Source organism: Eucyclogobius newberryi, unplaced genomic scaffold (assembly GCF_026437365.1).
Source record: "Eucyclogobius newberryi isolate DKJ021-1_F unplaced genomic scaffold, fEucNew1.0.hap1 SCAF_23, whole genome shotgun sequence".
Classification (NCBI taxonomy): Eukaryota; Metazoa; Chordata; class Actinopteri; order Gobiiformes; family Gobiidae; genus Eucyclogobius; species Eucyclogobius newberryi.
The window spans coordinates 1,655,932-1,728,020 of NW_027315868.1; the positions used below are offsets into that span (position 1 = coordinate 1,655,932).

A 72,089-nucleotide genomic window follows, 5' to 3' on the forward strand; every position below is an offset into this window, starting at 1 on the left:
GTAGCAGTAGCTGTAGCAGTAGCTGTAGTAGTAATAGTAGTAGTAGTAGTAGTAGTAGTAGTAGCACTAGCAGTCGCTGTAGTAGTAGTAGTAGTAGTAGTAGTAGTAGTAGTAGTAGTAGCAGTAGCTGTAGCAGTAGCTGTAGTAGTAATAGTAGTAGTAGTAGTAGTAGTAGTAGTAGCAGTAGCAGTCGCTGTAGTAGTAGTAGTAGTAGTAGTAGTAGTAGTAGTAGTAGTAGCAGTAGCTGTAGCAGTAGCTGTAGTAGTAATAGTAGTAGTAGTAGTAGTAGTAGTAGTAGTAGTAGTAGTAGTAGTAGTAGCAGTAGCAGTAGCTGTAGTAGTAATAGTAGTAGTAGTAGTAGTAGTAGTAGTAGTAGTAGTAGTAGTAGTAGTAGTAGTAGCAGTAGCTGTAGCAGTAGCTGTAGTAGTAATAGTAGTAGTAGTAGTAGTAGTAGTAGTAGTAGTAGTAGTAGTAGTAGTAGTAGTAGTAGTAGTAGTAGCAGTAGCAGTAGCTGTAGTAGTAATAGTAGTAGTAGTAGTAGTAGTAGTAGTAGTAGTAGTAGCAGTAGCAGTAGCAGTAGCAGTAGCAGTAGCAGTAGCAGTAGCAGTAGCTGTAGTAGTAATAGTAGTAGTAGTAGTAGTAGTAGTAGTAGTAGTAGTAGTAGTAGTAGTAGTAGTAGCAGTAGCTGTAGCTGTAGTAGTAATAGTAGTAGTAGTAGTAGTAGTAGTAGTAGTAGTAGTAGTAGTAGCAGTAGCAGTCGCTGTAGTAGTAATAGTAGTAGTAGTAGTAGTAGTAGTAGTAGTAGTAGTAGTAGTAGTAGTAGTAGTAGTAGTAGTAGCAGTAGCTGTAGCAGTAGCTGTAGTAGTAGTAGTAGTAGTAGTAGTAGTAGTAGTAGTAGCAGTAGCTGTAGCAGTAGCTGTAGTAGTAATAGTAGTAGTAGTAGTAGTAGTAGTAGTAGCAGTAGCAGTCGCTGTAGTAGAAGTAGTAGTAGTAGTAGTAGTAGTAGTAGTAGTAGTAGCAGTAGCTGTAGCAGTAGCTGTAGTAGTAATAGTAGTAGTAGTAGTAGTAGTAGTAGTAGCAGTAGCAGTCGCTGTAGTAGTAGTAGTAGTAGTAGTAGTAGTAGTAGTAGTAGCAGTAGCTGTAGCAGTAGCTGTAGTAGTAATAGTAGTAGTAATAGTAGTAGTAGTAGTAGTAGTAGTAGTAGTAGTAGTAGTAGTAGTAGTAGTAGCAGTAGCTGAAGCAGTAGTAGTATCAAATCAAATCAAATCAATTTATTTTTGTAAGGCCCAAAATCACAACAACAGTTGCCTCTGAGGGCCACAGGGAGAAATGAATCAACAATGTCTGTGGTGGCGAGGGACGATGTCCCAGGTCCTCTGTCCTTAGACTCTCCTTCTCGGCCAGGAAAAACTACAAAAAAAAAAACCTCTTTGGGAAAAAAGCGTAGAAACCTGGAGGAGTTCCAGTGAAGGAGAGATCCCACTCTCACAGACGGACAGAAGGACACGAGGGAGACTGGAGCTGGACCCACTCTTCAGGCAGATGAGGGACCGTCCACACAGGGCAGGGACCACTTCACCAGGGGAGGGGCATCTGGGTCCACAGGTCCTCAGGAGTGAGAGAAAGAAAAAGAAGGCGGTGAACAGTTTGCAAGTGGAATCAAAAAATAAATATTGTTTGATAGCATAAGTAGTCAGAAGAAGAAGAGGATAGTGCTCAAGCTGTCATACTTCCCCCAGCATAGTTACTCCTAGGGCAGCGTAGCTGAAGCTGTGGGTTTATCTTTATGTTCCTAACTAGTCTGACCATAAGCGATTTCGAAGAGGAACGTTTTAAGCCTGGACTTAAATGAAGAGACTGTGTCAGCATATTTAACATGGGTCGGGAGCTGATTCCATACCACAGGAGCTTGGTAGCTAAACGCTCTACCTCCTACAGTACTTTTAGAGACTCTTGGCACCACCAGAAGGCCGGCATTCTGAGAGCGAAGAGCTCTGTTTGGATGAGATGGTTCTAGAGCATCTTTGAGGTAGGATGGGGCCATGTCATTTATGGCTTTGTAGGTCAAGAGTAGAATTTTCAATTTGATTCTAAACTGGACAGGAGCCAGTGAAGAGACTTCAGCACCAGCGTAATGTGCTCTCTTCTTTTTGTTCCTGTTAGTAATCTTGCTGCTGCATTTTGAACCAGTTGAAAGCTTTTTATGGAGCTTTTAGGACACGCTGCGAGCAGGGAGCTACAGTAGTCTAATCTAGTCGTTACAAATGCATGGATAAGTTTTTCAGCATCACTTTTAGGCAGGATTCTTCTGATTTTGGCTCTTGTTGTGCAAATGGAAATAGGCTGTTTTACAAGCTTGATTTATATGAGCTTTAAATGAGAGCTCCTGGTCCAATAAGACTCCAAGGTTTCTTACAGTAGAACTGGAGGCTACACTGACATTGTCCAGTGTGACTCTCTGCTCAGATAGAGCGTCTCGTAGATGCTTAGGATCAAGCACAATGACCTCGGTTTTTTCAGGGTTAAGAAGCAGGTAGTTTAGTGTCATCCAGGTTTTTATCTCCTTCACACAAGTACTAAGTCTGTCTACTTGATCGCTCTGATCAGGTTTCATTGATAAATACAGCTGAGTGTCATCTGCATAGCAGTGGAAGTTAATGTCATGCTTTCTGATAATGTTGCCTAATGGCAGCATATAAAGAGTAAACAGAATTGGACCGAGTACCGAACCCTGTGGCACACCGTAAATTACTTTAGAGCATAGTAGTAGTAGTAGTAGTAGTAGTAGTAGTAGTAGTAGTAGTAGTAGTAGTAGTAGTAGTAGTAGTAGTAGTAGTAGTAGTAGCAGTAGCAGTAGTAGTAGTAGTAGTAGAAGTATTAGTAGTAGTAGTAGTAGTAGTAGTAGTAGTAGTAGTAGTAGTAGTAGTAGTAGTAGCAGTAGTAGTAGTAGTAGTGCTTTATTTGTACTTGAATGGAGCACATTATCAGCCTCTTCCACCGGGAGACGCTTTCTTAATGTCACAGTGAAAACACAGTTTAAACAGGAGCAGATGTTCTTTTCTCACAGCGCCACATCATCAAGACTCACCCACAACTGGTTTAGACCTGGTTTAGACCTGGTTTAGACCTGGTTTAGTCCTGGTTTAGACCTGGTTTAGACCTGGTTTAGTCCTGGTTTAGACCTGGTTTAGTCCTGGTTTAGACCTGGTTTAGACCTGGTTTAGACCTGGTTTAGACCTGGTTTAGACCTGGTTTAGACCTGGTTTAGACCTGGTTTACTTGTAGCAGTTCTCAGTTTTCAAATATGTAAATGTAAGTTTCAGTTTCACGTTTCAAACTTGCAGCTGTTCAGACTTGAGAGGTTTGTGTTCTATTCACCTGAGTCTGGACTAAACCAGGACTAAACCAGGTCTAAACCAGGTCTAAACCAGGACTAAACCAGGTCTAAACCAGGTCTAAACCAGGACTAAACCAGGTCTAAATCAGGACTAAACCAGGTCTAAATCAGGACTAAACCAGGTCTAAATCAGGACTAAACCAGGTCTAAACCAGGACTAAACCAGGACTAAACCAGGACTAAACCAGGACTAAACCAGGTCTAAACCAGGTCTAAACCAGGTCTAAACCAGGACTAAACCAGGTCTAAACCAGGACTAAACCAGGTCTAAACCAGGTCTAAACCAGGACTAAACCAGGTCTAAACCAGGTCTAAACCAGGTCTAAACCAGGACTAAACCAGGTCTAAACCAGGTCTAAACCAGGTCTAAACCAGGACTAAACCAGGTCTAAACCAGGTCTAAACCAGGACTAAACCAGGTCTAAATCAGGACTAAACCAGGTCTAAATCAGGACTAAACCAGGTCTAAATCAGGACTAAACCAGGTCTAAACCAGGACTAAACCAGGACTAAACCAGGACTAAACCAGGACTAAACCAGGTCTAAACCAGGTCTAAACCAGGACTAAACCAGGTCTAAACCAGGTCTAAACCAGGACTAAACCAGGTCTAAACCAGGACTAAACCAGGTCTAAACCAGGTCTAAACCAGGACTAAACCAGGTCTAAACCAGGTCTAAACCAGGTCTAAACCAGGACTAAACCAGGTCTAAACCAGGTCTAAACCAGGACTAAACCAGGTCTAAACCAGGTCTAAACCAGGACTAAACCAGGTCTAAACCAGGACTAAACCAGGTCTAAACCAGGTCTAAACCAGGACTAAACCAGGTCTAAACCAGGTCTAAACCAGGTCTAAACCAGGACTAAACCAGGTCTAAACCAGGACTAAACCTGATCTAAACCAGGACTAAACCAGGACTAAACCAGGTCTAAACCAGGTCTAAACCAGGTCTAAACCAGGTCTAAACCAGGTCTAAACCAGGACTAAACCAGGTCAAATTTATAGTCTGTTTAATAGAGATAAAATATCATTATCAAAATACAACTGCAATTATTTCATAGTCGACTGGTCACAATTAGTCAATAAATTGTGGGAAGGAGGGGTTGGATTCCCGGTCTACACCATCATCACATGATCTCTTTGGGTGGAGTCTGCATGTTCTCCCCGTGTTACTGTGGGTTCTCTCCGGGTACTCCGGCTCCTCCCACCGTCCAAACACATGTGTTAGGTCAATCTGCAACTCTAAACTGCCCCTAGTGAATGAAAGTGAGAGTGAATGTCTCTGTGTTCACCCTGGGACGAGCCCCTGTCCAGGCTGAACCCGCCTAAGGCCCAAAGTCACTGGGACAGGCTCCAGTCACGCGCGACCCCACACTAAAACAAGCGGCAGAAAATGAATGAATCATGGCGCAAAACTCGACCAGGACTAATCCAGGTATGGACCAGGTCTAAAACTGTTGAGTCCGAACCACAAAGACACAGAGTCATTCAGAGGCTCCACAGGTCGAGTCAGCAGGAAACAGGCCTGAAAGAGAGGCCTGGGTTAGACCTGGTTTAGTCCTGGTTTAGTCCTGGTTTAGTCCTGGTTTAGTCCTGGTTTAGTCCTGATTTAGACCTGGTTTAGTCCTGGTTTAGTCCTGGTTTAGTCCTGGTTTAGTCCTGGTTTAGACCTGGTTTAGTCCTGGTTTAGTCCTGGTTTAGTCCTGGTTTAGTCCTGATTTAGACCTGGTTTAGTCCTGGTTTAGTCCTGGTTTAGTCCTGGTTTAGTCCTGATTTAGTCCTGGTTTAGTCCTGGTTTAGTCCTGGTTTAGTCCTGGTTTAGTCCTGATTTAGACCTGGTTTAGTCCTGGTTTAGTCCTGGTTTAGTCCTGGTTTAGTCCTGGTTTAGTCCTGGTTTAGTACTGATTTAGTCCTGATTTAGACCTGGTTTAGACCTGGTTTAGTCCTGGTTTAGTCCTGATTTAGACCTGGTTTAGACCTGGTTTAGTCCTGATTTAGACCTGGTTTAGACCTGGTTTAGTCCTGGTTTAGTCCCCGGCCCCGCTGCTCTGGTCCCTCCCCGGCCCCGCTGCTCTGGTCCCTCCCTGGTCCCTCCCCGGCCCCGCTGCTCTGGTCCCTCCCCGGCCCCGCTGCTCTGGTCCCTCCCTGGTCCCTCCCCGGCCCCGCTGCTCTGGTCCCTCCCCGGCCCCGCTGCTCTGGTCCCTCCCTGGTCCCTCCCCGGCCCCGCTGCTCTGGTCCCTCCCTGGTCCCTCCCCGGCCCCGCTGCTCTGGTCCCTCCCCGGCGCAGGGAGCCTAACCCCGGGCCGCCGCTGCTTAAGACCCGGCCTCAGAGCGCGGGCGGTGAGCGCTGCTGATCATGGCGGCGGCGGCGGCGCTCTCGGAGCTCGGGAGCTACGGGTTAAATTGCGGCCAAACCAGCGGCCACAGAGTGTCCGTTCTTCACGTGAAGTTGACGGAGAGCGCGCTGAAGGCCGTGGAGAGCTTCCAGAGCTTTAAGGTCAGACTTTGGACTCTTTTTAGGCTTAAATGTCACTTGAATCGTCGCCTTGTTCTGCCGTGCCACGCAGCTAATGCTAACCTGAGCTAAGCTAGGCGCGACACGCAGCACTTTCCACTTGATTTTAAAACTATTATAAACGACAAACATCGACATAATGAAGTTAAAAATACACGTGGATTGGTTTAGCGTTTTTATGACTATTTTGTATTGAATGACAATCCATATTTAGTGAATGAAAGCAGTTTGAAAAGTTTGACATTTTGAGTCCGCGTTAGCTTCGAGTGAGAGCTTCACTTTCATCAACTTTTCAAGATTGAAAGTTTCTTTTGCTCCTTCATGATGTTTGAGTTCTCACTGAGTCACTTTATTATGTTGTTTTCATTTTAAAATAGCCAAACAAAATGGTTGAAAATCCACCATCTGGTTTGAGAAAAGTTGTAAACACTTTTCAGAGAGTTTAGTGAGTTTTATGAATCATCATCCAAACTGTGAATATGAAATATGTTGACTATAGAATGTTGTGGCAACAAGAGTTCAAATAAAACACTTTTATTATTCACAAGTTTCACCCAAACTTCCCTCATTATTTACCTCATGTTCTGCATTTGACACGTCAAACTGCAACAGCGAGAACATCAGGAAGTGTCTGCTCAGTTCCATCTGCCCTGACCTGCCAGAGCCTGCGCAGGCGCTCACCGCGCAGACGTTCACTGCGCAGGCCGCGCACCACACTACGTAGACAGCGCAGAAGCACACCACCACTGTGCAGACGCAGATCGCGTGGGCGCACACCACACCGCAGACGCACACCGCGCAGACGCACACCGCGCAGACGCACACCACACTGCGCAGACGCAGATTGCGCAGACGCTTACTGCACAACACGCAGACGCTTACTGCACAACACGCAGACGCTTACTGCACAACACGCAGATGCACACCGCGCAGACCACGCACACCACACCGCGCAGACGCACACCACACTGCGCAGACGCAGATCGCGCCAATGCACACCGCATCGCGCAGACTGCACAACACGCAGACTGCACAACACGCAGACTGCACAACACGCAGACTGCACAACACGCAGACTGCACAACACGCAGACTGCACAACACGCAGACTGCACAACACGCAGACTGCACAACACGCAGACTGCACAACACGCAGACTGCACAACACGCAGACTGCACAACACGCAGACTGCACAACACGCAGACTGCACAACACGCAGACTGCACAACACGCAGACTGCACAACACGCAGACTGCACAACACGCAGACTGCACAACACGCAGACTGCACAACACGCAGACTGCACAACACGCAGACTGCACAACACGCAGACTGCACAACACGCAGACTGCACAACACGCAGACTGCACAACACGCAGACTGCACAACACGCAGACTGCACAACACGCAGACTGCACAACACGCAGACTGCACAACACGCAGACTGCACAACACGCAGACTGCACAACACGCAGACCGCACACACCACACCACGCACACGCAGACCGTGCAGACTCCCACTGCGCAGGCTCCGTGCAGTCTCTGGGACGGCTCAAGACTAAACTACACTGTTATTCTATAAAAATAAGTGTTTGTGCTCAGGGCGGTTCAGCTGAAGCGGCGTCGTTCACACAGACGATTCTAACACTTTGTATTAAAGAAGAATGTGTTTGTGCCTCGGCTGCTGTGACGATGGAGCGTGTGCAGTGCAGAAAAGAGATGAATCATAAACGTCTAATGCTTCTGAGCGACGTCTTTGAGCTGATGCTTCTGAGCGACGTCTTTGAGCTGATGCTTCTGAGCGACGTCTTTGAGCTGATGCGTCTGCGCAGACGTGGTCTTTGAGCTGATGCGTCTGCGCAGACGTGGTCTTTGAGCTGATGCGTCTGCGCAGACGCCACATCAACTTCATCCAAACTGAGACTGAAGCAGCTTCAGAAACGTTCATAAACTTACTCTTTTCACTCCCAATTTCAGAATCATTTCTCTTGTATGAAAAAACAGAACTACAATGTTTTTTTATTGTTAATTTGTGGCACAATATGATGAATATGATGAATATGATGAATATGATGAATATGATGAATATGATGAATATGATAAATATGATAAATATGATGAATATGATAAATATGATAAATATGATGAATATGATAAATATGATGAATATGATAAATATGATAAATATGATGAATATGATAAATATGATAAATATGATGAATATGATGAATATGATGAATATGATGAATATGATGAATATCTCAATCACACAAACTGAAGGTTAAACTGACATGTTCTGTAAAGCACAAACCACGGCTGTGAAAGTGAGCACGCAATCCAGCACCACCAGGCTGCGAAATAGACGGGGCCCGGGGCCCGCAAGCAGTTGAATCTCCTGCGGGCCCGCGGTTTGAAATAGGAGGGGCCCCGCTGGGGCCCGCCGGGGCCCTCCTCCAAAAAAATCAAGATTTAACTTGTAATTTGTCCATATTTGTGGCATTTTCATCGCTTAAGTTTTTATTTTTGACAGACACGCCCACTTCGCACGTCTTCTTGCTTCTCATTGGCCGAGCGGTCTCCGTGATGTAATATCGATGAAAGCGGGCATCTGATTGGCCGCTGCGTTCCTGTTGCGTTCACGTGTCCTCGGAAATGCTCGCTCTAATTTTCGGGGCAATGTTTATATGTTAGTTTATTTTGTAGGAGGTGATTTCATATATTCCACAAGATCTCCTCGTGTCACATGATGTAAACACGATTTATTTTATCTAAGAAACATGATTATATTAAATGAAACAGTTTTAAAGATCATGATCTGGTTTATATGATTCACTATTTGTGCTTCATAACAGATAAAAGTACTTTACATTGTTTTACGCTAATAACCAGGTTTAAAACAACACATTTATCTTGTCCTTATGACGCCGCGCGCGCTTGTGGGCCCCTGAAATTGCTGGGGGGCCCCTAACTTTGAAAAGTTAGGAGCCCCCCTAACACACGCACGCACGCGCACATACACACTTGCACGCGACCTCACACGCTCACTCACTCACGCACTCGTGCACATACACACTCACACGCTCACGCACTCGTGCACATACACACTCACACGCTCACGCACTCGTGCACATACACACTCACACGCTCACGCACTCGTGCGCATACACACTCACACGCTCACGCACTCGTGCACATACACACTTGCACGCTCACTCACGCGACCTCACGCACTCGTGCACATACTCACTGACACGCTCACGCACTCGTGCACATACACACGCTCACGCACTCGTGCACATACACACGCTCACGCTCACTCACGCGACCTCACGCACTCGTGCACATACTCACTGACACGCTCACGCACTCGTGCACATACTCACTGACACGCTCACGCACTCGTGCACATACACACGCTCACGCACTCGTGCACATACACACGCTCACGCACTCGTGCACATACACACGCTCACTCACGCGACCTCACGCACTCGTGCACATACTCACTGACACGCTCACGCACTCGTGCACATACACACGCTCACGCACTCGTGCACATACACACTTGCACGCTCACTCACGCGACCTCACGCACTCGTGCACATACTCACTCGCATGCGACCTAGCACGCGACCGACCTCGCACGCTCTCTCACTCGCGCACGCTTACTCACACGCTCACGCACGCGACCTCACACGCTCGCGCACGCGCGCACATACACTCTCACGCGACCTCACGCACTCACTTGCACGCTCACTCACGCGCACTCACGCTCACTCACGCACACACACGCTCACTCACGCACGCTCACACGCACACTCACACGCACACTCACGCTCACTCACGCACACACACGCTCACTCACGCACGCTCACACGCACACTCACACACGCACACTCACGCTCACTCACGCACACACACGCTCACACACGCACACACGCACACTCACGCTCACTCACGCACACACACGCTCACACACGCACACTCACACACGCACACTCACGCTCACTCACACACGCACACTCACGCTCACGCACACACGCGCTCACACACGCACACTCACGCTCACACACGCACACTCACGCTCACTCACGCTCACTCACGCTCACACACGTTCGCTCACGCACACACACGCTCGCTCACGCACACACACGCTCACTCACGCACACACACGCTCACTCACGCACATACACGCTCACTCACACACACACACGTTAACGCACACACACGCTCGCTCACGCACACACACGCTCACTCACGCACACACACGCTCACTCACGCACATACACGCTCACTCACACACACACACGTTAACGCACACACACGCTCACTCACGCACACGCACACACGCTCACTCACGCACACACACACACACACACACGCTCACTCACGCACACACACACACACACACACGCTCACTCACGCACACACACTCTCACGCGCACTCACACGCTCGCGCACTCACGCACATACACACTCACTCACGCTCACTCATGGACGTACGCTCACGCGACACCTCGCATACACGCACATACACGCTCACTCAGGCACATACACGCTCACTCAGGCACATACACGCTCACTCAGGCACATACACGCTCACTCAGGCACATACACGCTCACTCAGGCACATACACGCTCACTCAGGCACATACACGCTCACTCAGGCACATACACGCTCACTCAGGCACATACACGCTCACTCAGGCACATACACGCTCACTCAGGCACATACACGCTCACTCAGGCACATACACGCCCACTCAGGCACACACACGCTCATTCAGGCACATACACGCTCACTCAGGCACATACACGCTCACTCAGGCACATACACGCTCACTCAGGCACATACACGCTCACTCAGGCACATACACGCTCACTCAGGCACATACACGCTCACTCAGGCACATACACGCTCACTCAGGCACATACACGCTCACTCAGGCACATACACGCTCACTCAGGCACATACACGCTCACTCAGGCACATACACGCTCACTCAGGCACATACACGCTCACTCAGGCACATACACGCTCACTCAGGCACACACACGCTCACTCAGGCACACACACGCCCACTCAGGCACATACACGCTCACTCAGGCACACACACGCTCACTCAGGCACACACACGCTCACTCAGGCACACACACGCTCACTCAGGCACACACACGCTCACTCAGGCACACACACGCTCACTCAGGCACATACACGCTCACTCAGGCACATACACGCTCACTCAGGCACATACACGCTCACTCAGGCACATACACGCTCACTCAGGCACATACACGCTCACTCAGGCACATACACGCTCACTCAGGCACATACACGCTCACTCAGGCACACACACGCTCACTCACGCTCACTCAGGCACACTCACGCTCACTCAGGCACACACACGCTCACTCAGGCACACACACGCTCACTCAGGCACACACACGCTCACTCAGGCACACACACTTTCACTCAGGCACACACACGCTCACTCAGGCACACACACGCTCACTCAGGCACATACACGCTCACACACGCTCACTCACGCTCACTCACGCTCACTCACGCTCACTCACGCTCACACACGTTCACTCACGCGCACACACACGCTCACTCACGCACACACACGCTCACTCAAGCACGCACACACACGCACACTCACGCACACACACGCACACACACGCTCACTCAAGCACGCACACACACGCTCACTCACGCACACACACGCTCACTCACGCACACACACGCTCACTCACTCACGCACACACACGCTCACTCACGCACACGCACGCTCACTCACGCACACGCACACACACGCTCACTCACGCACACGCACGCTCACTCACTCACGCACATAGACACTCACACGCACTCACGCTCACTCATGGATGTACGCTCACGCGACACCTCGCATACACGCTCACTCAGGCACATACACGCTCACACACACGCTCGCACACGCACACACAAGTGCACACACGAACACACACGCTCACTCACGCACACACACGCTCACTCACGCGCAGCACGCTTGCTCACGCACGCGCGCTCTCGCCGGGGCCCTCCCCGGGGCCGCGCGCTCTTGCCGGGGCCGCGCGCTCTTGCCGGGGCCGCGCGCTCTCGCCGGGGCCGCGCGCTCTCGCCGGGGCCGCGCGCTCTCGCCGGGGCCGCGCGCTCTCGCCGGGGCCGCGCGCTCTCCCGCCGGGGCCTTCCCGCCGGGGCCTTCCCGCCGGGGCCCTCCCGCCGGGGCCCTCCCCGGGGGCCGCGTGCTCTCGCCGGGGCCCTCCCCGGGCCTGCGCGCTCTCGCCGTGGCCCTCCCCGGGCCCGCGCGCTCTCGCCGTGGCCCTCCCCGGGGCCGCGCGCTCTCGCCGTGGCCCTCCCCGGGGCCGCGCGCTCTCGCCGTGGCCCTCCCCGGGCCCGCGCGCTCTCGCCGTGGCCCTCCCCGGGCCCGCGCGCTCTCGCCGGGGCCCTCCCCGGGGCCGCGCGCTCTCGCCGGGACAGCTGCTCTGTCCCTGCGCCGCGCTCGGAGCGGCTCTGGTTCTCACTCCCGCAGGAATTTGGCGAGAAATTGCTTCACGCGCTCTTGTCTTTTGACTTAATACCGCTTTTTACATTTAATTAAATGCTTTTTTGCTTTGTCGGCGGTACTTTATAAAACAAAAGTATAATTTATTTCATTTATATTGTATAAATGAATAATCTACATGACCCGCATCAGCTCTGGTTCAGCTCAGATGATGGAGCTGAAGCGTTCGCTACAGTGGAACCTCCTGGACAAATGAGCTTTACTTTGAGAGATATTTTATGGGAAAATACGATGTAAACAATAAGGATCTGGCCTCTCGTTGGGGAGTCGGGACTGTCTTGATGGGCGGGTTTGGGAGCAGTTTGATTGACAAGTCACAAAGTTCATGTGTTTTTGTTGTTGTTAGAATGGAGCCAGTTCTCAGCCCAGCGTCCAGTTCAAAGGTCTCCAGGGGGTGAGTGACTCTTCTGTCGTGTCCATGGAGCACAGAGTGAATCTGAGTCTTGTTTATATCACATGTAATAGAGAATAATGGTTCCAGAACCAGTGATTACAGAGAGATGAACCATAGACCTGACCTCTGACCTCTGACCCTGAGAGTTCTACTGAGCTTCACCAGATCAGATTAAACTACAGAGCATCTAGGATATTGTGATTTCACGCGAGCACAATCAATAGAGGTGAAAGTGTCCCGGGTCATTTCAAAAGCCTCTTGTCTTTGCAGTGCATTAAAGTCCCTCGCTCGGGCTCGTCCTCTGAGCCGCACACGTTTGACTTCTACCTGTCCAACGTGAGCAAAGACAACCCCCAGGGCAGCTTCGAGAGCCTGCAGCAGCACGCGTCCCAGTAAGAGCGCTCGCCGCCTCTGTCTTTACCACCTTCATGTCCCCCCGATGCTGCCCCGCCCTAACGCCGCTCCTCCCCCGTTGTCCCTCAGGTCCGGGGCCCCTCGTCTCTCTCTTCTGGCCCCTGTTCAGAGCAAACTCACCGTCTGTGCCACGAACGACTCGTACCAGGTGACGAGGGAGAAGATGACTCAGGCTGTGGAGGACACCAAGGAACGCTGCACCAAAGTCCTCAAACCCGGGGGTCAGTTCAGAGGTGAGTGCCGTGTCCAGGAGCCGGGGCCGTGTCCAGGAGTTTATATGTGGAGCCTTAGCAACACAAAGCTGGCGTAGCGCGTTAGCATCAGCTGTTTCCTGTTCATGGCCGACCTCACCTGGTTTCCGCTCCGTGTTTCAGGAAAGCAGGTTCAGATCCGTAAGCCCGCGCTCTCCGGGGCCGACGTGGTTCCAGAACGCAAACGCTCGACGCCCATCAACCCGGCCAACACGCTCCGGAAGTGCCTCAGCAACAACGCCGTGTCCCAGCGCCCCCTACGGGACCGCATCCTGCACCTGCTCGTACTCAGGCCCTACAAGAAACTGGAGCTGCTCGCACGGCTCCAGCGAGACGGGATCAGCCAGAAGGACAGGGCGTCGCTGGGGACGATGCTGCAACAGGTGAGGGAGGAAGGGAGAGGGAGGAGGAGGGAGAGGGAGGAGAAGGAAGGAAGGGAGGAGGAGGGGGGAGGAGGAGGAGGAGGAGGAGGGAGAGGAGGAGGAGGGAGAGGAGGGAGGGAGGGAGGAGGAGGAGGAGGAGGAGGAGGAGGAAGGAAGGGAGGAGGAGGGGGGAGGAGGAGGAGGGAGAGGAGGGAGGGAGGGGGGAGGAGGAGGAGGAGGAGGAGGAGGGAGAGGGAGGGAGGAGGAGGAGGAGGAAGGAAGGGAGGAGGAGGAGGAGGAGGAGGAAGGAAGGGAGGAGGAGGGGGGAGGAGGAGGGAGGAGGAGGAGGGAGAGGAGGGGGGAGGAGGAGGAGGGAGAGGGAGGAGGAGGAGGGAGAGGGAGAGGGAGGGAGGGGGAGGAGGAGGAGGAGGAGGAGGAGGGAGAGGGAGGAGGAGGAGGAGGAGGAAGGAAGGGAGGAGGAGGAGGAGGAGGAGGAGGAGGAGGGAGAGGAGGGGGGAGGAGGAGGAGGAGGAGGGAGAGGGGAGGAGGAGGAGGAGGAGGGAGAGGAGGGGGGAGGAGGAGGAGGAGGAGGGAGAGGGGAGGAGGAGGAGGAGGAGGAGGGAGAGGGAGGGAGGGAGGGAGGGAGAGGAGGAGGAGGAAGGGAGGAGGAGGAAGGGAGGAGGAGGAAGGAAGAGAGGAGGAGGGAGAGGGAGGAGGAGGAGGGAGAGGGAGGAGGAGGAAGGAAGGGGGGAGGAGGAAGGGAGGAGGGAGGAGAAGGAAGGGAGGACGAAGGAGAAGGAAGGGAGGACGAGGGGGGAGGAGGGAAAGGGAGGAGGAGGAGGGGGGGAGGAGGTGGGAGGAAGGGAGAGGAGGGAGGAAGGGGAGGGAGGAGGAGGAGGAGGAGGAGGAGGAGGAGGAGGAGGAGGAGGAGGAGGAGGAGGAGGAGGAGGAGGAGGAGGGGGGGAGGGAGGTGTGTCCCGTCAGTGTAATTGGACGCTCTGTCGTTTGCAGGTGGCTCTTCTGAACACCAAAGAGAACACGTTCTCTCTGAAGGACTTTGTGTATCGGGACGTCCAGAAGGAGTGGCCCGGCTACACCGAGGACGAGCGCACGCAGGCGGAGAGGAACGTGGCCCGGTACGTGGCCCGGGACAAACGCTCTCAGATACTCGGTGTGTCTGGACGCAGAGTGACACTGTACCAGGCTGTCTCACGGGACGCTGGGACATTGTCTCCGTTTTCACTGTCGCCCCTCCAGGAAACGGCTGCTGGGATTTTGGGCGTTACAAAAATAAATTGAATAGAATTTCAGGGGGACCCCCATGTGACACACGGGGACCCCCATGTGACACGGGGACCCCATGTGACACACGGGGACCCCCATGTGACACGGGGACCCCCATGTGACACACGGGGACCCCCATGTGACACGGGGACCCCATGTGACACGGGGACCCCATGTGACACGGGGACCCCCATGTGACACACGGGGACCCCATGTGACACACGGGGACCCCATGTGACACACGGGGACCCCCATGTGACACGGGGACCCCATGTGACACGGGGACCCCCATGTGACACACGGGGACCCCATGTGACACACGGGGACCCCATGTGACACGGGGACCCCATGTGACACACGGTGTGTCACATGGTTAAAGTTTAGCTATAATCTTCAGATGCTGTGGTAAATGTAGATTCCTCGTTGTTCATCGAGGCCTTTATCCTGAAAATAAGATCAAACGTTTGACATGAGCTAGTTTAGTGCAGTTTAGTTTAGTTTAGTGCAGTTTAGTATAGTTTAGTGCAGTTTAGTTTAGTTTAGTTTAGTTTAGTTTAGTGCAGTTTAGTATAGTTTAGTGCAGTTTAGTTTAGTTTAGTTTAGTTTAGTTTAGTTTAGTGCAGTTTAGTATAGTTTAGTGCAGTTTAGTTTAGTTTAGTTTAGTTTAGTTTAGTTTAGTGCAGTTTAGTATAGTTTAGTGCAGTTTAGTTTAGTTTAGTGCAGTTTAGTTTAGTTTAGTGCAGTTTAGTATAGTTTAGTGCAGTTTAGTTTAGTTTAGTTTAGTTTAGTTTAGTTTAGTTTAGTGCAGTTTAGTTTTAGTTTAGTTTAGTGCAGTTTAGTTTAGTGCAGTTTAGTTTAGTTTAGTTTAGTTTAGTGCAGTTTAGTTTAGTTTAGTTTAGTTTAGTGCAGTTTAGTTTAGCTTAGTGCAGTTTAGTTTAGTTTAGTGCAGTTTAGTTTAGTGCAGTTTAGTGCAGTTTAGTTTAGTTTAGTGCAGTTTAGTGCAGTTTAGTTTAGTTTAGTGCAGTTTAGTTTAGTTTAGTTTAGTTTAGTGCAGTTTAGTTTAGCTTAGTGCAGTTTAGTTTAGTTTAGTGCAGTTTAGTTTAGTGCAGTTTAGTGCAGTTTAGTTTAGTTTAGTGCAGTTTAGTTTAGTGCAGTTTAGTGCAGTTTAGTTTAGTTTAGTTTAGTGCAGTTTAGTTTAGTTTTGGGGGTTGTGACTGAAAAAGGCAGTAAGTAGAAAGAAAGGTGAAACTTCATCTTCATGTGATTTAAAGTCTCTTGTTGTCGTTTGTCTCCACAGTAAACTCGGCCTGAGCACCGACCTGCTGCCCTCCGGCTCCTCCCCCAAAGACAGTGCCCCCTCCTGCTCCCCACAGGTAACTGCACTATAGCCCAGCCCGCCCCAGCCCGCCCCAGCCCGCCCCAGCCCGCCCCAGCCCGCCCCAGCCCGCCCCAGCCTGACGCGCCCTGGTGGATCGGTGTGAACTGGGCCATATTTGTATGACTCGATCAAACATGGCTCTCCAACGAGGGAAGACTTCTGACCATGACCGCTCTGACCGCCCTGACCGCTCTGACCGCTCTGACCGCTCTGACCGCCCTGACCGCCCTGACCGCTCTGACCGCCCTGACCGCCCTGACCGCTCTGACCGCTCTGACCGCCCTGACCGCTCTGACCGCCCTGACCGCTCTGACCGCCCTGACCGCTCTGACCGCCCTGAACCCGTTTCTGCTCTTTTGTTGCAGAAGCATCAGGTGGACTTTGACTTCATCGACCCTCTGGCTCCAAAGAAACCTCGCATCTCTCACCTGAGCAACCGCGCCTCCTCCTCTGCGTCGTCAGAGGAGCAGCCTGTCCTCAGACCCTCTCCTGTGCCCTCCTCTGCGCCCTCCTCTGCGCCCTCCTCTGCGCCCTCCTCTGCGCCCTCCTCTGTGCCCTCTTCTGTGCCCTCCTCTGTGCCCTCCTCTGTGCCCTCTTCTGCGCCCTCCTCTCTTCCCTCCTCTGCGCCCTCCTCTCTTCCCTCCTCTGCGCCCTCTTCTGCGCCCTCTTCTGCGCCCTCTTCTGCGCCCTCCTCTCTGCCCTCCTCTGCGCCCTCTTCTGCGCCCTCCTCTCTGCCCTCCTCTGCGCCCTCGAACCGCCGTGACACTCTTTCCTCTCACCCTCGAGCCGTCATCAATCACCAGCTGAGCCCCGCCTCCACTCACTCTCCGTCGACGCCCGAAGGCTGTGGGACCCAGAACCTCCCTCTGGACCAAAGCTCGACCTGTAGAGACGCTGCTCCGAGTCCGACCCAGAGTCCTCGAGGAGGGTCTGTCCGAGCGCCGAGTCCTCAAGAGAAACCAAGGAAGAGCAAAAAGAAGTCCAAAAAGCACAAAGAAAAGGAGCGAGAGCGGAGAGAAGACGTCAGCAGAGCGCCACCTGTAGGAGGAGCTGGCGAGAGCCGCAAAGCCAAGAAGAGGAGGAAAGAGGAAGAAGGCGTCCACAGGGAGACAGGTTTGTGTGAATCTGACCATGTCTCTGTGTGTGTGGGACCTCCCGCTCTCTGTGTGTGGGACCTCCCGCTCTGTGTGTGTGGGACCTCCCGCTCTGTGTGTGTGGGACCTCCCGCTCTCTGTGTGTGGGACCTCCCGCTCTCTGTGTGTGGGACCTCCCGCTCTCTGTGTGTGGGACCTCCCGCTCTCTGTGTGTGGGACCTCCCGCTCTCTGTGTGTGGGACCTCCCGCTCTCTGTGTGTGGGACCTCCCGCTCTCTGTGTGTGGGACCTCCCGCTCTCTGTGTGTGGGACCTCCCGCTCTCTGTGTGTGGGACCTCCCGCTCTCTGTGTGTGGGACCTCCCGCTCTCTGTGTGTGGGACCTCCCGCTCTCTGTGTGTGGGACCTCCCGCTCTCTGTGTGTGGGACCTCCCGCTCTCTGTGTGTGGGACCTCCCGCTCTCTGTGTGTGGGACCTCCCGCTCTCTGTGTGTGGGACCTCCCGCTCTCTGTGTGTGGGACCTCCCGCTCTCTGTGTGTGGGACCTCCCGCTCTGTGTGTGGGACCTCCCGCTCTGTGTGTGGGACCTCCCGCCCTCTGTGGGTTTGGGCCTCCCGCTCTCTGTGGGTTTGGGCCTCCCGCTTTCTGTGGGTTTGGGCTTTGACTTCTCTCTGTGGGTGGGACCTCGACATCTCTCTGTGGGTGGGACCTCGACATCTCTGTGGGTGGGACCTCGACATCTCTCTGTGGGTGGGACCTCGACATCTCTCTGTGGGTGGGACCTCGACATCTCTCTGTGGGTGGGACCTCGACATCTCTCTGTGGGTGGGACCTCGACATCTCTCTGTGGGTGGGACCTCTCGCGCTCTCTGTGGGTGGAACCTCGGTGTTATCTGGCCTCACAGCTGGGCCTCTCCCTGATCTTCATCTCGTCTGTGGAGCTTCTGCTGAGGTGGCTTCTCTCATGTTGAGGCAGAAAGGCCCAGAACTGCAGGCTCTAAACTGCAGGCTCTAAACTGCAGGCTCTAAACTGCAGGCTCTAAACTGCAGGCTCTAAACTGCAGGCTCTAAACTGCAGGCTCTAAACTGCAGGCTCTAAACTGCAGGCTCTGGTTTAGTCCTGGTTTAGTCCTGGTTTAGTCCTGGTTTAGTCCTGGTTTAGTCCTGGTTTAGACCTGGTTTAGTCCTGGACCTTCTGATCTTCTGTGTTGTCTCCTCAGAGTCTTCAGAGCGAGCTGAAGTCCAGTCAGAGTCCAGTCAACTTCAGGATTATCTGCTGTGAGTCAAACGTCCTTCATTTTACACATTGATGTCATAAAACTGTGTGTTTCTGTCGACTAAACCGTTATTAAATGAACATATTTAGTTTTAGTCATAAATGAATAAAAGGGATGAGTTGTTTTTGCCCTAAAACCACCAAGACACTTAAACTGGTGATTATCTCATGGACAGTTTTGTCAGTTACAGGTGCAAAGTGAGTCAGCTCTGAGTTCATCTACAGCTGCCTCCATGTGTGAGCCTCCAGATTTCTAAAGTCTGTGCTGAACAGTTTGTTAGCACCACTCACTCACATAGTTAACATGTCGCTTCAATCTGGAACGTTCCCAATGTCTTTGAAAACTGCGTTCATAAAGCCTCTCCTAAAGAAGAGCAGTCTTGATGCTGCAGTACTCGGTCATGACCGGCCTAATCTCTAATCTGCCATTTTGGGGCAAAGTCCTTGAAAAGGTTGTTTACCAACAGTCACAGATTTCCTCTTAATAAACAACTCATTTGATGTTTTTCAGTCAGGTTTTAGACCTCATCACACTAAGACTGCTCTTGTCAAGGTGACAAATGACATCCTCCTGAACACTGACACGGGCAAAGCCTCAGTCTTAATTCTGTTAGATCTGATGCTGCGTTTGACACTGTCGATCATGGGATCCTCTTACAGAGACTAGAGGACTGGGTGGGCATCACTGGCCCCGCCCTAAACTGGTTAAGTTCCTATCTGGAAGACTTAAGTACTTTGTGTCTCAGACCACATGACCCTGACCTGTGGAGTGCCCCAAGGGTCAGTCCTGGGTCCCCTTCTGTTCAACCTCTACATGCTGCCGTTAGGTCAGTTGATAGTTGCAGTGAAAATGTGTCCTATCACAATGATGCAGACGAGTCAGATCTATGTTTCACTGTCGCAGGTGAATATGGACCAGTAGATTCACTCTGTCACTGCATCCAACAGATCAGTTTGTGGAGGCAAAACAACTTTCTCCAGCTGAACTCAAGACAAGACTGAAATCATCGTTTTTGGCACAGAAACAAAGAGAAAGTATCAGCGTCACCTCCAGAGTCTCGCTCTAAAACCTACGAATCAAGTTATAACTCTGGGGGTAATAATGGACTCAGACTTGAACTTGAACACGTCAAATCAATAACATCAGCAGCTTTTTACCATCTAAAAAACATTGCCAAAATCAAAAATATAGTGTCAAAACCAGATTTAGAGAGACTTATCCATGTGTTTGTCTCCAGTAGATTAGACTGTAACGGCCGCTCACTGGTCTCTCCAAACGAGCTGTAAAACAGCTGCAGTTCATCCAGAACGCTGCTGCTCGGGTCCTGACTAGAACCAGGAAGTACCATCACATCAGTCCTGACTAGAACCAGGAAGTACCATCACATTAGTCCTGACTAGAACCAGGAAGTACCATCACATTAGTCCTGACTAGAACCAGGAAGTACCATCACATTAGTCCTGACTAGAACCAGGAAGTACCATCACATTAGTCCTGACTAGAACCAGGAAGTACCATCACATTAGTCCTGACTAGAACCAGGAAGTACCATCACATTAGTCCTGACTAGAACCAGGAAGTACCATCACATTAGTCCTGACTAGAACAAGGAAGTACCATCACATTAGTCCTGACTAGAACCAGGAAGTACCATCACATTAGTCCTGACTAGAACCAGGAAGTACCATCACATTAGTCCTGACTAGAACCAGGAAGTACCATCACATTAGTCCTGACTAGAACAAGGAAGTACCATCACATTAGTCCTGACTAGAACCAGGAAGTACCATCACATTAGTCCTGACTAGAACCAGGAAGTACCATCACATTAGTCCTGACTAGAACCAGGAAGTACCATCACATTAGTCCTGACTAGAACCAGGAAGTACCATCACATTAGTCCTGACTAGAACCAGGAAGTACCATCACATTAGTCCTGACTAGAACCAGGAAGTACCATCACATTAGTCCTGACTAGAACCAGGAAGTACCATCACATTAGTCCTGACTAGAACCAGGAAGTACCATCACATTAGTCCTGTTCTCAGGTCTCTGCACTGCCCCCTGTGGCTCAGAGAAGAGACTTTAAAGCAACTCTGCTTGTGTACAAGTCTCTCCATGGCCTAGCACTGCTGGTGCCAGAGTCAGGACTAAACATGGACCGGCCTCCTGCTGGTGCCAGAGTCAGGACTAAACATGGACCGGCCTCTTACTTGTGCCAGAGTCAGGACTAAACATGGACCGGCCTCCTGCTGGTGCCAGAGTCAGGACTAAACATGGACCGGCCTCCTGCTGGTGCCAGAGTCGGGACTAAACATGGACCGGCCTCCTGCTGGTGCCAGAGTCGGGACTAAACATGGACCGGCCTCCTGCTGGTGCCAGAGTCAGGACTAAACATGGACCGGCCTCCTGCTGGTGCCAGAGTCAGGACTAAACATGGACCGGCCTCCTGCTGGTGCCAGAGTCGGGACTAAACATGGACCGGCCTCTTACTGGTGCCAGAGTCAGGACTAAACATGGACCGGCCTCCTGCTGGTGCCAGAGTCAGGACTAAACATGGACCGGCCTCCTGCTGGTGCCAGAGTCAGGACTAAACATGGACCGGCCTCCTGCTGGTGCCAGTCAGGACTAAACATGGACCGGCCTCCTGCTGGTGCCAGAGTCAGGACTAAACATGGACCGGCCTCCCGCTGGTGCCAGAGTCAGGACCAAACATGGACCAGCCTCCTGCTGGTGCCAGAGTCAGGATTAAACATGGTCCGGCCTCCTGCTGGTGCCAGAGTCAGGACTAAACATGGACCGGCCTCCTGCTGGTGCCAGAGTCGGGACTAAACATGGACCGGCCTCCTGCTGGTGCCAGAGTCAGGACTAAACATGGACCGGCCTCCTGCTGGTGCCAGAGTCAGGACTAAACATGGACCGGCCTCCTGCTGGTGCCAGAGTCAGGACTAAACATGGACCGGCCTCCTGCTGGTGCCAGAGTCAGGACTAAACATGGACCGGCCTCCTGCTGGTGCCAGAGTCAGGACTAAACATGGACCGGCCTCCTGCTGGTGCCAGAGTCAGGACTAAACATGGACCGGCCTCCTGCTGGTGCCAGAGTCAGGACTAAACATGGAGCGGCCTCCTGCTGGTGCCAGAGTCAGGACTAAACATGGAGCGGCCTCCTGCTGGTGCCAGAGTCAGGACTAAACATGGACCGGCCTCCTGCTGGTGCCAGAGTCAGGACTAAACATGGACCGGCCTCCTGCTGGTGCCAGAGTCAGGACTAAACATGGACCGGCCTCCTGCTGGTGCCAGAGTCAGGACTAAACATGGACCGGCCTCCTGCTGGTGCCAGAGTCAGGACTAAACATGGACCGGCCTCCTGCTGGTGCCAGAGTCAGGACTAAACATGGACCGGCCTCCTGCTGGTGCCAGAGTCAGGACTAAACATGGACCGGCCTCCTGCTGGTGCCAGAGTCAGGACTAAACATGGACCGGCCTCCTGCTGGTGTCAGAGTCAGGACTAAACATGGAGCGGCCTCCTGCTGGTACCAGAGTCAGGACTAAACATGGACCGGCCTCCTGCTGGTGCCAGAGTCAGGACTAAACATGGTGAATCTGTTTCAGTTTTATGCAGCTCAAATCTGGAACATTCTTCCTGAAGATGTGAGACAGATTCTGCTCTGACAATGTTCAAATCTAAGCTAAAAACAGTTTTGTTTAGCTGTGTTTGACTGAAAGGATTTTTTCTTTGCACTTTTCTCTTTTGTTTGTGATTTTATTAGTTTAGACAATCAGTTGGATTGATCATTTTTAATTTAGTTAATTTTATTGTATTTCTGTAATTTCTTTGTGATTTTAATGCATTTTTCCTGCTGTGAAGCACTTTGAATTGCCTTGTGTATGAAATGTGCTCTACAAATAAACTTGCCTTTTCAGTCCCAGAGCCTCATGCTCCTCATGCGCCTCATGCTCCTCATGCGCCTCATGTTCCTCATGCGCCTCATGCTCCTCATGCGCCTCATGCGCCTCATGCTCCTCATGCGCCTCATGCTCCTCATGCTCCTCATGCTCCTCATGCGCCTCATGTTCATCATGCGCCTCATGCGCCTCATGCTCCTCATGCTCCTCATGCTCCTCATGCTCCTCATGCTCCTCATGCTCCTCATGCTCCTCATGCTCCTCATGTTCCTCATGCGCCTCATGCTCCTCATGCGCCTCATGCTCCTCATGCTCCTCATGCTCCTCATGCGCCTCATGCTCCTCATGCTCCTCATGCGCCTCATGCGCCTCATGCGCCTCATGTTCCTCATGCTCCTCATGCTCCTCATGCTCCTCATGCTCCTCATGTTCCTCATGCTCCTCATGTTCCTCATGCTCCTCATGCTCCTCATGCGCCTCATGTTCCTCATGCGCCTCATGTTCCTCATGCGCCTCATGTTCCTCATGCGCCTCATGTTCCTCATGCGCCTCATGTTCCTCATGCGCCTCATGTTCCTCATGCGCCTCATGTTCCTCATGCGCCTCATGTTCCTCATGCGCCTCATGTTCCTCATGCGCCTCATGTTCCTCATGCGCCTCATGTTCCTCATGCGCCTCATGCTCCTCATGCGCCTCATGCGCCTCATGCTCCTCATGCGCCTCATGCTCATCATGCGCCTCATGTTCATCATGCGCCTCATGCTCCTCCTGCTCCTCATGTTCCTCATGCGCCTCATGTTCTTCATGCGCCTCATGCCCCTCATGCGCCTCATACGCCTCATGCTCATAATGCGCCTCATGCTCATGTTCCTCATGCGCCTCATGCGCCTCACGCTCCTCATGCTCCTCATGCTCCTCATGCGCCTCATGTTCCTCATGCGCCTCATGCGCCTCATGCTCCTCATGCTCCTCATTTTCATGCGCCTCATACTCCTCATGCTCCTCATTTTCATCCGCCTCATGTTCCTCATGCTCCTCATGTTCCTCATGTTCCTCATGCGCCTCATGTTCCTCATGCGCCTCATGTTCCTCATCCGCCTCATGCGCCTGATGTTCCTCATGCGCCTGATGTTCCTCATGCGCCTCATGTTCCTCATGCGCCTCATGTTCCTCATGCGCCTCATGTTCCGCATGCGCCTCATGCTGCTCATGTTCCTCATGCGCCTCATGTTCCTCATGCGCCTCATGCTCCTCATGCGTCTCATGCTCCATGTTCATCATGCGTCTAATGCGCCTCATGCGCCTCATGCGCCTCATGCCCCTCATGCGCCTCATGCTCCTCATGCGCCTCATGCTCCTCATGTTCATCATGCTCCTCATGCGCCTCATGCTCCTCATGCGCCTCATGTTCATCATGCGCCTCATGTTCATCATGCGCCTCATGTTCATCATGCGCCTCATGTTCATCATGCGCCTCATGTTCATCATGCGCCTCATGTTCATCATGCGCCTCATGTTCATCATGCGCCTCTGTTCATCATGCGCCTCATGCTTCTCATGCGCCTCATGCTTCTCATGCGCCTCATGCTCATGCGCCTCATGTTCCTCATGCGCCTCATGCGCCTCATGTTCCTCATGCGCCTCATGCGCCTCCATGTTCATAATGCGCCTCATGCTCCTCATGCTCCTCATGCTCATAATGCTCCTCGTGCGCCTCATGCTCCTCCTGCTCCTCATGTTCCTCATGCGCCTCATGTTCTTCGTGCGCCTCATGCCCCTCATGCGCCTCATACGCCTCATGCTCATAATGCGCCTCATGCTCATGTTCCTCATGCGCCTCATGCGCTTCATGCTCCTCCATGTTCCTCATGCGCCTCATGTTCCTCATGCGCCTCATGTTCCTAATGCGCCTCATGCTCCTCATTTTCATGCTCCTCATGCTCCTCATGCGCCTCATGCTCCTCATGCGCCTCATGCTTCTCATGCTCCTCATGCGCCTCATGCTTCTCATGCTCCTCATTTTCATGCGCCTCATGCTTCTCATGCTCCTCATTTTCATGCGCCTCATGTTCCTCATGCGCCTCATGCTCCTCATGTGCGTCATGCTTCTCATGCGCTTCATGCGCCTCATGCTCCTCATGCTCCTCATTTTCATGCGCCTCATGTTCCTCATGCGCCTCATGCTCCTCATGCTCCTCATTTTCATGCGCCTCATGCTGCTCATGTTCATCATGCGCCTCATGTTCCTCATGCGCCTCATGCTGCTCATGTTCATCATGCGCCTCATGTTCCTCATGCGCCTCATGTTCCTCATGCGCCTCATGTTCCTCATGCGCCTCATGCTCCTCATGCGCCTCATGCGCTTCATGCGCCTCATGCGCCTCATGTTCCTCATGCGCCTCATGTTCCTCATGCGCCTCATGTTCCTCATGCGCCTCATGTTCCTCATGCGCCTCATGTTCCTCATGCGCCACATGCTTCTCATGCGCCTCATGCTCATGTTCATCATCCACCTCGTGCCTCATCCGCCTCATGCGCCTCATGTTCCTCATGCGCCTCATGCTTCTCATGCGCCTCATGCTTCTCATGCGCCTCATGCTCCTCATGTTCATTATGCTCCTCATGTTCATTATGCTCCTCATGTTCATCATGCGCCTCATGTTCATCATGCGCCTCATGTTCATCATGCGTCTCATGTTCATCATGCGTCTCATGTTCCTCATGCTCCTCATGTTCCTCATGCGCCTCATGCTCCTCATGCTCCTCATGTTCCTCATGCGCCTCATGTTCATCATGCGCCTCATGTTCATCATGCGCCTCATGTTCCTCATGCGCCTCATGCTCCTCATGCGCCTCATGTTCCTCATGCGCCTCATGCTCCTCATGTTCATCATGCTCCTCATGTTCATCATGCGTCTCATGTTCCTCATGCTCCTCATGTTCCTCATGCGCCTCATGTTCCTCATGCGCCTCATGTTCATCATGCGCCTCATGCTCCTCATGTTCATCATGCGTCTCATGCGTCTCATGTTCCTCATGCTCCTCATGTTCCTCATGCGCCTCATGCTCCTCATGTTCATCATGCGTCTCATGTTCATCATGTTCCTCATGTTCCTCATGCGCCTCATGCTCCTCATGTTCATCATGCGTCTCATGTTCCTCATGCGTCTCATGTTCCTCATGCCCCTCATGCTCCTCATGTTCCTCATGCCCCTCATGTTCCTCATGCTCCTCATGTTCCTCATGCGCCTCATTTTCCTCATGCGCCTCATGTTCCTCATGCGCCTCATGTTCCTCATGCGCCTCATGTTCCTCATGCGCCTCATGTTCCTCATGCGCCTCATGTTCCTCATGCGCCTCATGCTCCTCATGCGCCTCATGCGCCTCATGCTCCTCATGCGCCTCATGCTCATCATGCGCCTCATGTTCATCATGCGCCTCATGCTCCTCCTGCTCCTCATGTTCCTCATGCGCCTCATGTTCTTCATGCGCCTCATGCCCCTCATGCGCCTCATACGCCTCATGCTCATAATGCGCCTCATGCTCATGTTCCTCATGCGCCTCATGCGCCTCACGCTCCTCATGCTCCTCATGCTCCTCATGCGCCTCATGTTCCTCATGCGCCTCATGCGCCTCATGCTCCTCATGCTCCTCATTTTCATGCGCCTCATACTCCTCATGCTCCTCATTTTCATCCGCCTCATGTTCCTCATGCTCCTCATGTTCCTCATGTTCCTCATGCGCCTCATGTTCCTCATGCGCCTCATGTTCCTCATCCGCCTCATGCGCCTGATGTTCCTCATGCGCCTGATGTTCCTCATGCGCCTCATGTTCCTCATGCGCCTCATGTTCCTCATGCGCCTCATGTTCCGCATGCGCCTCATGCTGCTCATGTTCCTCATGCGCCTCATGTTCCTCATGCGCCTCATGCTCCTCATGCGTCTCATGCTCCATGTTCATCATGCGTCTAATGCGCCTCATGCGCCTCATGCGCCTCATGCCCCTCATGCGCCTCATGCTCCTCATGCGCCTCATGCTCCTCATGTTCATCATGCTCCTCATGCGCCTCATGCTCCTCATGCGCCTCATGTTCATCATGCGCCTCATGTTCATCATGCGCCTCATGTTCATCATGCGCCTCATGTTCATCATGCGCCTCATGTTCATCATGCGCCTCATGTTCATCATGCGCCTCATGTTCATCATGCGCCTCATGTTCATCATGCGCCTCTGTTCATCATGCGCCTCATGCTTCTCATGCGCCTCATGCTTCTCATGCGCCTCATGCTCATGCGCCTCATGTTCCTCATGCGCCTCATGCGCCTCATGTTCCTCATGCGCCTCATGCGCCTCCATGTTCATAATGCGCCTCATGCTCCTCATGCTCCTCATGCTCATAATGCTCCTCGTGCGCCTCATGCTCCTCCTGCTCCTCATGTTCCTCATGCGCCTCATGTTCTTCGTGCGCCTCATGCCCCTCATGCGCCTCATACGCCTCATGCTCATAATGCGCCTCATGCTCATGTTCCTCATGCGCCTCATGCGCTTCATGCTCCTCCATGTTCCTCATGCGCCTCATGTTCCTCATGCGCCTCATGTTCCTAATGCGCCTCATGCTCCTCATTTTCATGCTCCTCATGCTCCTCATGCGCCTCATGCTCCTCATGCGCCTCATGCTTCTCATGCTCCTCATGCGCCTCATGCTTCTCATGCTCCTCATTTTCATGCGCCTCATGTTCCTCATGCGCCTCATGCTCCTCATGTGCGTCATGCTTCTCATGCGCTTCATGCGCCTCATGCTCCTCATGCTCCTCATTTTCATGCGCCTCATGTTCCTCATGCGCCTCATGCTCCTCATGCTCCTCATTTTCATGCGCCTCATGCTGCTCATGTTCATCATGCGCCTCATGTTCCTCATGCGCCTCATGCTGCTCATGTTCATCATGCGCCTCATGTTCCTCATGCGCCTCATGTTCCTCATGCGCCTCATGTTCCTCATGCGCCTCATGCTCCTCATGCGCCTCATGCGCTTCATGCGCCTCATGCGCCTCATGTTCCTCATGCGCCTCATGTTCCTCATGCGCCTCATGTTCCTCATGCGCCACATGCTTCTCATGCGCCTCATGCTCATGTTCATCATCCACCTCGTGCCTCATCCGCCTCATGCGCCTCATGTTCCTCATGCGCCTCATGCGCCTCATGCGCTTCATGCGCCTCATGCGCCTCATGTTCCTCATGCGCCTCATGTTCCTCATGCGCCTCATGTTCCTCATGCGCCTCATGTTCCTCATGCGCCTCATGTTCCTCATGCGCCTCATGTTCCTCATGCGCCACATGCTTCTCATGCGCCTCATGCTCATGTTCATCATCCACCTCGTGCCTCATCCGCCTCATGCGCCTCATGTTCCTCATGCGCCTCATGCTTCTCATGCGCCTCATGCTTCTCATGCGCCTCATGCTCCTCATGTTCATTATGCTCCTCATGTTCATTATGCTCCTCATGTTCATCATGCGCCTCATGTTCATCATGCGCCTCATGTTCATCATGCGTCTCATGTTCATCATGCGTCTCATGTTCCTCATGCTCCTCATGTTCCTCATGCGCCTCATGCTCCTCATGCTCCTCATGTTCCTCATGCGCCTCATGTTCATCATGCGCCTCATGTTCATCATGCGCCTCATGTTCCTCATGCGCCTCATGCTCCTCATGCGCCTCATGTTCCTCATGCGCCTCATGCTCCTCATGTTCATCATGCTCCTCATGTTCATCATGCGTCTCATGTTCCTCATGCTCCTCATGTTCCTCATGCGCCTCATGTTCCTCATGCGCCTCATGTTCATCATGCGCCTCATGCTCCTCATGTTCATCATGCGTCTCATGCGTCTCATGTTCCTCATGCTCCTCATGTTCCTCATGCGCCTCATGCTCCTCATGTTCATCATGCGTCTCATGTTCATCATGTTCCTCATGTTCCTCATGCGCCTCATGCTCCTCATGTTCATCATGCGTCTCATGTTCCTCATGCGTCTCATGTTCCTCATGCCCCTCATGCTCCTCATGTTCCTCATGCCCCTCATGCTCCTCATGTTCCTCATGCGCCTCATGCTCCTCATGTTCATCATGCGTCTCATGTTCCTCATGCGTCTCATGTTCCTCATGCGCCTCATGCTCCTCATGTTCCTCATGCTCCTCATGCGCCTCATGCTCCTCATGCTCCTACTGCGCCTCATGTTCATCATGCGTCTCATGCTCCATGTTCCTCATGCGCCTCATGTTCATCATGCGCCTCATGTTCATCATGCGCCTCATGTTCCGCCTCATGTTCCTCATGCGCCTCATGTTCCTCATGCGCGTCATGTTCCTAATGCGCCTCATGCTCCTCATTTTCATGCGCCTCATGTTCCTCATGCGCCTCATGCTCCTCATGTGCGTCATGCTTCTCATGCGCCTCATGCTCCTCATGCTCCTCATTTTCATGCGCCTCATGTTCCGCATGCGCCTCATGCTGCTCATGTTCATCATGCGCCTCATGCGCCTCATGTTCCTCATGCGCCTCATGCGCCTCATGCGCCTCATGTTCCTCATGCGCCTCATGTTCCTCATGTACTAAACATGGACCGGCCTCCTGCTGGTGCCAGAGTCGGGACTAAACATGGACCGGCCTCCTGCTGGTGCCAGAGTCAGGACTAAACATGGACCGGCCTCCTGCTGGTGCCAGAGTCAGGACTAAACATGGACCGGCCTCCTGCTGGTGCCAGAGTCAGGACTAAACATGGACCGGCCTCCTGCTGGTGCCAGAGTCAGGACTAAACATGGACCGGCCTCCTGCTGGTGCCAGAGTCAGGACTAAACATGGACCGGCCTCCTGCTGGTGCCAGAGTCAGGACTAAACATGGACCGGCCTCCTGCTGGTGCCAGAGTCAGGACTAAACATGGAGCGGCCTCCTGCTGGTGCCAGAGTCAGGACTAAACATGGAGCGGCCTCCTGCTGGTGCCAGAGTCAGGACTAAACATGGACCGGCCTCCTGCTGGTGCCAGAGTCAGGACTAAACATGGACCGGCCTCCTGCTGGTGCCAGAGTCAGGACTAAACATGGACCGGCCTCCTGCTGGTGCCAGAGTCAGGACTAAACATGGACCGGCCTCCTGCTGGTGCCAGAGTCAGGACTAAACATGGACCGGCCTCCTGCTGGTGCCAGAGTCAGGACTAAACATGGACCGGCCTCCTGCTGGTGCCAGAGTCAGGACTAAACATGGACCGGCCTCCTGCTGGTGCCAGAGTCAGGACTAAACATGGACCGGCCTCCTGCTGGTGTCAGAGTCAGGACTAAACATGGAGCGGCCTCCTGCTGGTACCAGAGTCAGGACTAAACATGGACCGGCCTCCTGCTGGTGCCAGAGTCAGGACTAAACATGGTGAATCTGTTTCAGTTTTATGCAGCTCAAATCTGGAACATTCTTCCTGAAGATGTGAGACAGATTCTGCTCTGACAATGTTCAAATCTAAGCTAAAAACAGTTTTGTTTAGCTGTGTTTGACTGAAAGGATTTTTTCTTTGCACTTTTCTCTTTTGTTTGTGATTTTATTAGTTTAGACAATCAGTTGGATTGATCATTTTTAATTTAGTTAATTTTATTGTATTTCTGTAATTTCTTTGTGATTTTAATGCATTTTTCCTGCTGTGAAGCACTTTGAATTGCCTTGTGTATGAAATGTGCTCTACAAATAAACTTGCCTTTTCAGTCCCAGAGCCTCATGCTCCTCATGCTCCTCATGCTCCTCATGCTCCTCATGCGCCTCATGCTCCTCATGCGCCTCATGTTCCTCATGCGCCTCATGCTCCTCATGCGCCTCATGCGCCTCATGCTCCTCATGCGCCTCATGCGCCTCATGCTCCTCATGCTCCTCATGCGCCTCATGTTCATCATGCGCCTCATGCGCCTCATGCTCCTCATGCTCCTCATGCTCCTCATGCTCCTCATGCTCCTCATGCTCCTCATGCTCCTCATGCTCCTCATGTTCCTCATGCGCCTCATGCGCCTCATGCGCCTCATGCTCCTCATGCTCCTCATGCTCCTCATGCGCCTCATGCTCCTCATGCTCCTCATGCTCCTCATGCTCCTCATGCGCCTCATGCGCCTCATGCGCCTCATGTTCCTCATGCTCCTCATGCTCCTCATGCTCCTCATGTTCCTCATGCTCCTCATGTTCCTCATGCTCCTCATGCTCCTCATGCGCCTCATGTTCATCATGCGCCTCATGTTCATCATGCGCCTCATGTTCATCATGCGCCTCATGTTCATCATGCGCCTCATGTTCCTCATGTTCCTCATGCGCCTCATGTTCCTCATGCGCCTCATGTTCCTCATGCGCCTCATGTTCCTCATGCGCCTCATGTTCCTCATGCGCCTCATGTTCCTCATGCGCCTCATGTTCCTCATGCGCCTCATGTTCCTCATGCGCCTCATGTTCCTCATGCGCCTCATGCTCCTCATGCGCCTCATGCTCCTCATGCGCCTCATGCGCCTCATGCTCCTCATGCGCATCATGCGCCTCATGCTCATCATGCGCCTCATGTTCATCATGCGCCTCATGCTCCTCCTGCTCCTCATGTTCCTCATGCGCCTCATGTTCTTCATGCGCCTCATGCCCCTCATGCGCCTCATACGCCTCATGCTCATAATGCGCCTCATGCTCATGTTCCTCATGCGCCTCATGCGCCTCACGCTCCTCATGCTCCTCATGCTCCTCATGCGCCTCATGTTCCTCATGCGCCTCATGCGCCTCATGCTCCTCATGCTCCTCATTTTCATGCGCCTCATACTCCTCATGCTCCTCATTTTCATCCGCCTCATGTTCCTCATGCTCCTCATGTTCCTCATGTTCCTCATGCGCCTCATGTTCCTCATGCGCCTCATGTTCCTCATGCGCCTGATGTTCCTCATGCGCCTGATGTTCCTCATGCGCCTCATGTTCCTCATGCGCCTCATGTTCCTCATGCGCCTCATGTTCCGCATGCGCCTCATGCTGCTCATGTTCCTCATGCGCCTCATGTTCCTCATGCGCCTCATGCTCCTCATGCGTCTCATGCTCCATGTTCATCATGCGTCTAATGCGCCTCATGCGCCTCATGCGCCTCATGCCCCTCATGCGCCTCATGCTCCTCATGCGCCTCATGCTCCTCATGTTCATCATGCTCCTCATGCGCCTCATGCTCCTCATGCGCCTCATGTTCATCATGCGCCTCATGTTCATCATGCGCCTCATGTTCATCATGCGCCTCATGTTCATCATGCGCCTCATGTTCATCATGCGCCTCATGTTCATCATGCGCCTCATGTTCATCATGCGCCTCTGTTCATCATGCGCCTCATGCTTCTCATGCGCCTCATGCTTCTCATGCGCCTCATGCTCATGCGCCTCATGTTCCTCATGCGCCTCATGCGCCTCATGTTCCTCATGCGCCTCATGCGCCTCCATGTTCATAATGCGCCTCATGCTCCTCATGCTCCTCATGCTCATAATGCTCCTCGTGCGCCTCATGCTCCTCCTGCTCCTCATGTTCCTCATGCGCCTCATGTTCTTCGTGCGCCTCATGCCCCTCATGCGCCTCATACGCCTCATGCTCATAATGCGCCTCATGCTCATGTTCCTCATGCGCCTCATGCGCTTCATGCTCCTCCATGTTCCTCATGCGCCTCATGTTCCTCATGCGCCTCATGTTCCTAATGCGCCTCATGCTCCTCATTTTCATGCTCCTCATGCTCCTCATGCGCCTCATGCTCCTCATGCGCCTCATGCTTCTCATGCTCCTCATGCGCCTCATGCTTCTCATGCTCCTCATTTTCATGCGCCTCATGTTCCTCATGCGCCTCATGCTCCTCATGTGCGTCATGCTTCTCATGCGCTTCATGCGCCTCATGCTCCTCATGCTCCTCATTTTCATGCGCCTCATGTTCCTCATGCGCCTCATGCTCCTCATGCTCCTCATTTTCATGCGCCTCATGCTGCTCATGTTCATCATGCGCCTCATGTTCCTCATGCGCCTCATGCTGCTCATGTTCATCATGCGCCTCATGTTCCTCATGCGCCTCATGTTCCTCATGCGCCTCATGTTCCTCATGCGCCTCATGCTCCTCATGCGCCTCATGCGCTTCATGCGCCTCATGCGCCTCATGTTCCTCATGCGCCTCATGTTCCTCATGCGCCTCATGTTCCTCATGCGCCTCATGTTCCTCATGCGCCACATGCTTCTCATGCGCCTCATGCTCATGTTCATCATCCACCTCGTGCCTCATCCGCCTCATGCGCCTCATGTTCCTCATGCGCTTCATGCGCCTCATGCGCCTCATGCTCCTCATGCGCCTTATGTTCCTCATGCGCCTCATGTTCCTCATGCGCCTCATGTTCCTCATGCGCCTCATGTTCCTCATGCGCCTCATGTTCCTCATGCGCCACATGCTTCTCATGCGCCTCATGCTCATGTTCATCATCCACCTCGTGCCTCATCCGCCTCATGCGCCTCATGTTCCTCATGCGCCTCATGCTTCTCATGCGCCTCATGCTTCTCATGCGCCTCATGCTCCTCATGTTCATTATGCTCCTCATGTTCATTATGCTCCTCATGTTCATTATGCTCCTCATGTTCATCATGCGCCTCATGTTCATCATGCGCCTCATGTTCATCATGCGTCTCATGTTCATCATGCGTCTCATGTTCCTCATGCTCCTCATGTTCCTCATGCGCCTCATGCTCCTCATGCTCCTCATGTTCCTCATGCGCCTCATGTTCATCATGCGCCTCATGTTCATCATGCGCCTCATGTTCCTCATGCGCCTCATGCTCCTCATGCGCCTCATGTTCCTCATGCGCCTCATGCTCCTCATGTTCATCATGCTCCTCATGTTCATCATGCGTCTCATGTTCCTCATGCTCCTCATGTTCCTCATGCGCCTCATGTTCCTCATGCGCCTCATGTTCATCATGCGCCTCATGCTCCTCATGTTCATCATGCGTCTCATGCGTCTCATGTTCCTCATGCTCCTCATGTTCCTCATGCGCCTCATGCTCCTCATGTTCATCATGCGTCTCATGTTCATCATGTTCCTCATGTTCCTCATGCTCCTCATGTTCATCATGCGTCTCATGTTCCTCATGCGTCTCATGTTCCTCATGCCCCTCATGCTCCTCATGTTCCTCATGCCCCTCATGCTCCTCATGTTCCTCATGCGCCTCATGCTCCTCATGTTCATCATGCGTCTCATGTTCCTCATGCGTCTCATGTTCCTCATGCGCCTCATGCTCCTCATGTTCCTCATGCTCCTCATGCGCCTCATGCTCCTCATGCTCCTACTGCGCCTCATGTTCATCATGCGTCTCATGCTCCATGTTCCTCATGCGCCTCATGTTCATCATGCGCCTCATGTTCATCATGCGCCTCATGTTCCGCCTCATGTTCCTCATGCGCCTCATGTTCCTCATGCGCGTCATGTTCCTAATGCGCCTCATGCTCCTCATTTTCATGCGCCTCATGTTCCTCATGCGCCTCATGCTCCTCATGTGCGTCATGCTTCTCATGCGCCTCATGCTCCTCATGCTCCTCATTTTCATGCGCCTCATGTTCCGCATGCGCCTCATGCTGCTCATGTTCATCATGCGCCTCATGCGCCTCATGTTCCTCATGCGCCTCATGTTCCTCATGCGCCTCATGTTCCTCATGCGCCTCATGTTCCTCATGCGCTTCATGTTCCTCATGCTCCTCATTTTCATGCGCCTCATGTTCCTCATGCGCCTCATGTTCCTCATGCGCCTCATGTTCCTCATGCGCCTCATGTTCCTCATGCGCCTCATGTTCCTCATGCGCCTCATGCTTCTCATGCGCCTCATGCTCCATGTTCATCATCCACCTCGTTCCTCATCCGCCTCATGCGCCTCATGTTCCTCATGCGCCTCATGTTCCTCATGCGCCTCATGCTTCTCATGCGCCTCATGCTTCTCATGCGCCTCATGCTCCTCATGTTCATCATGCTCCTCATGTTCATCATGCTCCTCATGTTCATCATGCGCCTCATGTTCCTCATGCGCCTCATGTTCCTCATGCGCCTCATGTTCCTCATGCGCCTCATGTTCCTCATGCGCCTCATGTTCCTCATGCGCCTCATGTTCCTCATGCGCCTCATGTTCCTCATGCGCCTCATGTTCCTCATGCGCCTCATGTTCCTCATGCGCCTCATGTTCCTCATGCTCCTCATGTTCATTATGCGTCTCATGTTCATCATGTTCCTCATGTTCCTCATGCGCCTCATGTTCCTCATGTTCCTCATGCTCCTCATGTTCCTCATGCTCCTCATGTTCCTCATGCGCCTCATGCTCCTCATGCGCCTCATGTTCATCATGCGTCTCATGTTCCTCATGCTCCTCATGTTCCTCATGCGTCTCATGTTCCTCATGCGTCTCATGTTCCTCATGCGCCTCATGTTCATCATGCGCCTCATGTTCATCATGCTCCTCATGCGCCTCATGTTCCTCATGCTCCTCATGTTTCTCATGCGCCTCATGCTCCTCATGTTCATCATGCGTCTCATGCTCCTCATGCTCCTCATGCGCCTCATGTTCATCATGTTCATCATGTTCCTCATGCTCCATGTTCCTCATGCTCCATGTTCCTCATGCGCCTCATGTTCCTCATGCGCCTCATGTTCCTCATGCTCCATGTTCCTCATGCTCCATGTTCCTCATGCGCCTCGTTCCTCATGCGCCTCATGTTCCTCATGCGCCTCATGTTCCTCATGCTCCATGTTCCTCATGCTCCATGTTCCTCATGCGCCTCATGTTCCTCATGCGCCTCATGTTCCTCATGCGCCTCATGTTCCTCATGCGCCTCATGCTCCTCATGTTCCTCATGTTCATCATGCGTCTCATGCTCCTCATGTTCATCATGCGTCTCATGCTCCTCATGCTCCTCATTTTCCTCATGCTCCTCATGTTCATCATGCTCCATGTTCATCATGCTCCATGTTCCTCATGCTCCATGTTCCTCATGCTCCTCATGTTCTGACGACCTTCTATGAGTCAAATGTCTTTCTCTGGCTTTAGTTGACTAAATTAACACGACAATTTCATCTAAAACTGGACAAAAAGTCTATAATTTCTCTAAATCTAGACTAAAACTAAAGAGTTTCTCGGGACGTTCTCTTGTGTTCCTCGGGACGTTCTCTTGTGTTCCTCGGGACGTTCTCCTTAGGACGTTCTCTTGTGTTCCTCAGGACGTTCTCTTGTGTTCCTCAGGACGTTCTCTTGTGTTCCTCAGGACGTTCTCTTGTGTTCCTCAGGATGTTCTCTTGTGTTCCTCAGGACGTTCTCTTGTGTTCCTCAGGATGTTCTCTTGTGTTCCTCAGGACGTTCTCTTGTGTTCCTCAGGATGTTCTCTTGTGTTCCTCAGGACGTTCTCTTGTGTTCCTCAGGATGTTCTCTTGTGTTCCTCAGGACGTACTCTGCGCTGGCGTCGCTGGAGGAAAGGCAGCGTTACAAAGACGACTTTAACGCCGAGTACGACGAGTACAGACGACTTCACGCTCGAGTGGAGAACATCACACACAGGTTCTCTCGGCTTGACTCGCAGTGCAAGAGTCTGACTCCAGGAACGCCGGAGCACCAGGTTTGTGCCAGATGACCTCCCTGTGTGTGTCAGATGCCCTCCCTGTGTGTGTCAGATGACCTCCCTGTGTGTGTCAGATGCCCTCCCTGTGTGTGTCAGATGACCTCCCTGTGTGTGTCAGATGACCTCCCTGTGTGTGTCAGGTGACCTCCCTGTGTGTGTCAGGTGCCCTCCCTGTGTGTGCCAGATGCCCTCCCTGTGTGTGTCAGATGCCCTCCCTGTGTGTGTCAGATGCCCTCCCTGTGTGTGTCAGATGACCTCCCTGTGTGTGTCAGATGTCCTCCCTGTGTGTGTCAGATGTCCTCCCTGTGTGTGTCAGATGCCCTCCCTGTGTGTGTCAGATGTCCTCCCTGTGTGTGTCAGATGTCCTCCCTGTGTGTGTCAGATGCCCTCCCTGTGTGTGTCAGATGTCCTCCCTGTGTGTGTCAGATGACCTCCCTGTGTGTGTCAGATGTCCTCCCTGTGTGTGTCAGATGCCCTCCCTGTGTGTGTCAGATGTCCTCCCTGTGTGTGTCAGATGTCCTCCCTGTGTGTGTCAGATGCCCTCCCTGTGTGTGTCAGATGCCCTCCCTGTGTGTGTCAGATGCCCTCCCTGTGTGTGTCAGATGCCCTCCCTGTGTGTGTCAGATGTCCTCCCTGTGTGTGTCAGATGTCCTCCCTGTGTGTGTCAGATGCCCTCCCTGTGTGTGTCAGATGTCCTCCCTGTGTGTGTCAGATGTCCTCCCTGTGTGTGTCAGATGCCCTCCCTGTGTGTGTCAGATGCCCTCCCTGTGTGTGTCAGATGCCCTCCCTGTGTGTGTTGTTATGATGAACCTGAAGCGTTCGGTCCTGATTGAGACAAAGACGTCATTAGAATCGTCTGACACATGGTCTTCATCATCACGATGAACGCCATGATCTCCTTCTTGGGAGGCAAGAGCGCTAACCGCCTTTGCCACCGTGCACCCCATTTGTTTGTGCATTTGTTGCTTTGTTACAAGTTACAGGTCAAATTGTAACAAAATAAAAATTATGGTAATTCATTAGTTCACACAAACACACAATATTTTCCTGGCCCCGCCCCTCGGCCAAATGTTAGAACCCAATGTGGCCCTTGAGTCAAAAAGTTTGGGCCACTGGTCATCATCATCACGATGGTCTTCATCATCACGATGGTCTTCATCATCCCGATGGTCTTCATCACGATGGTCTTCATCATCACGATGGTCTTCATCACGATGGTCTTCATCATCACGATGGTCTTCATCATCACGATGGTCTTCATCACGATGGTCTTCATCATCACGATGGTCATCGTCATCACGATGGTCTTCGTCATCACGATGGTCTTCGTCATCACGATGGTCATCATCACGATGGTCATCACGATGGTCATCATCATCACGATGGTCTTCGTCATCACGATGGTCTTCGTCATCTCGATGGTCATCACGATGGTCATCATCACGATGGTCATCACGATGGTCTTCATCATCACGATGGTCTTCGTCATCACGATGGTCATCATCACGATGGTCATCACGATGGTCTTCATCACGATGGTCGTCACGATGGTCATCATCACGATGGTCATCATCATCACGATGGTCATCATCACGATGGTCATCATCACTATGGTCTTCATCATCACGATGGTCATCATCACGATGGTCATCATCACGATGGTCATCACGATGGTCTTCATCATCACGATGGTCTTCATCATCACGATGGTCATCATCACGATGGTCATCATCACGATGGTCATCATCATCACGATGGTCATCATCATCACGATGGTCTTCATCATCACGATGGTCTTCATCATCACGATGGTCTTCATCACGATGTTCATCATCACGATGGTCTTCATCATCACGATGGTCATCACGATGGTCATCACGATGGTCATCACGATGGTCTTCGTCACGATGGTCTTCGTCATCACGATGGTCGTCACGATGGTCGTCACGATGGTCGTCACGATGGTCTTCACGATGGTCTTCACGATGGTCTTCACGATGGTCATCATCACGATGGTCATCATCATCACGATGGTCTTCATCATCACTATGGTCATCACTATGGTCTTCATCATCACGATGGTCTTCATCATCACGATGGTCTTCATCATCACGATGGTCATCATCACGATGGTCATCATCACGATGGTCTTCATCATCACGATGGTCATCATCACGATGGTCATCATCACGATGGTCATCATCATCACGATGGTCATCATCATCACGATGGTCATCATCACCACGATGGTCATCATCACCACGATGGTCATCATCACGATGGTCATCATCACGATGGTCATCACGATGGTCATCATCACCAACCTTTCTTCCAAATGAACAGAGTTTGACCTCTGGAGGAGAGTGTTTTATAGAACATGGAACAGAACGTGTTCTTAAAGGTCAGACAAACATTAACATGACATAATGAATGAGAATAATGACCTTTGACCTTTGGTAACGCTCAGTGACACGTCAGAAGAATAAACTCAATGTGGGGCTCAAAGTACTCGAGTAAAAGACACTCCAGCCAGAGCTCAGGTGTAGATGCTTCAGAATGAGTGATCAGATGCCCTCCCATGTGTTCACAGAAGGTCCAGGAGGAGGTTCTGAGGGAGTACAAGAAGATCAAACGGGTGAGGAGCTCCAGACCCTCCAAGCACGCCACTCTACTATTACTCTATTAAGAGTGACTATTACTCTATTAAGAGTGACTATTACTCTATTAAGAGTGACTATTACTCTATTAAGAGTGACTATTACTCTATTAAGAGTGACTATTACTCTAAGAGTGACTATTACTCTATTAAGAGTGACTATTACTCTATTAAGAGTGACTATTACTCTATTAAGAGTGACTATTACTCTATTAAGAGTGACTATTACTCTATTAAGAGTGACTATTACTCTATTAAGAGTGACTATTACTCTATTAAGAGTGACTATTACTCTATTAAGAGACTTTTACTCTATTAAGAGTGACTATTACTCTATTAAGAGACTATTACTCTATTAAGAGACTATTACTCTATTAAGAGACTATTACTCTATTAAGAGACTATTACTCTATTAAGAGTGATATTTAGAGTGACTATTACTCTTAAGCGGGACTAAAGCCGGACTAAAGCCGGACTAAAGCCGGACTAAAGCCGGACTAAAGCCGGACTAAAGCCGGACTAAAGCCGGACTAACTAAAGCCGGACTAACTAAAGCCGGACTAACTAAAGCCGGACTAACTAAAGCCGGACTAACTAAAGCCGGACTAAAGCCGGACGTATTGACTGTTCTAGTTCCTCAGAGCTTCAAACATTAGATCTTTGTTGTTTCCTCAGCTGAGCCCGAACTATCAGGAGGAGAAGCAGCGCTGTGAATATCTGCACCACAAACTGTCCCACATCAAACGCCTCATCGCCCACTACGACCACAAGAGGGCGCAGTGCTGGAGCTGAGCCGCCTGCAACCGCCTGCAGGGGGTGGAGCCGAGCCGGCTGCAGGGGGAGGAGCCTCTCTGACACACGGGGGCGTCACACAAAGGCCATTATTTATTTATGCCTATTTTTCTTTCTCTACTGCAAAAACACAACTTCTGTTCCAATGAGACAAAATGTTCATGTGTTCTGACTGTGGGAGGGGCATGTGACTGTGGGAGGGGCATGTGACTGTGGGAGGGGCATCTGACTGTGGGAGGGGCACCTGACTGTGGGAGGGGCATCATGATGACTGTGGGAGGGGCATCATGATGACTGTGGGAGGGGCATCTGACTGTGGGAGGGGCATGTGACTGTGGGAGGGGCATCATGATGACTGTGGGAGGGGCATCATGATGACTGTGGGAGGGGCATCATGATGACTGTGGGAGGGGCATCATGATGACTGTGGGAGGGGCATCTGACTGTGGGAGGGGCATGATGACTGTGGGAGGGCCATCATGATGACTGTGGGAGGGGCATCATGATGACTGTGGGAGGGGCATGTGACTGTGGGAGGGGCATCATGATGACTGTGGAAGTTTGAAGTGTTAAAGTTCAGTTCAGATGATCTCGTTAGAGCTGCAACAGTCTTAACTAATGAACCATGTGACTCATGACATCTGCACCGGGATCTAGCTCGTTAGCTCGTTAGCTCGTTAGCTGCAGCTCCAGTTCCCTGTGGCTTGTGGCTTTGCCTGTAAAGTTCCGCAGTGGCATTAAAGCAGGTTGTGTTTGTTTGAGTCTGAAGAGTTGAACTCAGTTTTATTGTTTCTGTTTAAACTTAAATTCCTTCAGAGTCGTTTAGTTTCTTCATTAATATTCTCTATCTTCACCGCTTCATTTGAAGTGTTTGGAGCTGTAGAAACACCGGTTTAATGCTGTGCAGTGGGACATTGCAGGCAGAGCCGTCTCCATGGAGACCACATCAGAAAAGTGTTTTTGCAGCGTTTTTGTTCCAGAAGTATTTGAAAAAGGTTTATTTAAATTGTAAAGAGGAGCTGTATTTATTTATTTCACTTTAATTCATCTATGCAAAGAAAACCTCTGGGGCCCGCCGGAGTCTGGGGGGCCCGCCGGAGTCTGGGGGGCCCGCCGGAGTCTGGGGGGCCCGCCGGAGTCTGGGGGGCCCGCCGGAGTCTGGGGGGCCCGCCGGAGTCTGGGGGGCCCGCCGGAGTCTGTCATCTCTCTTTACAAACCTCTTGAACCCACGAGCCTGTGGTTCGAGGGTAAAGAGCCTTTAATGATCACTGTGGTCTTCACTGACCAACGAGTATGACCCGGGGCCCGCTCTGACCCGGGCCCCGCTCTGACCCGGGCCCCGCTCTGACCCGGGCCCCGCTCTGACCCGGGGCCCCGCTCTGACCCGGGCCCCGCTCTGACCCGGGCCCCGCTCTGACCCGGGCCCCGCTCTGACCCGGGCCCCGCTCTGACCCGGGCCCCGCTCTGACCCGGGCCCCGCTCTGACCCGGGGCCTCTGCAGTTTATTTAATTAAATTAAAATTTTCAGTTTTTCCTTTGGAAAAGTCACAGATGAATTTAAATTCATAAAATTGGATGAAATAAAAAAGCCTTAAGTCTTATTTTCATTAATATTTATTTAGAAAAGGGAAAAGTTTATACTTTAGAGTTAAACTTAAGAGTTTTTCGACCTCAGTGAAGTTTTTGTGAAAATCATTTGAAAATCTGAAAAGAATTTGTGCTTTTTGAAGATTAAAAACTCCTGAAACATTTGTCGTATTATTTATTTTAAACAAAGCATTTGTTTCGTCAGATTTTGAATTTCAAACTTTGAAAACATTTTTGAATTTTCTTCCACATTTCAGAGTTTGAGTTTTTTAAGGGTTTAATTCTCCATTTGGATTTAAATTTGAGTCTGAAAAAGTGCAACAAAAACAAGTGTAAAAAAAATGTTCAGTTTCATCTGGACTCATCCAAGAGTCATTGTCAATCTGTGGATCAAGGCCGGGATATTTATCCTGAGTAAGCCCCGCCCACTGGGCGGGACCTCCTGATGAAAAGGTGTTATTGGTTTCACCAGAAACTAAACCTCTTTGTTTCCTCTCAGTCCTTTAATGGACCATCAGCTCCTATTGTCCCTGTGGCTCTGTCTCCTCCTGTAACTGATGACATCAGAATGCTGTGGGCGTCGGCCTCTCCAGGGATTCATAATTTACTCATAAACAACAGGAATGTTGAATCTTAAACCATCGCGTCTCTTTAAAGGTGTTTCTTGTTGAACACAGTTTGTCTCTTTAACTTTTTCTCTTCATCTTTTGTCCTGCTCAGAATCTTCTCTTTGTCTTTGATCCAGTGTTTTGTGTCTTTAAGATGAAGCTGCACGACGCTCTGTGGTCCTGAACTCTAGTGTCTGACGTGTGAGAGAGCCTCTGCTGCAGTGGCTCTTTAGTCTCACTATGTGGCTCTTTAGTCTCACTATGTGGCTCTTTAGTCTCACTATGTGGCTCTCTTTAGTCTCACTATGTGGCTCTCTTTAGTCTCACTATGTGGCTCTTTAGTCTCACTATGTGGCTCTTTAGTCTCACTATGTGGCTCTTTAGTCTCACTATGTGGCTCTTTAGTCTCACTATGTGGCTCTTTAGTCTCACTATGTGGCTCTTTAGTCTCACTATGTGGCTCTTTAGTCTCACTATGTGGCTCTTTAGTCTCACTATGTGGCTCTTTAGTCTCACTATGTGGCTCTTTAGTCTCACTATGTGGCTCTTTAGTCTCACTATGTGGCTCTTTAGTCTCACTATGTGGCTCTTTAGTCTCACTATGTGGCTCTTTAGTCTCACTATGTGGCTCTTTAGTCTCACTATGTGGCTCTTTAGTCTCACTATGTGGCTCTTTAGTCTCACTATGTGGCTCTTTAGTCTCACTATGTGGCTCTTTAGTCTCACTATGTGGCTCTTTAGTCTCACTATGTGGCTCTTTAGTCTCACTATGTGGCTCTTTAGTCTCACTATGTGGCTCTTTAGTCTCACTATGTGGCTCTTTAGTCTCACTATGTGGCTCTTTACTGTCTCTTACTTGCAAATAAAAATGTTTTACTAAAGAGGCAACGTTTCAGCATCTGGGCTTCGTCAGGCAAATGAAGGAGTGAATTATGAATCCCTGGAGAGGCCGACGCCCACAGCATTCTGATGTCATCAGTTACAGGAGGAGACAGAGCCACAGGGACAATAGGAGGCTGATGGTCCATTAAAGGACTGAGAGGAAACAAAGAGGTTTAGTTTCTGGTGAAACCAATAACACCTTTTCATCAGGAGGTCCCGCCCACTGGGCGGGACCTATAAATGTCTGAGTTCCCGGTCCTGATCCCCAGATTGAGAATGACTCTTGGATGAGTCCTGCTGGACGCATGAGGCATTACACCCACATAAGTGATAATTAAAATAATAAAATGGGCTTAAACACAAGATGTTGGAACAAACTGTTGTTGTTTTTTAAACTGAAAAACAATGTTTCCGTGAATTTTTTTCAGGATTATAAAACTCCAAACACATTTTCCAGTTTTTAGAATTGAAAATGTGGTGAATTTAGAATTAAAGTTACTTTTTCTTAAGTTTAAACCTGATTTTGAACGAAACAGTTTATTTGATTCAATATTTTTCTGATCCATTTAAAAAAAAGGCCAAATCTTTAATAATCTTAACTAAATTCAGAATAATTTAGACTGAAAAAGGAAAATAATTTGTAATTTTTTTTCTTTTTTCTTCAACGTTTTCATTTAATAAACAGTTTTTGTGAGATTACGATATTTAGTTTGTTGCGATTCTATTGTACTTCATTTTGCCCTTTTTAAATATGAAAAGGGCGCTGTCGGAGGGCGGGGTCAGGGGTGGGAGGGCGGGGTCAGGGGCGACCCAGGACACGCTGGAGGGACCATGTGTGGCCTCAGGATCCCCCGAGGAGCTGGAGGAAGTGTCTGGGCTGAGGGAGGTCTGGTCTAGTTCATAAATAATGGGACACAAACATTTTCTAAAACACATTTTATTGAAATGTTTTTTACAGCTTTTCATTTACAGTTTTCAGGTTTTTGTTGAATATTTTCTGCTGGAAATAAGTTTGAGGATAAATATTTTACTAAATATTCTACTTTTTGAATAATTGTTTTGATGGAACATTTACATAAACACACATCTTTGACTCTGGACAAACGGACCAAACGTGTGAATCCTGCGTCCGTGTGAGGGCCTCGGGCCGCAGGTTGAGACGCTGTAAAGGGCTGATGTTCCACAGTGAAGCTTTAGCGCCCCCTGTGGCACAAACCGAAGCAGCACCAGGAAATCATATTTAAAGCATCAGGAAAGAAACGTGAGGCAGAAGTCGAGTTATTGCATCAGAACCGAAGGTTCAACTGGGAAAAGAACGGATTCAACTCAAGTGGGGGCTGTAGTGGGGGCTGTAGTGGGGGGCTGTAGTGGGGGCTGTAGTGGGGCTGTAGTGGGGCTGTAGTGGGGGCTGTAGTGGGGGGCTGTAGTGGGGGCTGTAGTGGGGCTGTAGTGGGGCTGTAGTGGGGGCTGTAGTGGGGGGCTGTAGTGGGGGCTGTAGTGGGGGCTGTAGTGGGGCTGTAGTGGGGCTGTAGTGGGGGCTGTAGTGGGGCTGTAGTGGGGCTGTAGTGGGGGCTGTAGTGGGGCTGTAGTGGGGCTGTAGTGGGGCTGTAGTGGGGGCTGTAGTGGGGCTGTAGTGGGGCTGTAGTGGGGGCTGTAGTGGGGCTGTAGTGGGGGCTGTAGTGGGGGCTGTAGTGGGGCTGTAGTGGGGCTGTAGTGGGGGCTGTAGTGGGGGGCTGTAGTGGGGGCTGTAGTGGGGGGCTGTAGTGGGGGGCTGTAGTGGGGGCTGTAGTGGGGCTGTAGTGGGGGGCTGTAGTGGGGGCTGTAGTGGGGCTGTAGTGGGGCTGTAGTGGGGGCTGTAGTGGGGGCTGTAGTGGGGGCTGTAGTGGGGGCTGTAGTGGGGGCTGTAGTGGGGCTGTAGTGGGGGGCTGTAGTGGGGGGCTGTAGTGGGGGCTGTAGTGGGGGCTGTAGCGGGGGCTGTAGTGGGGGGCTGTAGTGGGGGGCTGTAGTGGGGGCTGTAGTGGGGGCTGTAGTGGGGGCTGTAGTGGGGCTGTAGTGGGGGCTGTAGTGGGGGCTGTAGTGGGGGCTGTAGTGGGGGCTGTAGTGGGGGGCTGTAGTGGGGGGCTGTAGCGGGGCTGTAGTGGGGGGCTGTAGTGGGGGCTGTAGTGGGGGGCTGTAGCGGGGGCTGTAGTGGGGGGCTGTAGTGGGGGGCTGTAGCGGGGCTGTAGTGGGGGGCTGTAGTGGGGGCTGTAGTGGGGGGCTGTAGTGGGGGCTGTAGTGGGGGGCTGTAGCGGGGGCTGTGGGGGGGGCTGTAGTGGGGGCTGTAGTGGGGGGCTGTAGTGGGGGGCTGTAGTGGGGGGCTGTAGTGGGGGCTGTAGTGGGGGCTGTAGTGGGGGCTGTAGTGGGGCTGTAGTGGGGGCTGTAGTGGGGGGCTGTAGTGGGGGGCTGTAGCGGGGGCTGTAGCGGGGGCTGTAGGGGGGGGCTGTAGCGGGGGCTGTAGCGGGGGCTGTAGTGGGGGCTGTAGTGGGGCTGTAGCGGGGACTGTAGCGGGGGCTGTAGCGGGGGCTGTAGTGGGGGCTGTAGTGGGGGGCTGTAGTGGGGGCTGTAGTGGGGGGCTGTAGTGGGGGCTGTAGTGGGGGGCTGTAGTGGGGGCTGTAGCGGGGGCTGTAGGGGGGGGCTGTAGCGGGGCGGTGTTTGTCTTCGTCCTGCGACGCTCCAAACTTGAACAATGATCCAAAATGTAAAAATAAATACATAAAACTCTAAAAAATTAAAAGTTGAAAGTAAATCATGTTTTGAATGACAAATCCACTCATTTTCCACAGTTTACCATTAAAACTTGAAAGTTTTCAATCCATCATTTTGTTTTTTAGAGTTAAATATATTTCATCAGTAAAACAAAGAAAATGTTAAAGTTTCACTGAGTCACAAAAGTAAAAGTACTTTTAGTTCACTCTGGAGGAAAGGCCCCGCCCCGTTCACTCTGGAGGAAAGGCCCCGCCCCGTTCACTCTGGAGGAAAGGCCCCGCCCCGTTCACTCTGGAGGAAAGGCCCCTCCTCTTCATACTGTATAGTCCCGCCTCTTCATACTGTATAGTCCCGCCTCTTCATACTGTATGGCCCCGCCTCTTCATACTGTATAGTCCCGCCTCTTCATGCTGTATAGTCCCGCCTCTTCATACTGTATAGTCCCGCCTCTTCATGCTGTATAGTCCCGCCTCTTCATACTGTATAGTCCCGCCTCTTCATGCTGTATAGTCCCGCCTCTTCATACTGTATGGCCCCGCCTCTTCATACTGTATAGTCCCGCCTCTTCATGCTGTATAGTCCCGCCTCTTCATGCTGTATAGTCCCGCCTCTTCATGCTGTATAGTCCCGCCTCTTCATACTGTATAGTCCCGCCTCTTCATGCTGTATAGTCCCGCCTCTTCATACTGTATGGCCCCGCCTCTTCATGCTGTATAGTCCCGCCTCTTCATGCTGTATAGTCCCGCCTCTTCATACTGTATAGTCCCGCCTCTTCATACTGTATGGCCCCGCCTCTTCATGCTGTATAGTCCCGCCTCTTCATACTGTATAGTCCCGCCTCTTCATGCTGTATAGTCCCGCCTCTTCATGCTGTATAGTCCCGCCTCTTCATACTGTATAGTCCCGCCTCTTCATACTGTATGGCCCCGCCTCTTCATGCTGTATAGTCCCGCCTCTTCATGCTGTATAGTCCCGCCTCTTCATACTGTATAGTCCCGCCTCTTCATGCTGTATAGTCCCGCCTCTTCATGCTGTATGGCCTGCCCCTAACTCAAACAAAGTAATCGAGTAACTAACTATGAGGAAACACTTTACAGGGTTTAAAAGTATTTTACAGTGAATACTTTTACTTCACTGCGTTTAAGACCAGGATCTGAGAGTTTGTCAGAGTGTGAAAGAGTACTTTTCCTCACCAAAAGTACTTTTTGTACGGAGTTGTACTTGAATTTTCTGTCCTTTTACTGCGACTTCATGTGATGAAAGTCCGGGAATCGAACCCACGACCTTCTGTTTGAAGTGAGAATCATGGAAATGACTTTTGTTTCATAAATAAAGCATTGAATAGCTCCTCCTAGCGCCCCCTGCTGGATATTTGCACAAACTAACAGGACTTAAAGGGTTGAACGTAAAGACGTGGTAAATCCCTGAGTTTGTCTGGTGTAGGTAGTGTAAAGAAAGGCACAAGGTCAGAACAAAGAAGATTCAAACTAAATGAGGATTCACAAAGTGATGCTCAGGAAGGGCATCCGCTTCAAACGAACCCGCTTCAGACATTTGACAAAGGTTTTGTGGAAGCTTGACGTCAGAAATTATGAATTCTTTTGCTTCATAAACAGGAGTAAAAGTTACAGATTTAATGATCCTACTTCCTGGTGGTAAACGATGACATCACACATGACTGTTGCTATGGCAACCGAGTTTACAGCGCACCACACTCTTCAAATGTCTGAGTCCCTGGACACACCAGAGAGCAGCACCAGAGCCACTGAGCGCCCCCTGCAGGTCGGCCGCACACTTCCTGATTCACCTGAAGTCACATGACCCGTCTGAGCCAATGGTGTCGCTCTCCTCCGACGAGTTCATGTCCAACAGAGTCTGAATAATGTCGCCAGAGTCTTTAAAGTCTTTGTATCGTCTCCATGTCCCGGTCCATGTCCCGGTCCTGGTCCATGTCCCGGTCCGGGCGTGTCCATGAGTCGTGTCCACAAACAGGTCCGTTCAGACGTGGACTTTATTCCTACTTCACGGCAAAAGCTGAGCATCTGCTTCAGTTTAAATGGAATGTTCCGCAGTGGCATTAAAGTCCAGCCTCACAAACCTAAATATGATTTAAATTCACATAAGAAAAGTAAATAACAAATGTGAAGTTCTGTTTTCATCTCGGCGTTCGAGGTCAGTGCTGGTGTTGGTTGCCCTGGTTACGGGAGCCGTCTGTTCTGTGCCGTAACGCAGATAATCCTGCAGAGGGCGCACTGCGCACCGCTTAGTCTGGCTTTGCAGAGACGTACTTCGTGTTACTTAGCTTTAGCAGCAGACGTTTCTGTTCAGTCTTAAGTTGTTAAAGGTTGTCACGGTAACTGCCATACACGTTACGGCGCATCAGGACCATCCCAGAAAACCCCACGGACCCCGCCACATAACACGGGCCGCTCCATCAACCTCAGGTAGGTTCAGCCACACCCGAACTGCACGACGGGAAACGCCCGGCGCTGTGTAAAGTGCTCATGGAAGGCTATGAGCACTGTAACCACAAAAGGGCTCAAGTTACCACGGTAACCACATTTTACATTCTGGCGAAGTTTTGCGCATTTTTCCGAGCCTCCTGCACTTAACACACGGCACATACGTAACTGCGCAGGTGTTCAGACGTAACCGCGCAGGTGTTCAGACGTAACCGCGCAGGTGGTCAGACGTAACGCGCAGGTGTCAGACGTAACCACGCAGGTGTTCAGATGTAACCGCGCAGGTGTTCAGATGTAACCGCGCAGGTGTTCAGATGTAACCGCGCAGGTGTTCAGATGTAACCGCGCAGGTGTTCAGACGTAACCGCGCAGGTGTCAGATGTAACGCGCAGGTGTCAGACGTAACCACGCAGGTGTTCAGATGTAACCGCGCAGGTGTTCAGATGTAACCGCGCAGGTGTTCAGATGTAACCGCGCAGGTGTTCAGATGTAACCGCGCAGGTGGTCAGACGTAACGCGCAGGTGTCAGACGTAACGCGCAGGTGTCAGACGTAACCACGCAGGTGTTCAGATGTAACCGCGCAGGTGTTCAGATGTAACCGCGCAGGTGTTCAGACGTAACCGCGCAGGTGTTCAGACGTAACCGCGCAGGTGTTCAGACGTAACCGCGCAGGTGTTCAGATGTAACCGCGCAGGTGTTCAGACGTAACCGCGCAGGTGTTCAGATGTAACCGCGCAGGTGTTCAGACTGATGTGACTCGTGATCATCTGATGCAGGTTTGAACGCTCTGAGTTTTAATATTCGCGTCATGAGTTTTCGATAAAAGTGTTTTAACTTTCACTTTTACTGTGGCAAGTCACATTTTGAGACTGTCACTTTTCAATTTTTGTCACTTTTAGTCACGTTTTGTCGTGATTTTGTTGCTTTCAGACACGTTTAGCCACGCCCCTCACACGCCCAAACCTCAGGAGGATTTACATTATATTTATGTTCGTGAGACTTCATTAAATCTAAAGCTCAAATAATTCAAACTTCAGCAGATATTCATTTTTGCAGCGTTCGCGTCACATGACCTCAGCGCCCTGGATCAGCTGACCTCTGTGCTCACAGCTGATTGGTCCTGGCCATATGGTGAGGTCACAGGTCACATGAAGCGGTCACAGGTCACATGACTGCGCATCTGGACTTGCGCAGTTTGCGTCTCTTTTGCTGATACTCGCTGAGCTCCTGCAGGTAACCTCTGGACGGCCATCGCAGCCGCTCCACCGTGTCCCGCTCCTCCTCTGCCACGCACGAAGCACACGTGAAACACACATAACACATACATAAAACACACATCAAACATACATAAAACACACATCAAACACGCATCAAACACGCACGAAGCACACGTGAAACACACATAAAACATACATAAAACACACATCAAACACGCATCAAACACGCACGAAGCACACGTGAAACACACATAACACATACGTAAAACACACATCAAACATACATAAAACACACATCAAACATACATAAAACACACATCAAACACGCATCAAACACGCACGAAGCACACGTGAAACACACATAAAACATACATAAAACACACATCAAACACGCATCAAACACGCACGAAGCACACGTGAAACACACATAACACATACGTAAAACACACATCAAACATACATAAAACACACATCAAACATACATAAAACACACATCAAACACGAATAAAACACGCACGAAGCACACGTGAAACACACATAACACATACGTAAAACACACATCAAACATACATAAAACACACATCAAACACGCATCAAACACGCACGAAGCACACGTGAAACACACATAACACATACGTAAAACACACATCAAACATACATAAAACACACATCAAACATACATAAAACACACATCAAACACGAATAAAACACGCACGAAGCACACGTGAAACACACATCAAACACGCATAAAACACGCACGAAGCACACGTGAAACACACATAAAACATACATAAAACACACATCAAACACGCATCAAACACGCACGAAGCACACGTGAAACACACATAAAACATACGTAAAACACACATCAAACATACATAAAACACACATCAAACACGCATAAAACACGCACGAAGCACACGTGAAACACACATAAAACACACATAAAACACGCACGAAGCACACGTGAAACAAATAAAACATACATAAAACACACATCAAACACGCATAAAACACGCACGAAGCACACGTGAAACACACATAAAACATACATAAAACACACATCAAACACGCATAAAACACGCACGAAGCACACGTGAAACACACATAAAACATACATAAAACACACATCAGACACGCATCAAACACGCACGAAGCATACGTGAAACACACATAAAACACACATCAAACATGCATAAAACACACAAAATACGCACGAAGCACACGTGAAACACACATAAAACGTACATAAAACACACATCAAACACGCACGAAGCACACGTGAAACACACATAAAACATACATAAAACACACATCAAACATGCATAAAACACACAAAATACGCACGAAGCACACGTGAAACACACATAAAACATACATAAAACACACATCAAACATGCATAAAACACACATAAAACATACATAAAACACACATCAAACAAGCATAAAACACGCACGAAGCACACGTGAAACACACATAAAACACACATCAAACATGTATAAAACACACATAAAACACGCACGAAGCACACGTGAAACACACATAAAACACACATCAAACATGTATAAAACACACATAAAACACGCACGAAGCACACGTGAAACACACATAAAACATACATAAAACACACATCAAACATGCATAAAACACACATAAAACACACACGAAACACACGTGAAACACACATACAAAGCACACGTGAAACACACATAAAACATACATAAAACACACATCAAACATGCATAAAACACACATAAAACACGCACAAAGCACACGTGAAACACACATAAAACATACATGAAACACACATCAAACATGCATAAAACACACATATAACACGCACGAAACACTTGAAACATCCATAAAACACACATCAAACACACACGAAACATACATGAAACACACAAGAAACAAGCATAAACCACGCATAAAACACACAAAAAACACACATGAAACACACAAGAAACACACAAGAAACACACATGAAACACACAAAAAACACACATGAAACACACATGAAACACACAAGAAACACACATGAAACACACATGAAACACACAAAAAACACACATGAAACACACATGAAACACACAAGAAACACACATGAAACACACATGAAACACACAAAAAACACACATGAAACACACATGAAACACACAAAAAACACACATGAAACACACATGAAACACACAAGAAACACACATGAAACACACATGAAACACACAAAAAACACACAAGAAACACACAAGAAACACACATGAAACACACATGAAACACACATGAAACACACAAGAAACACACAAGAAACACACATGACACACACATGAAACACACAAGAAACACACAAGAAACACACAAGAAACACACAAGAAACACACAAGAAACACACATGAAACACACATGAAACACACATGAAACACACAAGAAACACACAAGAAACACACAAGAAACACACAAGAAACACACAAGAAACACACACACATGAAACACACAAAAAACACACAAGAAACACACAAGAAACACACAAGAAACACACAAGAAACACACATGAAACACACATGAAACACACATAACATGCATAACATGCATAAAACACACATCACATGAAACACGCATGAAACATACACATAACACACACATAACAACTCTACAAGTCTCAACATTGTGTTTAAAGGACTGAACTAGGCGTGACCTTTGAACCCGACACTGACCTGAGAGCTCCATGAAGTCGGGTTTGTGGCTGAAGATCAGGTAGTTATTGGCCATGAAGTGAAGCAGCCAAACGTACAACTGCTCCGCGTTATGACACTGACAAAGACATGGGAAGGTTAGAACTGAGGTCAGATCTGAAGTCTGAAGGTTCTGGAAGTTCTAAAGGTTCTGAAGGCTCTAAAGGTTCTGAAGGCTATGAAGGTTATGAAGGTGCTGGAGGTTCTAAAGGTTCTAAAGGTTCTGAAGGCTCTTAAGGTTCTAAAGGTTATGAAGGTTATGGAGGTTCCGAAGGTGCTGGAGGTTCTGATGGTTCTGAAGGTGCTGGAGGTTCTGATGGTTCTGAAGGTGCTGGAGGTTCTGAAGGGTCTAAAGGTGCTGGAGGTTCTGAAGGGTCTAAAGGTTATAAAGGTTCTGAAGGTGCTGAAGGTTCTGAAGGTGCTGGAGGTTCTGAAGGGTCTAAAGGTTATAAAGGTTCTGAAGGTGCTGAAGGTTCTGAAGGTGCTGGAGGTTCTGAAGGGTCTAAAGGTTATGAAGGTTATGGAGGTTCCGGAGGTTCTAAAGGTTCTGAAGGCTCTAAAGGTTCTGAAGGCTATGAAGGTTATGAAGGTGCTGGAGGTTCTAAAGGTTCTGAAGGCTCTTAAGGTTCTAAAGGTAATGAAGGTTATGGAGGTTCCGGAGGTTCTAAAGGTTCTGAAGGCTCTAAAGGTTCTAAAGGTAATGAAGGTTATGGAGGTTCCGGAGGTTCTAAAGGTTCTGAAGGCTCTAAAGGTTCTGAAGGCTATGAAGGTTATGAAGGTGCTGGAGGTTCTAAAGGTTCTGAAGGCTCTTAAGGTTCTAAAGGTTATGAAGGTTATGGAGGTTCCGAAGGTGCTGGAGGTTCTGATGGTTCTGAAGGTGCTGGAGGTTCTGAAGGGTCTAAAGGTTATAAAGGTTCTGAAGGTTCTGAAGGTGCTGGAGGTTCTGAAGGTTCTGAAGATTCTGAAGTTCTGCTGGGACATGTGTCTAAGGACATGGGAGGCTGGGACATGTGTCTTAGGACACGGAAGTGTCCATGTGTGTCTCACCTTGGCTCTGCGCAGCAGGCGGACGACGCTGATGCCCGTGGACGCCAGCTCTCGGCTGGGCATGCTCTGCAGGTACGCGCACACACACACTTCACACAGATGCTGCAGACGCTTCACCTGGTACATCTCAGCACAGACCAGCACCGCCATGGCCTGGAGCACCGAGGCTGGACACACACAAGCACTTAGAGACACACACACACACGCACACACACACACACAGAGATACACACACAGACACACACAGCACACAGAGACGCATGCATTCAGAATAGAAATAGTCTCTATGAGGCACAGTCCAGTCGCTCCTTCAGGGACATGAAGACCTCTGTCACACCAGGAGGGGAGGAGTTTTATTAAGTGCAACTTAAAAGATGATCAAAGTAGGAGTAAGTGTCTCTTTAGAGCTTTATACCACTCTGAGGTGTGTCTTTAGAGCTTTATACACTCTGAGGTGTGTCTTTAGAGCTTTATACACTCTGAGGTGTGTCTTTAGAGCTTTATACACTCTGAGGTGTGTCTAGAGCTTTATACACTCTGAGGTGTCTTTAGAGCTTTATACACTCTGAGGTGTGTCTTTAGAGCTTTATACACTCTGAGGTGTGTCTTTAGAGCTTTATACACTCTGAGGTGTGTCTTTAGAGCTTTACACACTCTGAGGTGTGTCTTTAGAGCTTCATACACTCTGAGGTGTGTCTTTAGAGCTTTATACCACTCTGAAGTGTGTCTTTAGAGCTTTATACACTCTGAGGTGTGTCTTTAGAGCTTTATACCACTCTGAAGTGTGTCTTTAGAGCTTCATACACTCTGAGGTGTGTCTTTAGAGCTTTATACCACTCTGAAGTGTGTCTTTAGAGCTTTATACACTCTGAGGTGTGTCTTTAGAGCTTTATACCACTCTGAAGTGTGTCTTTAGAGCTTTATACAACTCTGAAGTGTGTCTTTAGAGCTTTATACACTCTGAGGTGTGTCTTTAGAGCTTTATACCACTCTGAGGTGTGTCTTTAGAGCTTTATACCACTCTGAGGTGTGTCTTTAGAGCTTTATACACTCTGAGGTGTGTCTTTAGAGCTTTATACACTCTGAGGTGTGTCTTTAGAGCTTTATACACTCTGAGGTGTGTCTTTAGAGCTTTATACCACTCTGAGGTGTGTCTTTAGAGCTTTACACACTCTGAGGTGTGTCTTTAGAGCTTTATACACTCTGAGGTGTGTCTTTAGAGCTTTATACCACTCTGAAGTGTGTCTTTAGAGCTTTATACACTCTGAGGTGTGTCTTTAGAGCTTTATACAACTCTGAAGTGTGTCTTTAGAGCTTTATACACTCTGAGGTGTGTCTTTAGAGCTTTATACCACTCTGAGGTGTGTCTTTAGAGCTTTATACCACTCTGAAGTGTGTCTTTAGAGCTTTATACCACTCTGAAGTGTGTCTTTAGAGCTTTATACACTCTGAGGTGTGTCTTTAGAGCTTTATACCACTCTGAAGTGTGTCTTTAGAGCTTTATACACTCTGAGGTGTGTCTTTAGAGCTTTATACCACTCTGAAGTGTGTCTTTAGAGCTTTATACACTCTGAGGTGTGTCTTTAGAGCTTTATACCACTCTGAGGTGTGTCTTTAGAGCTTTATACCACTCTGAGGTGTGTCTTTAGAGCTTTATACCACTCTGAGGTGTGTCTTTAGAGCTTTATACCACTCTGAGGTGTGTCTTTAGAGCTTTATACACTCTGAGGTGTGTCTTTAGAGCTTTATACCACTCTGAGGTGTGTCTTTAGAGCTTTATACACTCTGAGGTGTGTCTTTAGAGCTTTATACACTCTGAGGTGTGTCTTTAGAGCTTTATACACTCTGAGGTGTGTCTTTAGAGCTTTACACACTCTGAGGTGTGTCTTTAGAGCTTTATACACTCTGAGGTGTGTCTTTAGAGCTTTATACCACTCTGAGGTGTGTCTTTAGAGCTTTATACACTCTGAGGTGTGTCTTTAGAGCTTTATACACTCTGAGGTGTGTCTTTAGAGCTTTATACCACTCTGAGGTGTGTCTTTAGAGCTTTACACACTCTGAGGTGTGTCTTTAGAGCTTTATACCACTCTGAAGTGTGTCTTTAGAGCTTTACACACTCTGAGGTGTGTCTTTAGAGCTTTATACAACTCTGAAGTGTGTCTTTAGAGCTTTATACACTCTGAGGTGTGTCTTTAGAGCTTTATACACTCTGAGGTGTGTCTTTAGAGCTTTACACCACTCTGAGGTGTGTCTTTAGAGCTTTATACACTCTGAGGTGTGTCTTTAGAGCTTTATACCACTCTGAGGTGTGTCTTTAGAGCTTTATACACTCTGAGGTGTGTCTTTAGAGCTTTATACACTCTGAGGTGTGTCTTTAGAGCTTTATACACTCTGAGGTGTGTCTTTAGAGCTTTATACACTCTGAGGTGTGTCTTTAGAGCTTTATACCACTCTGAGGTGTGTCTTTAGAGCTTTACACACTCTGAGGTGTGTCTTTAGAGCTTTATACACTCTGAGGTGTGTCTTTAGAGCTTTATACCACTCTGAAGTGTGTCTTTAGAGCTTTATACACTCTGAGGTGTGTCTTTAGAGCTTTATACAACTCTGAAGTGTGTCTTTAGAGCTTTATACACTCTGAGGTGTGTCTTTAGAGCTTTATACCACTCTGAGGTGTGTCTTTAGAGCTTTATACCACTCTGAAGTGTGTCTTTAGAGCTTTATACCACTCTGAAGTGTGTCTTTAGAGCTTTATACACTCTGAGGTGTGTCTTTAGAGCTTTATACCACTCTGAAGTGTGTCTTTAGAGCTTTATACACTCTGAGGTGTGTCTTTAGAGCTTTATACCACTCTGAAGTGTGTCTTTAGAGCTTTATACACTCTGAGGTGTGTCTTTAGAGCTTTATACCACTCTGAAGTGTGTCTTTAGAGCTTTATACACTCTGAGGTGTGTCTTTAGAGCTTTATACAACTCTGAAGTGTGTCTTTAGAGCTTTATACACTCTGAGGTGTGTCTTTAGAGCTTTATACCACTCTGAGGTGTGTCTTTAGAGCTTTATACCACTCTGAGGTGTGTCTTTAGAGCTTTATACCACTCTGAGGTGTGTCTTTAGAGCTTTATACCACTCTGAGGTGTGTCTTTAGAGCTTTATACACTCTGAGGTGTGTCTTTAGAGCTTTATACACTCTGAGGTGTGTCTTTAGAGCTTTATACCACTCTGAGGTGTGTCTTTAGAGCTTTATACACTCTGAGGTGTGTCTTTAGAGCTTTATACACTCTGAGGTGTGTCTTTAGAGCTTTATACACTCTGAGGTGTGTCTTTAGAGCTTTACACACTCTGAGGTGTGTCTTTAGAGCTTTATACACTCTGAGGTGTGTCTTTAGAGCTTTATACCACTCTGAGGTGTGTCTTTAGAGCTTTATACACTCTGAGGTGTGTCTTTAGAGCTTTATACACTCTGAGGTGTGTCTTTAGAGCTTTATACCACTCTGAGGTGTGTCTTTAGAGCTTTACACACTCTGAGGTGTGTCTTTAGAGCTTTATACCACTCTGAAGTGTGTCTTTAGAGCTTTATACACTCTGAGGTGTGTCTTTAGAGCTTTATACAACTCTGAAGTGTGTCTTTAGAGCTTTATACACTCTGAGGTGTGTCTTTAGAGCTTTATACACTCTGAGGTGTGTCTTTAGAGCTTTACACCACTCTGAGGTGTGTCTTTAGAGCTTTATACCACTCTGAGGTGTGTCTTTAGAGCTTTATACACTCTGAGGTGTGTCTTTAGAGCTTTATACACTCTGAGGTGTGTCTTTAGAGCTTTATACCACTCTGAGGTGTGTCTTTAGAGCTTTATACACTCTGAGGTGTGTCTTTAGAGCTTTATACACTCTGAGGTGTGTCTTTAGAGCTTTATACACTCTGAGGTGTGTCTTTAGAGCTTTATACACTCTGAGGTGTGTCTTTAGAGCTTTATACACTCTGAGGTGTGTCTTTAGAGCTTTATACCACTCTGAGGTGTGTCTTTAGAGCTTTATACCACTCTGAAGTGTGTCTTTAGAGCTTTATACACTCTGAGGTGTGTCTTTAGAGCTTTATACACTCTGAGAGCTTTATACACGCTTTATACACTCTGAGGTGTGTCTTTAGAGCTTTATACCACTCTGAGGTGTGTCTTTAGAGCTTTATACACTCTGAGGTGTGTCTTTAGAGCTTTATACACTCTGAGAGCTTTATACACGCTTTATACACTCTGAGGTGTGTCTTTAGAGCTTTATACACTCTGAGGTGTGTCTTTAGAGCTTTATACACTCTGAGGTGTGTCTTTAGAGCTTTATACCACTCTGAGGTGTGTCTTTAGAGCTTTATACACTCTGAGGTGTGTCTTTAGAGCTTTATACACTCTGAGGTGTGTCTTTAGAGCTTTATACCACTCTGAGATGTGTCTTTAGAGCTTTATACACTCTGAGGTGTGTCTTTAGAGCTTTATACACTCTGAGGTGTGTCTTTAGAGCTTTATACACTCTGAGGTGTGTCTTTAGAGCTTTATACACTCTGAGGTGTGTCTTTAGAGCTTTATACACTCTGAGGTGTGTCTTTAGAGCTTTATACACTCTGAGGTGTGTCTTTAGAGCTTTATAACACTCTGAGGTGTGTCTTTAGAGCTTTATACCACTCTGAGGTGTGTCTTTAGAGCTTTATACCACTCTGAGGTGTGTCTTTAGAGCTTTATACCACTCTGAGGTGTGTCTTTAGAGCTTTATACACTCTGAGGTGTGTCTTTAGAGCTTTATACACTCTGAGGTGTGTCTTTAGAGCTTTATACCACTCTGAGGTGTGTCTTTAGAGCTTTATACCTCTCTGAGGTGTGTCTTTAGAGCTTTATACACTCTGAGGTGTGTCTTTAGAGCTTTATACACTCTGAAGTGTGGCTTTAGAGCTTTATACCACTCTGAGGTGTGTCTTTAGAGCTTTATACACTCTGAGGTGTGTCTTTAGAGCTTTATACACTCTGAGGTGTGTCTTTAGAGCTTTATACACTCTGAGAGCTTTATACACGCTTTATACACTCTGAGGTGTGTCTTTAGAGCTTTATACACTCTGAGGTGTGTCTTTAGAGCTTTATACCACTCTGAGGTGTGTCTTTAGAGCTTTATACACTCTGAGGTGTGTCTTTAGAGCTTTATACACTCTGAGGTGTGTCTTTAGAGCTTTATACACTCTGAGGTGTGTCTTTAGAGCTTTATACACTCTGGGGTGTGTCTTTAGAGCTTTATACACTCTGAGGTGTGTCTTTAGAGCTTTATACACTCTGAGGTGTGTCTTTAGAGCTTTATACCACTCTGAGGTGTGTCTTTAGAGCTTTATACCACTCTGAGGTGTGTCTTTAGAGCTTTATACCACTCTGAAGTGTGTCTTTAGAGCTTTATACACTCTGAGGTGTGTCTTTAGAGCTTTATACACTCTGAGGTGTGTCTTTAGAGCTTTATACCACTCTGAGGTGTGTCTTTAGAGCTTTATACACTCTGAGGTGTGTCTTTAGAGCTTTATACACTCTGAGGTGTGTCTTTAGAGCTTTATACACTCTGAGGTGTGTCTTTAGAGCTTTATACCACTCTGAGGTGTGTCTTTAGAGCTTTATACACTCTGAGGTGTGTCTAGAGCTTTATACACTCTGAGGTGTGTCTAGAGCTTTATACACTCTGAGGTGTGTCTTTAGAGCTTTATACACTCTGAGGTGTGTGTTTAGAGCTTTATACACTCTGAGGTGTGTCTAGAGCTTTATACACTCTGAGGTGTGTCTTTAGAGCTTTATACACTCTGAGGTGTGTCTTTAGAGCTTTATACACTCTGAGGTGTGTCTTAAGAGCTTTATACACTCTGAGGTGTGTCTTTAGAGCTTTATACACTCTGAGGTGTGTCTTTAGAGCTTTATACACTCTGAGGTGTCTTTAGAGCTTTATACACTCTGAGGTGTGTCTTTAGAGCTTTATACACTCTGAGGTGTGTCTTTAGAGCTTTATACACTCTGAGGTGTGTCTTTAGAGCTTTATACAACTCTGAAGTGTGTCTTTAGAGCTTTATACACTCTGAGGTGTGTCTTTAGAGCTTTATACACTCTGAGGTGTGTCTTTAGAGCTTTATACACTCTGAGGTGTCTTTAGAGCTTTATACACTCTGAGGTGTGTCTTTAGAGCTTTATACCACTCTGAGGTGTGTCTTTAGAGCTTTATACCACTCTGAAGTGTGTCTTTAGAGCTTTATACACTCTGAGGTGTGTCTTTAGAGCTTTATACAACTCTGAAGTGTGTCTTTAGAGCTTTATACACTCTGAGGTGTGTCTTTAGAGCTTTATACACTCTGAGAGCTTTATACACGCTTTGTATACTCTGAGGTGTGTCTTTAGAGCTTTATACACTCTGAGGTGTGTCTTTAGAGCTTTATACCACTCTGAGGTGTGTCTTTAGAGCTTTATACCACTCTGAGGTGTGTCTTTAGAGCTTTATACCACTCTGAGGTGTGTCTTTAGAGCTTTATACACTCTGAGGTGTGTCTTTAGAGCTTTATACACTCTGAGGTGTGTCTTTAGAGCTTTATACACTCTGAGGTGTGTCTTTAGAGCTTTATACACTCTGAGGTGTGTCTTTAGAGCTTCATACACTCTGAGGTGTGTCTTTAGAGCTTTATACACTCTGAGGTGTGTCTTTAGAGCTTTATACACTCTGAGGTGTGTCTTTAGAGCTTTATACACTCTGAGAGCTTTATACACGCTTTATACACTCTGAGGTGTGTCTTTAGAGCTTTATACACTCTGAGGTGTGTCTTTAGAGCTTTATACCACTCTGAGGTGTGTCTTTAGAGCTTTATACCACTCTGAGGTGTGTCTTTAGAGCTTTATACCACTCTGAGGTGTGTCTTTAGAGCTTTATACACTCTGAGGTGTGTCTTTAGAGCTTTATACACTCTGAGGTGCGTCTTTAGAGCTTTATACACTCTGAGGTGTGTCTTTAGAGCTTTATACACTCTGAGGTGTGTCTTTAGAGCTTTATACACTCTGAGGTGTGTCTTTAGAGCTTTATACACTCTGAGGTGTGGCTTTAGAGCTTTATACCACTCTGAGGTGTGTCTTTAGAGCTTTATACACTCTGAGGTGTGTCTTTAGAGCTTTATACACTCTGAGGTGTGTCTTTAGAGCTTTATACACTCTGAGGTGTGTCTTTAGAGCTTTATACACTCTGAGAGCTTTATACACGCTTTATACACTCTGAGGTGTGTCTTTAGAGCTTTATACACTCTGAGGTGTGTCTTTAGAGCTTTATACACTCTGAGGTGTGTCTTTAGAGCTTTATACACTCTGAGGTGTGTCTTTAGAGCTTTATACACTCTGAGAGCTTTATACACGCTTTATACACTCTGAGATGTGTCTTTAGAGCTTTATACACTCTGAGGTGTGTCTTTAGAGCTTTATACACTCTGAGGTGTGTCTTTAGAGCTTTATACACTCTGAGGTGTGTCTTTAGAGCTTTATACACTCTGAGGTGTGTCTTTAGAGCTTTATACCACTCTGAGGTGTGTCTTTAGAGCTTTATACCACTCTGAAGTGTGTCTTTAGAGCTTTATACACTCTGAGGTGTGTCTTTAGAGCTTTATACACTCTGAGGTGTGTCTTTAGAGCTTTATACCACTCTGAGGTGTGTCTTTAGAGCTTTATACCTCTCTGAGGTGTGTCTTTAGAGCTTTATACACTCTGAGGTGTGTCTTTAGAGCTTTATACACTCTGAAGTGTGGCTTTAGAGCTTTATACCACTCTGAGGTGTGTCTTTAGAGCTTTATACACTCTGAGGTGTGTCTTTAGAGCTTTATACACTCTGAGGTGTGTCTTTAGAGCTTTATACACTCTGAGAGCTTTATACACGCTTTATACACTCTGAGGTGTGTCTTTAGAGCTTTATACACTCTGAGGTGTGTCTTTAGAGCTTTATACCACTCTGAGGTGTGTCTTTAGAGCTTTATACACTCTGAGGTGTGTCTTTAGAGCTTTATACACTCTGAGGTGTGTCTTTAGAGCTTTATACACTCTGAGGTGTGTCTTTAGAGCTTTATACACTCTGAGGTGTGTCTTTAGAGCTTTATACACTCTGAGAGCTTTATACACGCTTTATACACTCTGAGGTGTGTCTTTAGAGCTTTATACACTCTGAGGTGTGTCTTTAGAGCTTTATACACTCTGAGGTGTGTCTTTAGAGCTTTATACACTCTGAGGTGTGTCTTTAGAGCTTTATACACTCTGAGAGCTTTATACACGCTTTATACACTCTGAGATGTGTCTTTAGAGCTTTATACACTCTGAGGTGTGTCTTTAGAGCTTTATACACTCTGAGGTGTGTCTTTAGAGCTTTATACACTCTGAGGTGTGTCTTTAGAGCTTTATACACTCTGAGGTGTGTCTTTAGAGCTTTATACACTCTGAGGTGTGTCTTTAGAGCTTTATAACACTCTGAGGTGTGTCTTTAGAGCTTTATAACACTCTGAGGTGTGTCTTTAGAGCTTTATACCACTCTGAGGTGTGTCTTTAGAGCTTTATACCACTCTGAGGTGTGTCTTTAGAGCTTTATACCACTCTGAAGTGTGTCTTTAGAGCTTTATACACTCTGAGGTGTGTCTTTAGAGCTTTATACACTCTGAGGTGTGTCTTTAGAGCTTTATACACTCTGAGGTGTGTCTTTAGAGCTTTATACCACTCTGAGGTGTGTCTTTAGAGCTTTATACCTCTCTGAGGTGTGTCTTTAGAGCTTTATACACTCTGAGGTGTGTCTTTAGAGCTTTATACACTCTGAAGTGTGGCTTTAGAGCTTTATACCACTCTGAGGTGTGTCTTTAGAGCTTTATACACTCTGAGGTGTGTCTTTAGAGCTTTATACACTCTGAGGTGTGTCTTTAGAGCTTTATACACTCTGAGAGCTTTATACACGCTTTATACACTCTGAGGTGTGTCTTTAGAGCTTTATACACTCTGAGGTGTGTCTTTAGAGCTTTATACCACTCTGAGGTGTGTCTTTAGAGCTTTATACACTCTGAGGTGTGTCTTTAGAGCTTTATACACTCTGAGGTGTGTCTTTAGAGCTTTATACACTCTGAGGTGTGTCTTTAGAGCTTTATACACTCTGAGGTGTGTCTTTAGAGCTTTATACACTCTGGGGTGTGTCTTTAGAGCTTTATACCACTCTGAGGTGTGTCTTTAGAGCTTTATACCACTCTGAGGTGTGTCTTTAGAGCTTTATACCACTCTGAAGTGTGTCTTTAGAGCTTTATACACTCTGAGGTGTGTCTTTAGAGCTTTATACACTCTGAGGTGTGTCTTTAGAGCTTTATACCACTCTGAGGTGTGTCTTTAGAGCTTTATACACTCTGAGGTGTGTCTTTAGAGCTTTATACACTCTGAGGTGTGTCTTTAGAGCTTTATACACTCTGAGGTGTGTCTTTAGAGCTTTATACCACTCTGAGGTGTGTCTTTAGAGCTTTATACACTCTGAGGTGTGTCTAGAGCTTTATACACTCTGAGGTGTGTCTAGAGCTTTATACACTCTGAGGTGTGTCTTTAGAGCTTTATACACTCTGAGGTGTGTGTTTAGAGCTTTATACACTCTGAGGTGTGTCTAGAGCTTTATACACTCTGAGGTGTGTCTTTAGAGCTTTATACACTCTGAGGTGTGTCTTTAGAGCTTTATACACTCTGAGGTGTCTTTAGAGCTTTATACACTCTGAGGTGTGTCTTTAGAGCTTTATACACTCTGAGGTGTGTCTTTAGAGCTTTATACACTCTGAGGTGTGTCTTTAGAGCTTTATACAACTCTGAAGTGTGTCTTTAGAGCTTTATACACTCTGAGGTGTGTCTTTAGAGCTTTATACACTCTGAGGTGTGTCTTTAGAGCTTTATACACTCTGAGGTGTCTTTAGAGCTTTATACACTCTGAGGTGTGTCTTTAGAGCTTTATACCACTCTGAGGTGTGTCTTTAGAGCTTTATACCACTCTGAAGTGTGTCTTTAGAGCTTTATACACTCTGAGGTGTGTCTTTAGAGCTTTATACAACTCTGAAGTGTGTCTTTAGAGCTTTATACACTCTGAGGTGTGTCTTTAGAGCTTTATACACTCTGAGAGCTTTATACACGCTTTGTATACTCTGAGGTGTGTCTTTAGAGCTTTATACACTCTGAGGTGTGTCTTTAGAGCTTTATACCACTCTGAGGTGTGTCTTTAGAGCTTTATACCACTCTGAGGTGTGTCTTTAGAGATTTATACACTCTGAGGTGTGTCTTTAGAGCTTTATACACTCTGAGGTGTGTCTTTAGAGCTTTATACACTCTGAGGTGTGTCTTTAGAGCTTTATACACTCTGAGGTGTGTCTTTAGAGCTTTATACACTCTGAGGTGTGTCTTTAGAGCTTCATACACTCTGAGGTGTGTCTTTAGAGCTTTATACACTCTGAGGTGTGTCTTTAGAGCTTTATACACTCTGAGAGCTTTATACACGCTTTATACACTCTGAGGTGTGTCTTTAGAGCTTTATACACTCTGAGGTGTGTCTTTAGAGCTTTATACCACTCTGAGGTGTGTCTTTAGAGCTTTATACCACTCTGAGGTGTGTCTTTAGAGCTTTATACCACTCTGAGGTGTGTCTTTAGAGCTTTATACACTCTGAGGTGTGTCTTTAGAGCTTTATACACTCTGAGGTGCGTCTTTAGAGCTTTATACACTCTGAGGTGTGTCTTTAGAGCTTTATACACTCTGAGGTGTGTCTTTAGAGCTTTATACACTCTGAGGTGTGTCTTTAGAGCTTTATACACTCTGAGGTGTGTCTTTAGAGCTTTATACACTCTGAGGTGTGTCTTTAGAGCTTTATACACTCTGAGAGCTTTATACACGCTTTATACACTCTGAGGTGTGTCTTTAGAGCTTTATACACTCTGAGGTGTGTCTTTAGAGCTTTATACACTCTGAGGTGTGTCTTTAGAGCTTTATACACTCTGAGGTGTGTCTTTAGAGCTTTATACACTCTGAGAGCTTTATACACGCTTTATACACTCTGAGATGTGTCTTTAGAGCTTTATACACTCTGAGGTGTGTCTTTAGAGCTTTATACACTCTGAGGTGTGTCTTTAGAGCTTTATACACTCTGAGGTGTGTCTTTAGAGCTTTATACACTCTGAGGTGTGTCTTTAGAGCTTTATACCACTCTGAAGTGTGTCTTTAGAGCTTTATACACTCTGAGGTGTGTCTTTAGAGCTTTATACACTCTGAGGTGTGTCTTTAGAGCTTTATACCACTCTGAGGTGTGTCTTTAGAGCTTTATACCTCTCTGAGGTGTGTCTTTAGAGCTTTATACACTCTGAGGTGTGTCTTTAGAGCTTTATACACTCTGAGGTGTGTCTTTAGAGCTTTATACACTCTGAGGTGTGTCTTTAGAGCTTTATACACTCTGAGGTGTGTCTTTAGAGCTTTATACACTCTGAGGTGTGTCTTTAGAGCTTTATACACTCTGAGAGCTTTATACACGCTTTATACACTCTGAGATGTGTCTTTAGAGCTTTATACACTCTGAGGTGTGTCTTTAGAGCTTTATACACTCTGAGGTGTGTCTTTAGAGCTTTATACACTCTGAGGTGTGTCTTTAGAGCTTTATACACTCTGAGGTGTGTCTTTAGAGCTTTATACACTCTGAGGTGTGTCTTTAGAGCTTTATACACTCTGAGGTGTGTCTTTAGAGCTTTATACACTCTGGGGTGTGTCTTTAGAGCTTTATACACTCTGAGGTGTGTCTTTAGAGCTTTATACACTCTGAGAGCTTTATACACGCTTTATACACTCTGAGATGTGTCTTTAGAGCTTTATACACTCTGAGGTGTGTCTTTAGAGCTTTATACACTCTGAGGTGTGTCTTTAGAGCTTTATACACTCTGAGAGGTGTGTCTTTAGAGCTTTATACACTCTGAGGTGTGTCTTTAGAGCTTTATACACTCTGAGGTGTGTCTTTAGAGCTTTATACCACTCTGAGGTGTGTCTTTAGAGCTTTATACCACTCTGAGGTGTGTCTTTAGAGCTTTATAACACTCTGAAGTGTGTCTTTAGAGCTTTATACACTCTGAGGTGTGTCTTTAGAGCTTTATACACTCTGAGGTGTGTCTTTAGAGCTTTATACACTCTGAGATGTGTCTTTAGAGCTTTATACACTCTGAGGTGTGTCTTTAGAGCTTTATACCACTCTGAAGTGTGTCTTTAGAGCTTTATACACTCTGAGGTGTGTCTTTAGAGCTTTATACACTCTGAGGTGTGTCTTTAGAGCTTTATACACTCTGAAGTGTGTCTTTAGAGCTTTATACACTCTGAGGTGCGTCTTTAGAGCTTTATACACTCTGAGGTGTGTCTTTAGAGCTTTATACCACTCTGAGGTGTGTATTTAGAGCTTTATACACTCTGAGGTGTGTCTTTAGAGCTTTATACACTCTGAGGTGTGTCTTTAGAGCTTTATACCACTCTGAAGTGTGTCTTTAGAGCTTTATACACTCTGAGGTGTGTCTTTAGAGCTTTATACACTCTGAGGTGTGTCTTTAGAGCTTTATACACTCTGAGGTGTGTCTTTAGAGCTTTATACACTCTGAAGTGTGGCTTTAGAGCTTTATACCACTCTGAGGTGTGTCTTTAGAGCTTTATACACTCTGAGGTGTGTCTTTAGAGCTTTATACACTCTGAGGTGTGTCTTTAGAGCTTTATACACTCTGAGGTGTGTCTTTAGAGCTTTATACACTCTGAGAGCTTTATACACGCTTTATACACTCTGAGATGTGTCTTTAGAGCTTTATACACTCTGAGGTGTGTCTTTAGAGCTTTATACACTCTGAGGTGTGTCTTTAGAGCTTTATACACTCTGAGGTGTGTCTTTAGAGCTTTATACACTCTGAGGTGTGTCTTTAGAGCTTTATACACTCTGAGGTGTGTCTTTAGAGCTTTATACACTCTGAGGTGTGTCTTTAGAGCTTTATACACTCTGAGGTGTGTCTTTAGAGCTTTATAACACTCTGAGGTGCGTCTTTAGAGCTTTATACCACTCTGAGGTGCGTCTTTAGAGCTTTATACCACTCTGAGGTGTGTCTTTAGAGCTTTATACCACTCTGAGGTGTGTCTTTAGAGCTTTATACCACTCTGAAGTGTGTCTTTAGAGCTTTATACACTCTGAGGTGTGTCTTTAGAGCTTTATACACTCTGAGGTGTGTCTTTAGAGCTTTATACACTCTGAGGTGTGTCTTTAGAGCTTTATACCACTCTGAGGTGTGTCTTTAGAGCTTTATACCTCTCTGAGGTGTGTCTTTAGAGCTTTATACACTCTGAGGTGTGTCTTTAGAGCTTTATACACTCTGAAGTGTGGCTTTAGAGCTTTATACCACTCTGAGGTGTGTCTTTAGAGCTTTATACACTCTGAGGTGTGTCTTTAGAGCTTTATACACTCTGAGGTGTGTCTTTAGAGCTTTATACACTCTGAGGTGTGTCTTTAGAGCTTTATACACTCTGAGAGCTTTATACACGCTTTATACACTCTGAGGTGTGTCTTTAGAGCTTTATACACTCTGAGGTGTGTCTTTAGAGCTTTATACCACTCTGAGGTGTGTCTTTAGAGCTTTATACACTCTGAGGTGTGTCTTTAGAGCTTTATACACTCTGAGGTGTGTCTTTAGAGCTTTATACACTCTGAGGTGTGTCTTTAGAGCTTTATACACTCTGGGGTGTGTCTTTAGAGCTTTATACACTCTGAGGTGTGTCTTTAGAGCTTTATACACTCTGAGGTGTGTCTTTAGAGCTTTATACCACTCTGAGGTGTGTCTTTAGAGCTTTATACCACTCTGAGGTGTGTCTTTAGAGCTTTATACCACTCTGAAGTGTGTCTTTAGAGCTTTATACACTCTGAGGTGTGTCTTTAGAGCTTTATACACTCTGAGGTGTGTCTTTAGAGCTTTATACCACTCTGAGGTGTGTCTTTAGAGCTTTATACCTCTCTGAGGTGTGTCTTTAGAGCTTTATACACTCTGAAGTGTGTCTTTAGAGCTTTATACCACTCTGAGGTGTGTCTTTAGAGCTTTATACACTCTGAGGTGTGTCTTTAGAGCTTTATACACTCTGAGGTGTGTCTTTAGAGCTTTATAGACTCTGAGGTGTGTCTTTAGAGCTTTATCCACTCTGAGGTGTGTCTTTAGAGCTTTATACACTCTGAAGTGTGTCTTTAGAGCTTTATACACTCTGAGGTGTGTCTTTAGAGCTTTATACACTCTGAGGTGTGTCTTTAGAGCTTTATAGACTCTGAGGTGTGTCTTTAGAGCTTTATCCACTCTGAAGTGTGTCTTTAGAGCTTTATACACTCTGAGGTGTGTCTTTAGAGCTTTATAGACTCTGAGGTGTGTCTTTAGAGCTTTATCCACTCTGAGGTGTGTCTTTAGAGCTTTATACACTCTGAAGTGTGTCTTTAGAGCTTTATACACTCTGAGGTGTGTCTTTAGAGCTTTATAGACTCTGAGGTGTGTCTTTAGAGCTTTATAGACTCTGAGGTGTGTCTTTAGAGCTTTATCCACTCTGAGGTGTGTCTTTAGAGCTTTATCCACTCTGAAGTGTGTCTTTAGAGCTTTATACACTCTGAGGTGTGTCTTTAGAGCTTTATAGACTCTGAGGTGTGTCTTTAGAGCTTTATCCACTCTGAGGTGTGTCTTTAGAGCTTTATACACTCTGAAGTGTGTCTTTAGAGCTTTATACACTCTGAGGTGTGTCTTTAGAGCTTTATAGACTCTGAGGTGTGTCTTTAGAGCTTTATAGACTCTGAGGTGTGTCTTTAGAGCTTTATACACTCTGAAGTGTGTCTTTAGAGCTTTATACACTCTGGTATAAATAAACCACTAAATCATCTAAAGATGGAGAATCCCTGGGTAAAATCTGTGCTTACAACATGGAAGGAGCAAAACATACACACTAAACAAAGATGTTACAATCTTAAACTGTGTGTGTTCGTTTGGAGTTTGCCAATCAATCAAACAGATAAAGCTCCGTGTTTCCACTGATGCTAACTTATACGTTGAGCGTTAGCAACACAAAGCTAGCGTAGCACATTAGCAACAGCTGTTTCCTGTTTATGGCCGCGCGGCACTCGCTTTGTCAAGAGCCACAATCTGATATTTCCAGGTCATAATGCGTCTGATATTAGCATTAGCATTAGCATGACATAAAGAGAGGTTCAAACGCCACGCCACTCACACACGCTAGCTTTAGCCATGCCGATCATATACACTAGCTTTAGCCACGCCCCTCACACACGCTAGCTTTAGCCACGCCCCTCACACACGCTAGCTTTAGCCATGCCCCTCACAAACACTAGCTGTAGCCACGCCGCTCACACACACTAGCTTTAGCCACGCCCCTCACACACACTAGCTTTAGCCACGCCCCTCACACACACTAGCTTTAGCCACGCCCCTCACAAACACTAGCTGTAGCCACGCCGCTCACACACACTAGCTTTAGCCACGCCCCTCACACACACTAGCTTTAGCCACGCCCCTCACACACACTAACTTTAGCCACGCCCCTCACAAACACTAGCTGTAGCCACGCCGCTCACACACACTAGCTTTAGCCACGCCCCTCACACACACTAGCTTTAGCCATGCCCCTCACACACACTAGCTTTAGCCACGCCCCTCACACACACTAGCTTTAGCCACGCCCCTCACAAACACTAGCTGTAGCCACGCCGCTCACACACACTAGCTTTAGCCACGCCCCTCACACACACTAGCTTTAGCCACGCCCCTCACACACACTAGCTTTAGCCACGCCCCTCACACACACTAGCTTTAGCCACGCCCCTCACACGCACTAGCTTTAGCCACGCCCCTCACACGCACTAGCTTTAGCCACGCCCCTCACACACACTAGCTTTAGCCACGCCCCTCACACACACTAGCTTTAGCCACGCCCCTCACACACAATAGCTTTAGCCACACCCCTCACAAACACTAGCTTTTGCCACGCCCCTCACACACAATAGCTTTAGCCACACCCCTCACACACAATAGCTTTAGCCACACCCCTCACAAACACTAGCTTTTGCCACGCCCCTCACAAACACTAGCTTTAGCCACGCCCCTCACACACACTAGCTTTAGCCACGCCCCTCACACCCACTAGCTTTAGCCATGCCCCTCATACGCACTAGCTGTAGCCACGCCCCTCACACGCACTAGCTTTAGCCACGCCCCTCACACACACTAGCTTTAGCCACGCCCCTCACACACACTAGCTTTAGCCACGCCCCTCACACACACTAGCTTTAGCCACGCCCCTCACACACAATAGCTTTAGCCACACCCCTCACAAACACTAGCTTTTGCCACGCCCCTCACACACAATAGCTTTAGCCACACCCCTCACACACAATAGCTTTAGCCACACCCCTCACAAACACTAGCTTTTGCCACGCCCCTCACAAACACTAGCTTTAGCCACGCCCCTCACACACACTAGCTTTAGCCACGCCCCTCACACCCACTAGCTTTAGCCATGCCCCTCATACGCACTAGCTGTAGCCACGCCCCTCACACGCACTAGCTTTAGCCACGCCCCTCACACACACTAGTTTTAGCCACGCCCCTCACACACACACTGGAATTACTAAACGTCTTTCTGTGACTCTGACCTCAGGAGGATTTAGGTCAGATTTATGAAGGAAACATGAGTTTAGTTTGTGACGTCAGAGTCTCAGTTGTAGGGTGTAGTTCCTGACCTGGACAGCAGGAGTCAGTGTAGAGATACTCCAGGAAGGACAGGAAAGTGTCCGAGGAGACGCCGTGAATCGGGACGACGCGGCTGCGAGCTTCGGCGTATTTTCCACTGAACATGGCCGCCATGACATCACAGCGAGCGACGAGAACGGCCCTGTGCGCCGGGAGCACGCTGCCTGCAGGGGGCGCAAGAGCGAGCGCAGACACAAGTGAGGAGTTTGACTGGCTTTTATGATGTTCTAGTTTTGCCTTTATTTGGTGGATAAATGTAGAGTAAATATAAATGATATCGATGACATCACACTGAGACGTCCAAAGCTTGGCACAATTTATAACAAACACATTTTTGTCTTTGAACATTATTTCAACAGCAGTGGGTTGTTTGGTCACATAATCATTTCTGAGTTAAACAAAGCACTTCAGACTGTTTCTGACATCCAAGTATTTGGGCCTCAGAACTACTGCAGGACGCAGTAAATGGATACTTGTGGAGCACACTTCCACTGCAGGGAACAGGCCATCAGGACCTCCTGATAAAGGCCGCGGACATCGTGATGCGACGCCCGGATAAACTGCCTTTCTGTGGATTCTTCTACATTTTGGATGGAATTTATTGTAATTTCTCCCTTTTTCTTCAACTTTTCCTCACAAATTTCAGCAAACTTGATATTTGTGTCAGTCCAAACTGCACTACTGCTGTGTGAGTGTTACTGTAGTATTGCAGGATTTGCAGTATTGATAGTACTTTTACCTTGAACCATGAAGATGACGTCTGAGTAAAGAGGAGAGTTGAAGAGGTTCACCAGAGTCTGAGGTCCAAGCTGAGCCACACGAGCGCTGGGCGTGTCCCGCTGAGCCTGAGGAGGTAACACACATACGTAACACACATGTAACACACAAGTGTAACACACACGTGTAACACACACATTTAACACACGTGTAACACACACATGTAACACACACGTGTAACACACAGGTGTAACACACACGTGTAACACACACGTGTAACACACACATGTAACGTACGTGTAACACACACATGTAACACAGACGTGTAACACACACGTGTAACACACACGTGTAACACACGTGTAACACACACGTGTAACACACACGTGTAACACACACATGTAACACACACACACACACACACATGTAACACACACACACATGTAACATACACATGTAACACACACGTGTAACACACACATGTAACGTACGTGTAACACACACATGTAACACACACACACACACATGTAACACACAAACACATGTAACACACACACACATGTAACACACACGTGTAACACACACATGTAACGTACGTGTAACACACACATGTAACACACACACACACACATGTAACACACAAACACATGTAACACACACACACATGTAACACACACGTGTAACACACACGTGTAACACACACACACACACACACACACATGTAACACACACACACACATGTAACACACACATGTAACACACACGTGTAACACACACATGTAACGTACGTGTAACACACACATGTAACACACACACACACACACATGTAACACACAAACACATGTAACACACACACACATGTAACACACACGTGTAACACACACGTGTAACACACACATGTAACGTACGTGTAACACACACATGTAACACACACACACACACATGTAACACACAAACACATGTAACACACAAACACATGTAACACACACACACATGTAACACACACATGTAACACACACGTGTAACACACACATGTAACAAACACATGTAACAAACACATGTTACACACGTGTAACACACACGTGTAACACACATGTAACACACACGTGTAACACATACGTGTAACAAACACGTGTAACAAACACGTGTAACAAACACGTGTAACAAACACGTGTAACACACACGTGTAACACACACGGGTAACACACACGTAACACATACGTGTAACACACACGTGTAACATACACGTGTAACATACAAGTGTAACACACACGTGTAACACACACGTGTAACACACATGTAACACACACA

General features: G+C 48.4%; 2 protein-coding genes across 2 annotated transcripts in view; one reads left to right on the forward strand and one right to left on the reverse strand.

The window, feature by feature from the left end:
- Positions 1 to 5,665: 5,665 nt before the first annotated feature.
- On the forward strand, positions 5,666 to 40,162 carry ell2 (elongation factor for RNA polymerase II 2). The gene is made up of 12 exons (XM_072459524.1): positions 5,666 to 5,893; positions 12,845 to 12,892; positions 13,163 to 13,284; positions 13,376 to 13,539; positions 13,681 to 13,940; positions 14,931 to 15,055; positions 16,501 to 16,576; positions 16,947 to 17,694; positions 18,892 to 18,949; positions 36,341 to 36,512; positions 39,106 to 39,150; positions 39,847 to 40,162. Exons 1-12 carry the CDS (start codon positions 5,753 to 5,755, stop codon positions 39,961 to 39,963), a joined length of 2,076 nt encoding a protein of 691 aa, XP_072315625.1. The 5' UTR covers positions 5,666 to 5,752; the 3' UTR covers positions 39,964 to 40,162.
- A 9,108-nt stretch (positions 40,163 to 49,270) lies between these two features.
- The window catches only part of rhobtb3 (Rho related BTB domain containing 3), a 48,232-nt gene continuing 25,413 nt past the window's right edge, over positions 49,271 to 72,089 (reverse strand). Inside the window, exons 9-13 of the mRNA XM_072459527.1 lie at positions 70,801 to 70,906; positions 70,052 to 70,225; positions 53,243 to 53,409; positions 52,178 to 52,274; positions 49,271 to 49,531 (exon numbers count right to left, since the gene is read on the reverse strand). Coding sequence (XP_072315628.1) covers positions 49,413 to 49,531; positions 52,178 to 52,274; positions 53,243 to 53,409; positions 70,052 to 70,225; positions 70,801 to 70,906 — 663 coding nt within the window. The 3' untranslated portion in view covers positions 49,271 to 49,412. The remainder of the gene's footprint in view (positions 49,532 to 52,177; positions 52,275 to 53,242; positions 53,410 to 70,051; positions 70,226 to 70,800; positions 70,907 to 72,089) is intronic.

Bases quoted from the DNA above. Each gene is read 5' to 3' on its own strand.
- ell2 (XM_072459524.1), top strand. From the start codon at position 5,753: ATGGCGGCGGCGGCGGCGCTCTCGGAGCTCGGGAGCTACGGGTTAAAT. The intron at 12,893-13,162 runs GTGAGTGACTCT...TTGTCTTTGCAG, and splicing joins AGTTCAAAGGTCTCCAGGGG to TGCATTAAAGTCCCTCGCTC. The intron at 16,577-16,946 runs GTAACTGCACTA...CTTTTGTTGCAG, and splicing joins CCCCCTCCTGCTCCCCACAG to AAGCATCAGGTGGACTTTGA.